The 72,089-nt window shown below is 38.1% G+C and overlaps 1 long non-coding RNA gene across 1 annotated transcript; it reads left to right on the top strand.

Moving 5' to 3' along the window:
- The first annotated feature begins 34,403 nt into the window (after positions 1-34,403).
- On the top strand, positions 34,404-57,023 carry LOC125689702 (uncharacterized). Its single transcript, XR_007375398.1, has 4 exons — positions 34,404-34,499; positions 53,125-53,356; positions 55,049-55,157; positions 56,859-57,023. It is a non-coding gene; the product is annotated as an uncharacterized LOC125689702 (long non-coding RNA).
- Positions 57,024-72,089: the final 15,066 nt, after the last annotated feature.

Here is a 72,089-nt window from a genome sequence, read left to right as displayed (position 1 = left end):
AGTTGTCTTAATTTTTCCTCCCTTATTGGGATATTACAAAGGGATTTTACCATAGAAAAGGATTTCCCTGATGTAGGAATTCTCCTCAGCAGCTCCTTCTCATCAACTGAAATTCCTTTTGCAGAGCTAGAGGCACAACTCTAAGAGCTGTGAAGTATGGGCAAGTGGAATGGTTCATGGAGGAAAAGTTTGAGTAGAAATGCCCTCAGTGAGAATAACAGCATAATTAGTCCTAGAACTGGGAGAGTCAGAAATGACCTTTACAGTCACTTCTCTGAATGAGAAAGCAGATCACCTGACTGTGGTTGTGCTAGGAGGTCTTCGTGAGGACTGTAAACTTACCGTTCAAGTTAATAATATTTGACTTAAATCCTGTATAGACACAACATCCTTGGGCACTTTCCTGTGCTTGCACACGCCCACAAGAATACAAACAAGACCTTAGCAGAGAACTTCTTACAGGCTCTCAGACCTCTTGGTCACCTCCCAGCCCACTGCCTACTCATTTCCTTAATGGCACCTTTCAGCAATTCTTACCACACCACTGAAGGAGCAGGTGCTAATTCTAATTCTAAATAAATATTTCCTGTATCTTTTATGGTCAAACCTAAACCATAGTAAGCCTTCTTCAAATTTCCTAGCTTGCCATTCCAACCTCAGGGCACAGTGAGAGTTCACCTTGTTCTTTACATTTTCCCATCCAGATAAGATCACTGCTGCTGCAACATACATCTATATCCCACATTGCTACTCTGTTTTAGTACTTTTTTGTACACTGATGAGTAGTTTGAATTTAAATCTTTGCAAGTTCTGCATAACTAGAAGGGACACCCAAATGCCAAATTACTGAAGAAATTGTGTTGAACAGCTTAAGTTACTGGTTTAATGTTGATTTTGTATTATAGAAATACAGAATGTGATGTCATGCTGTTTATCCTTTAGCTGATCTGTGGAAAGTGGTGTGGCATTACAGCAGTCCAAGGAAAGAATGGGAAATGGTGTCTCACACATCCAGTTATGCCAATGTGCATGCCCAGCAGATGATTTTTACTAGCCACAGGGTAGTGCAGGTTGCTCATCTGGGGCCTGGCCTTTCCAAGGAAACTGAGCTATTGTCTCACCTTTTTGTATTGCTTTCACTTGCATCATTCCAAAGACACATAGGAACCCACATGCTTATCCAGGAATTTCTTGAAAATATTTAGGTGTAGAAGAAGAGTTTTATGTCATCTTCTCTACTTTTTTCTCCCCTTCCTGGAACCAGTGCCCCATGAGGAAAATACTGAAGGTATTGTAAGTGACCTCAGGAGATCATTAAAAATTGTGTCCTAAGGAAGGACTGTCTAATTTTATGACATTCCTGACAGGTTATAACTAGAGCTGTACTTACAGATGTGAGCTCTACACTTTTTGTAGACCATTTATTCTGGGAATTCATTTTTATGCTGGATGTTAGGGCATTCTCCCCTCATGGCTATTTTTTTTCTCTTTTATTTCTATCCTTATCCACTGCAGAATGAAGAATAAATTTTCCTCACTGCAGCTTGGGTTTCTGAACACAATTTGCATTTCTGAAGACAGCTATGAGCACAACTAAACATTATTTTTTTTTAGAGCTGAGAAAACAGTATTACCCATCTGTTAGCTTATAGAAGTGACCGTTTGATAAAGGCTTTTATCCACTAAGTTCCACAGTTCAGGCACACAAAAAGGGCATCAAATGGCCATCCACTGTGCCCAGTGAGATGTTGGTTGACCTGTCCCTGAAGACATCCAAGGTCATTCAGGATGGAGTTCTGAGCAACTTGGACTAGCTTTCGGCATCCCTGTTCATTGCAGGGGAGTTGGACTAGATGGCATTTAATGATCCTTTTGAACCCAGTTGTTCTATGGCTCTATGATTATTTTTCCCTGTAATCCAAATTTCATAGAGGGCTGGTAGACCTCCAGTAAGCACATCAGATCTTATTTGTTGTCTTCTTTACATCTTCCTTGTTCGACTTTTTCTTTGCTGAAAAAACTGCCCATATAACTTCAGTATGAAGACTTCTAATTAAATTAGCTGCTTTATTATGGTCTTAATCTTTCTTTAAAATTCCCTTCTATTGTTGTAATAATTTATTTCCCTTATTAGACTGAAGGTTGGTTAAAAGCAGAGCAGATTAAAACCTGTAACGCTAGTTATGGGTTCTTATGTTATATAAAAAGACAATAATAGTCAAATATATAACTATTCCCCATGAGTTCTTTCTTTGAGATAGACACTAAAACTGTTGTTGAGACAAGTATGAATATCATATGCTCTTAATCTCAGAACATTATTACTTTAACTATGCTAGTCTATTTGCAGCCATTCTAATGCATTTACATAGGAATGTAGATAATCATAAAATACGTTTTTATCTTGGATATATCAGTCTTAACACAGAGATCCAAAATACCATATTCTTATCACTCTGCTATTGTCTCAATCCTGCAACTGGGGTGTGATTCTTTAATATTATTTTTGCTTCCCTTCCATTTTTAGATGGGATGAGTGTGAAGAACATCATGCAATGCACATTGATGTATCACCCTGACCCTAAAACTCAGAGTGCATCAGACAATATTCCTCAGCCGAATTATACTCAGCTCAACACAAACATTTTAAATAGATGAACCTCAAAGAAGAAATGCTGCTCTAAGACATTTCAAAGGCATTTGCAAAAAAATATATGAGTTGGGATTTTAGAGTTCTTGTTTTCATTACTCTGTGCTCAAACACTGGCCAAGTATCAAAGCTACCAAAAGCAGCAAGACAACTGGGATATTAAAAAAAAAAAAAAAAAAAAAAAAAGGGAAAAGAACCTTCAAACTATCCCATGAAAGAAAAATGTTTTTCTCTGAAGTTCTAGTCCCTATTGAAAGGTTTCATTTTTATTATATTTTTAAATCAATCTACAGTGATTCTTTAATTATACCGTTGTCAGTATAGCAACAGTATATCCTTAAAGCATTATAAAGTCATACTGAAATTAATCTACCTAGATCCCAGGGTTCCAACTACCGTCTGTAATCTCAGCATACAATGCTCCTTTGTAATGCCCTTTTAATTTAGCCTTTGGAAAGTCCTCTGTGACAGCCAAACCAAGTGGTTTCAGAGAGTGGCAATTCTTGAAGCTACTTTTCATCAATCATTTCCACTTTGTTCCCTTTTTACAAAATTCATTCAATTTTCACTTTAATTGAGAGGCTGAAAACATAAGATGAGGCATAAATAACACAGACTGTGTAAAATAGTCTGATAGTGTCATACTACAGTTTCTACTGTCTTCAGGAATGAAATTGACTTTTCCAGGTAATTGAAAGAGTGTTTTTAATAGCACCAGTTGTTAACTACTGTATATTACATTGATCCAAATAGAATTGCATGGGACTTTGTCCTTATCTCCAATAAAATAAATAAATACAATACTAGGGCTTCTCTGAAAGTAATATCTCCTATTTTATGATGTTGGCCTGCAACAACAGAGGCAGATGCTGGTGGTATGGCAGTAGAGGTTGAACCGTCCCACCAATATCCAGTTACATTTTGTTGCCACATGACTGATGACAGCAGTGGGGCAGTCTGACAAAATGACATCTGACATAGAATTGTGTATGAAGCAAAGGTATCGAATTCTTCCATGTGGAAAACAATACTCTCATTGACATTCATTAACACTTGTTGAACATTTTCAGAGAGTGAGGAGTGGACGTGAGCACAGTAAGGTTGTAAGTGATGCATTTCAGCATTGGCGACAGCGATGTGAAAGACAAGACACGTGCTCATCTGTCACACTACAAAATGAAGAGTATCTCTATCATTTCATCCCTGTGAATCATCAGATTATGACCAGACAGCTTTGTGTGAAGCTTCAGTGTGTTGAAAATGAGGGTGGAAACTATTGGAATATCCCAAAGTTTTTGTCAGGTGAGTTCTATGATTACTCACACAGAAACAGACAGAACATCATATGCAAGTTTGTCAGGACCTATTGAACCAATTGATCTCTGGTGGGTCAGAGCCAGGAGTTCCTTCTGAGTGCAGCTTCCACTAATTTTCTTATTTCTATTCTGCTGTGTGTATGCCTGATACAGAGAGTTCTACTGAATAGCATCTCTCCAGTATATTTATTTATAGATTGATACACATTGTGGTTCCAGCCGGGCCCTGGAGCTTATGATTCAAGAGATCCACTTCTGTCTCTTAGGTTTTTGCAGGTTGATAGCGCTAGCCAAAAAGAGGTATTTCTCCCAGCTTTCAGGTATCTCAGCAATGATTAGGGAAAAGTAGTGTGAAAAACAGCAGTAACTTTCTGCTCTCCACAGATAACAAGTTAGCTCTTACAGCAGACGCTACTCTGTTTCTACTCAAGGCAACTATCTCACACAAGGATGTCCTTCTCCTTTACAATTTCTAGCTTGACCTGAGCTTATTACAATTTTTAGACACCACAGAACAAGCTCTCTACCTTAGAGGTTTCAGAGATTATGGCAGAGAAAGGGATTGAACAAGCAAAGAAGGGGAGGAAAATAGTTTTTGCCTCTGTTCATGGAGAAAGGAGAGGGCATCTAAATGCTGTGCCAGGGAAGGACCAGCACACACTGATGGTCATCTCCAGAGAATCTAAAAATGCAATTACCTGAAGTCACTGGACAATAGGGAATTAGAAGGGGAATAAAACAACAGATGATTTGGCTCTGAACAGCGTCTCCTTTATTAGCACTGCTGTGCTAATTCCCTCCCCTATAACTCTGAGACAATAATAGGAATGCTTATCTCACCAGGATTTGTAGGCTTTTACTGAGCATTATACAAATGCTGTTCTACAGCACTGATTTCAACAGTACTACTTAATATATACAAGCACATAAGAAGGACACCCACACCAAGTGACATCTGAACCTTAACAGCTCAGACAGTAACTGCAAAGAGAAATGCAATGATCCCTTTGGTGTAGCTTTTTCCTTCCTCACGCACAGGCACTGGACAGAGGTTCAGGCACAGAGGTGAGATCGGAGCAACCTCTGTCTCACCCCAGTCTTCCTCCCTGATGGAGCTCCTTATCTTCCTCCTTACTACTAAGGCTCAGTGGGATGTGAAAGCCTCAAATGGCAGAAACTTTTTGTTTTTAGTAGCCAGACTTGGGCAGATAGGAATACACATATGTATGTGTATTTGTGTATAAATATTTGCTTTGCACAGTGAAAGAAGTTATGTAGGTGTTCTGAGTGGAAGAGCTCTGGTGTATATTGGCAAATGTGTGTGACTGTCTGTAAAGATGTGACTCTGCTGTAGAAAAAAATAAAAAAAAATTACATTTGAGATAATCAAGTTTTCTTTTAACTAGTACAGTATGTCATAGAAATAAAGTAATAGCAGAATCCTTCTGATACTCATTAGCAGCCCCGTCACACCTGCTAATCTTAAATTAATGATAAAGACCCTATTGTTGAAAAAAGAGTAGAAAGTCTCCATACACCATAGCAGATAAAAGCACTATACTTCTGTTTGCAGGATAGAAAGGCACAGGTAATGCAGTTTTCCAGAACTCTTTTTCCAGCTCTTGTGATGATTTTAATGATGGATTGAAAGAGAAGTCAAATTGGATCTGCCATGGAATAAAATACACGTTTATTCAGGACTTTGTGCAGAAGTATATGGTAAAATCTTGTCCGTCACATCACCGTCGTGTTTTACTGTGCTTAAGAGCTCAATTAAACCTGAGAAAACTTTTCAAAGTGAAGTTGTTTTTATAACTGTCTTGAACAGTCTGCCTAGGGAGGTGGTTGAGTCATTGTCCCTGGAGGTGTTCAAGAACTGTGGAGATGTGGCACTGAGGAACATGGAGAAAGGGAACAGTGTGGATGAGTTGAAGGTTGGCCTTGGTGATTTTAGACATCTTTTCCTGTCTTAATAATTCTATGATTACATCCTGCTCCTAAGCCTGAACAGCGTCTTCATGTCACCTTGGTACATGTTGTAAACAACTGCCTTCTGAGGGGAGAAAAAAGGAAATGGGAGAATGTTTTATCAGGCAATTAGTACTGTTAAAGCATAGATATGTGCATACATTTAAATATTACACAAGCTTAGCAGGATACAATAGAGGTCTGTATACAATACATAAACATGAAAGTATGACCTCGTTCTTTATGGCAAAGTATTTATACTGTTAAAATTAGTTAAACATGTTCTGCCTCTGCATAAACCGACAAACTGAAGATGTTTCACAGCAACACTCACAAAGCCAAGTGATTCTACAATATCCCAGAGCTGTTCTTGCAAAAGCTTAGTTTTTAATGCTATAATTATTCAGTAAGTTGGCCTGAAATACAGAAATATTTTACGAAGTCAAATTTTATTTATACAGATGTACAAAACAAACTGGGAAACCTACTATTAAGTTGTGCTACCATGAAACAGTTCAGAAATAAGGAAGATGATTTCTGAGAATCAAGGGATTGCAAAGACTCCTATTTCATTACAGAGTGTAAAGCTGTGGACATTCAGCACTTTAATTTTAATTTCCACTCTGGTAAGTATTTCTCATCTTGAAAAGCTTAATTTTCACTGCAGTTTTGGAGGGTGAATACATATGTGCTTTCTGGATACAGTTTGCTTGCTTTTTCTGAACAACTATTACTGCATTTCCCAACACTCTTTTTTTTTTTTTCCTGTTTACAGTCACAGAGATCAGCTTTTTATAAGACCTTTACTCATGGGGAGGGAATGAGCCAAGCAACACTTGAGTCCTCCTGCAGAACTAAACCCCTCCTGAAGGTTTTGCCAATTGTCAGAAAAACTAAAGCGAATATAATAAAAAGGAGACACTTAAACCTCTTCTCTTTAGTTTGTATTCAAAAAGCAATTTGAGTTATCTTATTTTCAAAAAGCAACTCTAATTGCATTTACCAGCCTAGTGGGTTCTCTTCAGAAGGGTATTTTAACTGCCTGGTAAATTCAGACCAAGAAGCAGAGTGACTAAAAACCACTGTGTTCTTGAGGCAGATTAATAAGTTGGGAGGATTTCATGAAGATCACACTTAGTGGCAGTCTTAGATCTTCACTTTAGCTGGGTCTCTGAATGAACTTAGAAATAGTTTTGAAGTAATAGTTTGAGTTTATAGGTAAAAAAATTGCATTTAAGAACATGGTTTAAAAAACCCATGGTGTGGCTATAAAGTCTCCTGAACTACTCCAGGTGTCAGCATACGGTCACGATCCTTTGTGCATTTCTCTATAAATGCATGTTAACACACACTGTATATTTGTACACATCTGGCTTGCCATTCCCTGCTGTGTTTAGACTCATATAAGTGAACGTAGTTTTGACCACATTCAGTCCTTTTCCACTCTCTAGATTAAACAATTTAAGACGATGCTCTCCTGACACACACAAACCACCAAGAAGACTTTAAGCAGAAGGACCTGTGTACATTAGGGACCCCCAAGGAGCTGTCTGGGTTCAGAACCCGATTCTAACTTGGTACTTGCTGCAACTCATTCGACTGAACATCCTGATCATCCTTAAATAGCTGGCCAGATTTTCTTTACCAGAAAAGGCTGCAGGATGAGTGTAGATCCAGCCTTGAAGATGTCCCCTGAGCCAATGGCAGAAGAAAGAATAAGACTACATCCACTGATCAGACTCAATGATCCATGTGTGCCCCTTCCAACTCAGGATACTCTATGATTCTATGATTTACATGCTCTTGCTGTACCAGTCTTCCCTGTGCTTACTTAATCTAAGTATGACTGGATATTTGATAGCTTGCAGTGCAGAATATCTTACTTTTTTTTTGTTGTTGTTGTTTTCCATTAAGAACCTAAAGAGTTCTTTCACTAGAGTCTGGAAACATCCTCTTTTTTTCCCAAAGATTTCTTAAATGCCAGAATCCAGAGAAGCCTCCTTCATCTAGCAGATCACCACAGGTTAATTGGCACTCACACAAATGACCACAGATGTTTGCAAGATGTTGTTGAGTCCCCTCTGAGAATATCATTACCTGCCTAGCGTCAGTGCAGTACTGATATGTAATTTATTCCTTTGGAAGTTCTCCATCACAATATAACAAAATAACATAAATCTCTTCACAAATGTCATTGCCTTGGGATAAACCCAGCACTGAAAAGCTGTAGGGATTGTTTTACATCAACTGAGTTTTCTGCTTGCTCTTGTAGTGAGACAGTGACTCCTGAAATGTTCTTTTTCTGACACCCTTCTTAGGTCACTGCCTCCGACATGGCAGTTGGGGCACACCGTTTGTGTATTTACTATTTAGCGTCTAAATATGGGACAAAAGTGACCGTTTCCCCCTGTAGCTTATTCATACCTACTAGTAGGCAACTCAGCGATGTTCGTGACCTCAGTTACAGATCAGTCTTCTCCTGGGCACCGTCGTGTTAGCATCTAGCCAAGAGGTGGCAGTACTCATCCACTATTTCCGATTGGTGATGCTACGTCCTAATGCTATGTCCATCTTCGTAGCATCGGTGTCAGCAGCTCCTCCTTTCATTTGTTTGTATTTACAAAACGTTATTCGTTCATGTGCTGTGAGCGCTTCTTTTCAGCTGCCTGGGAGTTACTTTGGCTTTTGGCATCGTGTAGAAACACTGTGCACCTCAGTTGCCTCCACACGGAAGAGCCCACGTGTCTGTAGTAGGTCCCCAAATCTGAAGAAGGTTTTAATTTTGCTGAGGAGCACGGTTCTCAAAATGTCATAAAGTGTGAACACCCAGCTGGAGCAGTTTATGGACTACAGTGAAAGTCTGAGTATTTTAGCCCAAGTATTAATTCAAAGAGCATGCTTTGTTATTTCCTGTCCCATTGTTGTTTGTAAAATAGTTTAATGGGTAGTGAGCAGTAAACTGTTTAAAATCTGCTGTGCATATTGATGTGGTTTTATATTGCTGGAGAGGGAAGAATTTCACTGCTTTGGGTGTGAGGGAGAGAGGAAGATTATCCTGATAATGAAAACCACAACCAATGCATTTACTTTGGAACTATTGTTTCAATTACATTACCATGTAGATATTTTAATCAGAAATAAAAGTGATAATCTCCAAGTGCAGGCCTGACAACAATTGAAACAGCTGCACACTCAAAAAAAAAAAAAAAAAGAAAAAAGACCCAAATTATAAAAAAGAAGGCAACACTTATTAAGATATTAAGAACTGGTAATGACCTAATTATAGAGTGGGTATGGATTGCTACCTCCCAGCATCCAGGCTGTTTTACCTTCAGAATTTTCTTGTGGATATTTAAAACCTCTACCGCATAGCACAGGCAGGGTGAATGAGTGCAAAGGGACTGGCTTAAATCCATATGGCTAAACTCTCATTACCTCTCCTCAACATAATGGACTCATCTATCCTGACTTTTGGGAACAGAACCTGCCTTGTGTTCTCCCTTGAACAGTGACCAGGAATGCAAGCTGGCGCAGGACCTAACAATATGGATAACCTAACAATATGGACACAGAAGGGAGTTCATTTACTGAATGGTTTCCTGTAGAATGTAGTGCATTAGCAGTGAATCAGCAGAGATGTCTGTGTATTGGCTCTGTTTGGTTTGCTAGTATGGGTGTAGATAAAGAGACTATATGAGAGCTGGAATTCCCTAGAGCTGCCCTCTAGGCAGAGAACACCAGTGTAGCAGCCCCTGTGTGTGTGGCAACATTGTCCTGGGACAGGCTATCGCAACACACCTTCTTGTGTACCTCATTCTGTATACCCTCCCGTAAGCATCCTCTGGAAAGATTAAGGGATTTTACAAACAAAGCAAAGCAAAGCAAAACAAAACAAAACAAAATAAAACCTTTTCCTTTCAGGATCTTTTTTTTTTGGGCCTCATAGCAAAATCTGCGATTTCTCAATATACTGTGGGTGACGTAAGTCACGTTTTGAATACGGTTATGAGGCTTCACAATGAGAACACTGCTTTTCTCTTTTGTCCCTCCCCTGGTTCAGCTTGGTGCTAAAGAGATGAGAATTGGGACTTAATCATAGGATTGTTTGAGTTGGAAGGGAGTTTTAAAGGTCATCTAATCCAACTCTCCTGCAATGAACAAGGACAAAGTCTGATTTCAGAACAAAGTCAAGGCAATTAGACCTCCATTTCCTACAGAAGGCCAAGTACTGAAAAGGAAAATCAAAAGAGCTCATCGCACAATCAAAGGAGTCCTATGGACTCAGTAGAAGAAAGCTGAACATTCTGAAGAAGAGTGACATGGAGTTCCTGTTAAAGGGCCTCTGAACAAGGTGTCTTGGCAAAATGATCCTTTCAAGAAAAATGAGAAAGGAAAAATTATGATTCTGAAATTTTGGAGGGATGGGACAGAAAGTTTTTCTTCAGATTCTGAAATATTCAGCATTTAGATGTGGTGGCAAGCCTTATTTTAATGGCTTTTTAGAATGAAAATGGTGGAAAATGCCTACGAAGGCAAGTGAATGGAGTTACATGATGAAGTACAGTTACTTGCTCAGTTTCCATATATTTACATTTACAAATCCTGAGGCAGTGCTGCAAGGGAAAAATAATTTTCTCTCAGCAGAAAGCATGTGGTGGACTGTATTCTGATTGAGCATTGGCACTAACTTTGCAGATATCATGAATGAACCATCTTCCTGCTGTTTGGTGATCTTGGAAGCTTGCAATGCAAACAGTCAGAAGACAACTTTTTTTCTTCTGCCACATATTATGGTGGACTCCTGGCCTTAGCTGAGACACACAAGTGCTAAGGTAATGCAAATCATGTCACAGAAGCTTCATCATCTCTTCCAAACCTTTTCCAGTATATCAAACAAGTTCACATAGGATCACAATGGCTTACATGGTTGGATGTTTGAGACTTTCAGCCTTGAGGCTGAGGGGGTGCTGTGTCTGAGTTCTAAACAAGGCTATGCAAAGTCTTTCTAGAATTATTTAGGGCCTTAAAACCTATACTGAAAAGCAATATTCTGCAATCATAAGTAACTTCATATGTACAACAACTCTGGGAATCATACCTTTAATACACTGTTGCCTCTGATCTTCATTTCTTACGTAGTTTGAGTCACACTTACATATAAAACTGTTCTCACTGAGCTACTACAGTGAGGAGAACATCCATTTACTCAGAACTATAAGATTTTAAAGTCTTTTCATCTCTACTTCACACAATATTTTTAAAGAGAACCTAATGAGGCTACAACTTTTACCTAGGAAAAATATGTTGGGTTGGATTTTTAAGTTGATAAGTGATACTCTAACTTTGCTCACTTCAAAAGCATTAGCAAGTTTACCTTTAGCTTCACTGGGAGCAGCATTAAATCATTCCAAAAATGCTTTTTAAAATATTACCTTGCTTTTCCTTTCTGAAACTGACTTCATACCTTTCATTAACATGGTTCTGTATTTGAGCAGTGATATGATGATGACTATTTACTCTGATATCTGACTTGAATTTATGATTGGCTCTACATAAGTGAATCAGAATTGTGATGTGACAGTAACTGATGGACAATGTTCATTCTGATAAGTTTCTCATGATTTTTAACCATTTTAAACATTGTACCTTTTTTGTCCACAAACTTCTAACAAGGGTGGTAGTAAACTTCTTCGCAGGGTTTACTTACAAGCTTTCTAGTACTTACTACTTCTCTCAAAATGTTCTCTGAGAATCAACTGTCTTTCCTGTGGCTAAAGCTCATAGGATTCAAAGTGCCCGCTTTAATATTCTTGGCTTACATGCCACAATACTAAAGATGGTAGCAAGCACAGTAATTCAAAGCAGAGATAAATGTCCAAGCTTCCTAAAAAGTGAATAGAGAGACCTCAGCATCACTGAGGCTTGATTCAGAGGATCCACATATGGAAAGGACAATCTCCTAAAACTAGCAAATAGTAAATATTTCTGAGAAGAGTACAGCAAAGGGTTCCTTCCTTCTCTGGAGCTCACATTACTGTCTGTGGGCTGAACTTGTCCAGATGTGGAGATCTTGGCAAGGTCTAAATACCTACTGAAGGAGAGCTCCTTCCTTCAAAAGCACAGCTGCTGGAAGAAATAGTGGTGGTGATGAGACTCCTGAGTAGCAAAGTATCTTCAACAGGAAGTGGTTCTTGGGTCTGTCAGCCAAAGTCTCATAACTCTCCAAGAAATGACTACTTTACCCAAAAGAGTCCTCAGAAGGTCAATGCTTGCTTTGTGGTTCTTTAGTGGAGCCCGAAGAGCCCTTGAGATTCAAGCCAAACATTTTTAAACCACATATGTACATATTCACACATCAAGGGACAATTCCTCTGTTTCACTGCCAAATATTCATCGAGGTTCTAAAGAAACATACCTGTGAAGAGCTCTTGTCCCCTAGCATAGGTTACTTTTGTTCAGCATTAGTATTATTTATATAGTGCAATGGAATAATGAAATGGGCTTTCCTAACCTAGTCAGGTTACTAGATAGTACCTCAGTATGGTGACAGTTGGATCCAGTCTTTTTGGCTGTGGTTTGCAAAAAAGACAACATAAATTATGTTAATTCTTTTTACCTCAAATCCTTGCAGACATGAGGTATCACAGACTGTAACAGAAAGGCTTCAAGACGTTGTCCTGCCATCTTGAAAACCAGACCAAATAAGCCAGTGCACTGGGGATGCCTGTAAGCATCTTTGCCCTGGGCCTCATTCTGTCATTTTCTCTGTGAGGAAGTGAAATTCTCTGTTCAGACTTGGGATGATATGGACCCACTCCTTTCTGCTACACCATCTCACAAAGACAGATTTTTCCTCAACTTGTTTAGAATGAGACTGGGGCCACCTGCGCATGAGCTGTCGGGAAAAATGGTGCTCTCTTTTAAACAGCAGGCAGCTATCAAAACAGCAGTGAGAGAGGCTATCAGGCTTAATAATGGCATACATTAAAAGTAAAATACCTCTCTGAGGTCCAGTAATGTTGCTTTTACCATTTGTCAGGTGTATAATCACTCTGGAGAATAAGAATAGTGAGGCCTTTGTAAAATCATGAATCAACATTCCCAACAATCCAACTGCTGTGAGTAGGTCAGGTCAATACCCTTGTGTCTCAAAAACTACTTAAGCTCTCCTGTCTCTCGAGACCATTACATCAATGGATACCTCCAGTACTACTGAAAATGACAGCTTGCAATGTAATACCAGGAGATCCCCTTTAACAGCCCCTCTATGTTAACAGGTGTTGGGCTCTACCCGGAGTGTTTGTCCTTAATTCTGAAACGATGTCATATAACCGCCTTGTCTTATGTGAGAAAACCTTTTATCATTTTCACAAGGATCTTTCTTTTTAAAATTTGAACAATGGAATAATGCAATTAATTCTTAAGAAAGTCCAATCATAGTAGAAATCCTAAAATGGCTAACTACATTGTTTACAAGAATCAAAAATTTTGTTAATATACAAATCTATGCATTTTTCACTCACTTTGACTTTTTTCCACTTCTTTTTCTATTAGCTTGTATAGTGCCAGGATTTTTATTGTGGATGGAAGCTACAACACTCATGAGAGAGTAAGAATGTATTTATTTGTAAGGTGTAGTGATTTAACAAAGATTAATCATACAAATAAAGCAGAGATATAAAAAAAATTCAAGATAGCAAGATACACTTATTTACTCACTGCACAGAGAAAAGAGTTAAACGCATTTACCCAGGAGACCCTCCAGTTGAGCCATGCGGAATGGACCCACTCGCCCTCTAAACTCCTTGAACCGTGGTCAAAAGCGATCTAAGTGCAGCTGAATCCACTCCTAACCCCAGATTTTATCAGTGATTTACATCTGAAGGATTACATGTACATAATCTAAGATAAAATCTTAGCAAAGCAAACAAAGCTTAAAACTATTAGTTACTTACTGAAGATCTGTATCAGAAAGGCACCTTGATGTCAAGGTGTAGGGGACTGCTGTGCAAGTGTAACCTCAAGGAACATCCCTGAGTGAAGCCTTAGGCATCTCATTAGCTGCAACAGCCAGAACAAAGGAGGAATGTTGTGTGTAGGGGAGCAGAGTCAGTTTTAGATTTAGGATGTTATATAACTTTGATACATCATGGTGGATTGAGGGCTGGCCTGTGGAAAAGGACTTCCCAACCCTGAAGTATTCAAAGCCAGGCTGGATGGGGCTTTGAGCAACCTGGTCTAGAGAGGAGAGATTTCTCTCTAGGGAGAAATCTCTGGCCATTGCAGGGGCATTGAAACTGGAGGGTATTTAAGGTTCCTTCCAACCCAAAGCATTCTATGATTCTATAAATAAACTGTAAAAAGTAAACCAACTTCATACCTGGATAAATGCAGCAGTAAAAACTCTTGGTGTTTTGTGGCAAGTAGAGGAGAAATAAAGGCTTGGCTCCCTTCTCTACTAATTGTTAGTGTTCATGAAACTGCTAGGGAATGGGCCTATGAATACCTCTAGGTATTCCATGAAACTTCTAGATATTTCTTTGTCTTTTAGCCTTCCACTGCTTTTTAAATTTCTGTTGGAATGAACTGAAGTGTGGGACAGGTCCAAAGTGATGAAAGTGCCAAATTAAAATCATCCTCATCTTGTGCAAAAATGGGTATTTTTTACCTTACTGGGACCCAACTGTGTGCTCTTGAAGGAGCCATAGTGAACTATGATAGCATGTGGCATTGAAAGGACTGCTAAGATCTGGTGCATTTTACATCTGTTTTGTTACACATCTCAGGTCCTTGCAAAAGGAAGGAGAACAAGCTACATTTCAGCTGTCCTTGTGATACTTATTGTTGATGGCTATCCTGTCTCATGACTTAAGCCATAAGAAGAAATAATAAGTTGGATTAAGGTATTTCAAGTGCTTTATATCTTAGCTATTAAGTTTACTGAATCTAGACTGTATATTGGTATTGAATAAGTAGCAGTGGAGAGGAAACATCTCCACTGCTCAAGCCATGAAGGAGAGGGTTTCTTCCATTTCTGATTTCTTTGAATTTTCAAATATTGAAGCTTGCAGTATATGAATATATTTTAATTCTATCAAGCATGGAAACCCAATTTTACTAGAAGTTCACTACAAAAAATCACTCTAGCTCATTCAGAAAGGCAAATTTAGAAAGGAAATGTATGAGAATGCATTTTGACTGATATCTCTTTAATGTATTTATGCTCATAACAACTTTGTTCTCTTCCTGACCTCTTGTTTCAGTTATTTATTTCTATGTTAAAAGTTCAGACTGCAAATGCTCCATATGAGCTGTAATCAGTTTTCTCAACGGCTAAAAAGAACAATAAGATTTTGTAGCACATGAGATGCATCTTATCCTTTGCTGGTGAAAAATGTGAACTATAGAAAGTCCTTTTCATCTTTTAGCAAGGGTCCATTATTTCTATATATTTCTTTCTGTGCCTTATGAAAAGGTTTGTACAGTAAAGAATGACTACGAAGTAGTTCTTTCTTCTTTTGCCAAGCTCTTTTTAGCTTTGGCAGCAATTCTATTTTCCCTGTCATCATCTAATGTCTATTTATTTTACACTGCTACAAAGCCAGTGCAATTCCCTCATAAATCCCAGGTTGTGAAGATGAAGAAACAATTCAATTCCTTTTATTAAAATTCTCCAGTGTCCTCTTTTTGATTCCTACTATCTAATTTGATTCAGAAAGGTCATCAGTTTGAAAAGCTCTTGGAAAATATCAATTGAATTAAGAGATCAGAGACTGTCAAATGCCTCATGTTTCTGCGTACCTGATCAGTCTTGGTTGCTGCAGGTGCCATAAGAGTGCTTGTTACTAGTTTTTGACCTAAATAACCTCATAATCTCACTCCCTTTCTCTCACCTTCGCTCTCCTGTTCTTTGCTCCCACCTTCCTTAACATCCCAAGGAAAGAGAAGATAACATTTTTTTGCTTCGTATGCTATTTAAACAATCCAACACCCCCCTCCATGCCCAAAAATGAAGGTAGGAATAATGGCAATGGGAAGTTCCATTGAGTTATTGCAGTAGACTACTGAACTTACTGCAGTTGACATTAAATGGCATCATGTGGGAATGATTATTGTAATCTCAAAAAAATGACTTTTTTTTTTTGGCATTTTGTAGCCAAATGCAGATACTAGAATTTTTAAATGGTTGCCCTCACACTGAATTGAAAGAGTCATCTCTTGGATCATATTCCCTCTCACAATACAACATATCCTTCATATATCTAAAGTGTAAGTCCTAGCTTCAATCTTAAGTAAAATTTTTACAAGCTGACAACCTCAAATGATACCACGTTTTCCAACCTTGTATGGCATAGGCACAGCTTCATAGGTACTCATTCACCAATTAACTCACTGTTTATGTGCTGTTACATTAAATTTGCAGCACCGTTCATCATATCACTTTTCATAATATGTACAGAAAGAAGGATAATGAGTTGCATCTCCTTTCTAGTATATTTTAGGCTCTACTGGTGATAAAAGCTGTGAATTTAAGTGTTTTATTTTTGTAGATGTTATTTTAGTACATAGAAGACATGGAAGTTCTCCAGTTGATAGCTGTTGTCCTGTTTCTTGACCTCTGAATTTTAATTCTTTTGAACTACGTAACTCAAATGCTTTACATTGCATTTCAGGGTTAAATACAATGCAGCCAGGGCTGAAAATCTGAAGTATCTGAGCTTTCAATTTTTCTTGCATCTTCTTCCTAACCATAAAGAAATGCTGAACTCTTCTTGCCCTCCACGTACTAATGCATCATTTAGTAAAAAAAATTAAAAACACATGAGGTCACTCAAGAGGAGGTTAGGAAGATGTCTTTAAATAGTACTGAAATGCATGAATAATTAATTAAAACAAGACAGAACAATTCAAAATTGTGTATTTTGAATCTATGTATTTTAAAGAAATATGTCACATACTGAGTGAAATAAATGCTTAACCAATTATGTGAAGTGGAATATTTTGTCTTTCCATGTACTGACAGCCTAACTTGAGAAATCAACAGAGATCAAACCAAGGGCATGTGCAGGGGAACACCTCAGCTTCCCATTATCATTTATGGGAAGTTGATGGGGAGGTGCATGTGAGAACTTGAGTGTTGGCTTTCACCTCTTGGCCAGTTAGGATCTCTTTGTTTTATGTCTGGCACAAGTTTAATGTATGCCTTTTCTCTGAGGGGAAAAAAAAAAACACATAAAAAAACCAGCAACTGATTTTATCCTTATCATTGTGCTAGTATTTAGCAGCTAGCATCGAACAGATTGGACATTGTGCCCTTCATAGAATGGGAGGAAAATTTGTCATATGCTCAGCTTACCTTTTGACAGACAAATGTTAAATAGGTTTTTTCCAATATAAATGCTATGGCCACAAATATATGCTCAGAACTTAGGAATACTGGCCTGTGATCTTGCAGCTACAAGGAGCAATGATTAAAAACTCCTGGGAATACAAATGAAACTGTGTTTCTAAACTTTCTGCCCTTCTAACAATTAAAGAACTAAGGAAAAAGCCATCAAATTTACGAGTCCTGAAAAAAAAATACTAAAGATTATCTACCTCATAAAATGAACTTTTAAACCTGGTCACATTTCTTCAAGTGCAATACTTTATCTTTGATCATTATAAATTATTCTCTGTTAAGAGCAGTGATTAAGAAAGTAGTTGGCAGCATGTACCATTGGAGTTCATTCTGCTTTATTTATTTATTGAAAAATACTAAAAAGTAAAACACTAAAGTACTTCACATTAAAATGGTACGAACCCACCAAGATAACTGCTCGTAATTGTCTGTGTAAAATTATGGTCAGAGTAACCACCTCTGGCTCCAGAATAAACTTTCCATGTATGTTAGAGCCAAAAGCATTTGCTTACTCAGATTTTCACTTGAATGTTAGTTTATGCTTTTTCTTTCTTTCTCTCTTCCTTTCTTTCTTTTCTTTCCTTTCTTTTTTTTCTTTCCTTTTTTTCCTTTTTTTCTTTTCTTTCTTTTCTTTCCTTTCTCCCTCCCTTTCTCCTTTTCATTTTCTCTTTTTCTATTTCGATTTCCTTTTTTTTAATTATTTTTTTAAGGGAGATTCATGCTCATAGAAATCTTTAAAGGAGAGGGATGAAGAAGAGCATGTAACACCCATCACCTTAGGAGATGAACCATCATAACAACGAGGAATTTGTACTATTCTCACTGAACAATTCATTCTTCTTCCAAGCTCAAAACAATAACACATGGATGAATAAATAATTAAACAGTGCAGACAACTCCCAAAACAGAAGTCTTTCCTCCAAGAAAATGGTTTTCCAGTGCCAACAAGTCACACCTCCAATGCTGGGATCATAATAATTAAATATTGATATACATTCCCTCAGCACTGAGTTTTGTACCACAAGGCTTTGCAGTGTAGATGGTGTTCTGATCTGCTCACAGGACAGAACTGTTCAGTGGAGCCCAAATTCTCATTTTGTAGTATTTGACTGCCTTTCGGTATATCATCATAGAATGGATTGCCTTGGAGGGGCCCTTAAAGATCATCTAGTGTCGACTAGACCAGGTTTCTCAACGCTTGATTCAACCAGCCTTGAACAATTCCATTGATGGGGCATCCACAGGCTCTCTGGGTAACAGGTTTTCATGCTTCACTACTTTAGGAGTAAATAATTTCTTCTTAACATCTAATCTAAATTTACTCTCTTCTAATTTAAAACCATTATCCCTTGTCCTATCACTGCAATCTCTGATAAAGTGTCCCTACTCATCTTTCATGTAGTCCCCTTTTAGGTACTGGAAAGCTGCTATAAGGTATTCTCAGAGCCTTCTCATCTCTAGCTGTACAGCCCTAGCATTCTCAGTCTGTTTTACCAGGAGAAATACCCCAACCATCTGATAATCCTTTTGGCCGTCCTCTGGAACCCCCTCCAATTGGTCTTTTTATGCTGGAGGCCCCAAAGCTGAATTCATGAAAGCAAAGGGGAAGAATCGTTTCTCTCCTATATTTCTTTTGATTTGGCCCAGGATACTATTGGCTCTCTGGTCTACAAGAGCATGTTGCTAACTCATACTGAGCTTTTCATCTATCAGTATCTCTAAGTCCTTCTCCACAGGCCCACTCTCAATACACTCGTGTCTCAGCCTGTGTTTGTGCTTGGGATTGTTCTAACCCAGATTCAGGACCTTGCACTTGGTCCTGTCGTACTTCATGAGGTTCACGTGGGCCCAAATGTCTAGGTCCCTCTGTATGGCATTCCTTCCCTCCTGTATGTTGACTACATCACTCATCTTGGTTTTGTCCATGAACTCACTGAAGGTGCACTCAATTCCACTGTCTGTGTCACTAACAAAGATAATAAATAGTGCTGGTCTCAGTACTGATCCCTGGGAACACCACGGGGGAACACGACTCATAAGCATGACACTGAATCATTGATTACAACTGTTTAGGTGTTGGCATCCAACTAATTACATTATTGTTAATAATATTAAGGTAAGTATCTCTGTATTGTGTAGCCAAACAAAGCTCTTGCATGTTGATTATCATGCTGGTTTACATTCCTTGCTAAAAAAACATTCTCAGAACAATCACAAGTTTTTGAATTTCTGACCACTTTTCTGCAGGCTACTTTTGTATAAGAACATGGGCAAGCCTTTGTTATTTGGTGAAATTTCCAGGGAGTGACTCTGGGTCACTAAAGATTTACCAATGGCTAACTCATTCATATATGATCTGTATGGGAACTGCTGAGTCACAGCCTGAACCTCTGATTGATCACCTGAGGCGAGCCATGAGTCAGCCAGAGGAGCACAGGTGAAGGCAATTCACCTGTGCTGCCAGAAGGGGTGGAGCCTGGCTCCAGCCCTCCTAGACCTATTTAAGAGCTGGCTACCAGCAGGGAAGGATTTCTTCTGGAGATTGCCTCTGCTGGTGTTTTGTGGGTGAGCCCAGGATAGGGGTGAGCCTTTTATTTATTCTCTTTTGTTATCATAGTCTGCTTTGCCTAACTCTCTTGTTTATTTTGTGATTATAGCATCCTGATATTCTCTGATTATACAGTGATCACATGGGTAACCTTATGGCTCCAAATGGCAATGTGCAGTATTCTAACTGTTGTGTTTGAAATTTTATGGATCTAAAAGCTCTGGGGAGTTAGGAACTATGCCCTGCCAGGCACAAGGGCCATGGATCTGTTAGTAGGAACTTCTACCACCTTGGAAGTGAGGAGCCAGTAAGGGCTGATCTTGCTTATCTGCTTGTTGCCTTGCTTTCTTCCTTCTGCAAGGCAACAGCTCCTGTCAGCTTCTAAATCAGCTGCTATTTCCATTTTACTTCCTGCTATGCTCAGAGCTTCCAAGTCATACAGCTGGGACAGCAGTGGCTATCATTGGAGAGTGCCTGGAATCCCTGTTTGAGACAGGATATATTTCTGGGAAGACACACCTACTCCTGTGTCCTACATTTACTTTGGTAACTACTGAGGGAACAAATCCGGGTGGCCTCACATTAGTACTTAGTCTCATTTTATTGGTTTACTTGTCCATTCCTAAAGCTTTGCAGCTGGTCTGTAAATTTTTGGAAATGATATTATAAATACTAGAAATAACTGAGTCCACAGGCTGTTCCTACATTTGCACTGTAATATGATTTATTTTTAAATCCCTTGTCTTCTCCCTTATTTTTTGGCCACTCCTTAATGAAGGGAGCTCCCAGCATTTGAGATAAACTCTTCTTTGACATCTGAAGGATCCTCCTAGAATTACTAGAGTTCTTTCACCAACTTCAGCTACTTTTGAATGCTTCATGTCCTATTAGCCAACCTTCATTTTGAGCTGGATTGGGTGTTTTTGGAAAAGATGTGTCCAAATGTGTGAGGAAAACAAGCAATTCTGGTGGCCATTCTGTTGGACTATTGGGTAGTTCTTTTCTTGAAAACCTCCAAGCTGACACAGAAGAGTTCAAGCTTTAGAGACTTCCAGGGTTTAAGCATAGACTTCTCTATTTTCAGAAAGGCATGGCAGACATGTTTGTATTTCATTAGAAACTCATCAGACATTCTGGATCTGAAATCACTGCTGCCCTTGGCCAGCTGGAAAATACCCGCTTGTTGCAAGGAAACTCTAACCCACTAATTATCCTAAAAAATTCATGTAGGAAATCTCTTGACCCATTTTTTTCTGTTCCTTTTTTTTTTTCCCCTTGAAGACATTGATCAATTACTTTCTTAGAGAAGTGCAGCTGATTTCAAGTCTTTTTGAAGGTTTAATCATCACAAAATGGATGTTGCTAAGTATTGTGCACCACTGTCACAAAAACACAAGGTAACAGTTCTGAGAGAAGCACATGAATTTGAAAAAAAAACCTGAAGATGAACACAATTATTTCTCATTTTAAAATATTTTAGAATGAAATATGAAATATCCAGCTTAGCTATGATTTTCAGTATTTCTCATTTTCACACTGATCTGCATTTTTGGTTTCCAGTTAGGACAGAAACCAAGAGAAGCCAAAATACCTAGACAGGAACAGATAAAAGCCAAAATTATGAGACAGGAACACAGAAAGGCCAAAATATTAACCAGAAACAGGAAGCACTGGACATCTCACAAGACAGCCTCCATATTCTTTTGAGATTTCCAGACAGGGATGCTGGCTGAAGAGGCTCAAACTGTTTGGATAAGCTTTGAATAATCATCTAAAACTTTAGGTATTTAGTTAAAATAAAGTTAACATCTGAGTCTCTCTCTAAAGTTGCTTGTCACTTGAATAGATGGTAATTTCTCAGTTATTAAGGGAAACCAAGTGGAAAAAAATCAGCCAAAATGTTAAGGAATGTCTTAATAGTAGCTGCTTTCTGTCTGCTTTCTAGGATATTAGATTCTAGGATACTAGGACTAGTTCGTCCAAATATAAATTAATTCAGTAATCATAATTTTTTGTGCATTTATTGTTCGCCTGTTATAAGAATTGTTTTTCTTTACTTTGGAACTGACTTTTGAGTAACAAGCAGAAGCAAGAAGAGTGCAGAGAGGACTGACTTGTCAAACAAGAATGGCCAAAGGGCCAACAGACTACTTTCTCCTGCTCTCACTACTGCTCACCTCCCTATATCTGATCACGGGGTAAGTCAGCACAGCACATGGTGGTGTAGCATGTGCATACTGAATGGTGTTTATTTTCTGCCTTCATAGAACTTAATACTGCTTAAAACAAACAAGTTGTATCCCTTCCCAGTATCTGATTATTCAGGTGCCAGTCATGAGAATGGTGATAATGATATTTGTCATTACCTGCCTTCCAAAGAAAGGTCCCAGTCCACTGCCTGCCTCTGGCAGGCAGTCTCTCCCTAGATATGGGATGGTCTTACTGTTAATATTACTACTGCAGTGAAAAAGATCTTAAGCAGAGAAAGACACCGGCAAAATTATAGTAAGGTTGTGATTAATTATACTGCATGTATAATAAAAAGTTTTTGATGCATACAGAGAAATACATTTTGAAATTCACTTTTCCAGTGGATTGTTCACAAGGAAAGGATCAACAGAAGGTATCGGTTCATGTTTGGTTTATTCTGGTGAATACAGGAATGTTACAACCCTTACTTCACTTAGCATTCATCAACCCTTTTTTTCACCACTCTTTGAAAATTTTACTGTAATGAAATGTAGTAAATGTCACCATAATGGGCCAATGATGATAAGACGATCATTTACTGGAAAAGAGTTTTAAGGGAACTCAGCTTCTCCAGTAAATTAAAATCTTTAGATAACATACCTCTTACAAAGACAAAAATAAACACACCAAGAATCTCTGTAGTAACAATGTGATCAACTTGAAACATATCTGGAACTGAGATATGGGGTAAGAGGGTGAAGGAAACAGCTGGTGGAGTGGTTTTCCTTAAAAAACATTTATGCTTTTTCTACTAGGAAATTTAATTATCTCCTTGATGGGGACTTAATTCACAAGCCAGGAAAGGTGAAGATATTCTTTGTATTGATTTCAGTAAGGTATTAAAGTATGGCAAGTGAAATGCACACTAAATGTTAACAAAAAAAAACCAAACCCGTCAGTAGGAGGATAGAGATGATAAGCAGAAGAGTGCTTGCTGAGACTGGTAATTATTGGGGATTTTTAAGAATATGGTAGACTGACATTTATCAGGAATGATGAGAATGGCTGACACTGTCTATTTTGCACTGTCTCTTTCAATCATGCTATTTTAGGTTTTGGACAATGAGTAATGGTATGCATGTCCATCTTTCTAGAATGTTCTGCTTTCACTATAACAAGTGGTATAGATCAAGATCCATGGAACTGTCCTGAATGTTTCTTTATGAGCTCTTAATTCTCCATATGCAATTACAAAAAGTGAACCAAATCAGTTCTTGCAGTCTGACATGACTGTTTGACAGTGGTTGTATTACCCTTTAATAATCCTAGGAATGTCTGGCTTCCATGATGATTTGCAGTGTTGAGTTTCTTAGCAGGGAAAAGTCACTTGATTTTTTTAAAAAATATATATATATCTTTATCTTGTTTTAAATTTGCTCCTTACATCAATGGATCAAATGAAAGCAGGTCACTCTTATTGTAAAAAAAAGTTCATAGATCAGTCTCTCTGTTTTTCACTCTGTACCTCTTTGGCATTTCAGATAGCTTGTTTTATTACAGTTTGGAACAAGACCCAGGCATTTCCATATTTCTGCAGAATGAATGGAGATCCAGTTTTAAGGCAATTTACCTGATGAACTGGTTTAAACTCAGGGAACTGTGCTGCATTCTGGGGCTATAGCTGCTTCATATACCTTATTTCTGAACTTGGAAGCCTGCAAGGGTGTCCATCAGGGGATCAAGACTGCAAGCTGCAGCTGTTTTTCCTCAGGTGGTATGGCCAAAAGCAATGGATACAGTTGATACAGAACCCCAAGAAACATTCATATGAAACTTATGTTGTGAAGTTATGTTCTTTCATACCGGTTTTAGAGCTGATACAGAAAACTCAGTAGAAATCCACACTGTAGAATGAAAATAACCTATGCTTTAGTATTAGAAAGGCTTTCAGTCTACAGTATGGTATAGCTAAGGATAAAATAATTGATCTGAACTTTAGGATTAAAGCCTTCAGCAGGTTTCCATCCAGAGCAGAGCCTTACAGTGTGAGTTTGTGTTTTTTTTCCAGTGTAAGAGTCTAAATACACATAAATGTAAATTGAATTTTAAAGATACACTGTTAATGTCAGATCTTCAGGAAAGAATATGGAGGTAATTAAGGGCTGATTTTTCAAACTACCTGGGCTATCATCTTCTGACAAATACAAGTCTTTCTCATGTTGTCAATATAAAGAACAAATATATTTTTTGAGATGTGACAAATTCACACCAAGTTATGAGAAATGTTCTTCACCTTACTGCACACATACTGTCCTACACATTCATGAGATATGAACACTGAGCTAAATACAGAATCATAATGAAATATGTGTACTAGAGGAAATGTTCTCCAAATCAATATGCAGAATTCAGCCAGACCCTTTTCACCTCTGATTTTATTGAACAAATACAAACCAGACGAAAACATTCCTTATTTCTTTGTATGAAAAAAAAATGCATAATTTAAAGTAATCGCAGTTTAGCTGCAGTAAAATTTTGATAGTAAATTGTGTTTTCTGTTTCCACTCAGAAAATATGGTTCCATTTTATTTGTTTTTCACAGTGGCCTGTCATACTACGTTTCCACATGATCACGGCATTTTCTCCCCATCAAGAAAGAGACCAGAAATCTGAGTGATCATACAGAGAATTTGTGTGTCTTGCAGCTGTGTTCTGTACATTAATACATGTTGTGCTCAGGCCAAAGTCCAATTTGCTAAGATGTATGTAGAATGTACTGCAGACCTAAGCCACAGTGGGACCCCCTGAAGAACTCCTAAGAGAATCCCTAATTGTGGTGTGTCTGTTAGGAAAGAGGGACCTAGAAAATTCAGTTTCCAGTGCCAGATAGCAAACTTCCCACAGCTCTTTCAGCTCTCCAAAAATCAGCAGTGTCTTTGAAAAGCTGACAAAATTTTAAATGGTACATCTGGAGGAGCAAAAACACTAGAAAACATCTGTTTTTGTTGTTGAACAAAAATAAATAAAGCAGAGCTGAAAGCTGAGCAGAGTAAAGCTTTTCTGATACAATTAGCATTTTGTTTATTGCACAGTTCTTGTTCATGATAGCTGAACTAGTGCTAGAAGGTGGGTCAGAGCATTGCTTCTATGTGCTCTAAACACATGGCTATTACTGAGGGGATGTGTGACATCTCAGTGCTGGATTTGTGAAGAAGTAGAAGCTAGATTTGCAAGGGTGTGGCGATACTGAGCATCTCAGCACTGGAGCAATGGTTGCATACCATTTGCAATGGCCAGGGAAGGCACCAATTCATTCAGCTGAACTGCAAACGAGAGCCCTCAAAAAATCAAATTGTGTTGGCCAGAGGAAGCATGTTAGGAACCTTGTGGGGTCCTGTCCTTGCTAGCTTATCAAGAATGATGGAGAACAGAATGACTCCAGGTCTTGGTGTTCATGTCGTATTTTGGACTTATGGATAAGTTCTTTCAACCAGTCAGCAATCCACCTCATCTTGACTTCCTCTCTATGAATTGATTATACTTGAGCTAAAATATTAATTATCTAGAAATGCTAAAAATAAGAGTCCCACAGACTAGTACCTATACTAATTTAAGATACTGAAGCCTTGAGTTCAATTTTTCTTCTCTCTAAAGAGACTTGAACTCACGCTATAGAACCTCTAGAATGTTCAGAATAAAAATGCACACTGCTAAGCATCTCTGAGTTTTAACAAATCACACAACAGAACATCTGTTTTTCAGTGGGGGAATTCTAAAAAAGAAGCGAAGAAATTTGCAAGAGGAAACTTTTCAAAGCAGAATATCATCTGTCTTAGATCACTGAAAGTAAAAATGTAGTTTAATTCAGTCATCTAATTATCAAACCGTACGAGAAACTAGCCTAGGTAGGTGATGCTTCTGTTTTGCTCTCACAAGAGTGTTTTAAGTTTTTATCTGTCACTCATTAAACATTTTTCTAAATATTTGAAATGTTTAAAAGTCTTCCAAAAAAGTTTGAAAATTCTTTTTTTTCCCCTTAATTTTTTTCCTAGTGTTTGATCTTGGTTTGGTTTAATCAAACAAAGTGCTTTGATTAATATCAATTTAAAATGAATTGAAAATGAAGGCATTTGTGTAAAATTTTCACCTCAACTTTTCAGCCTCAGAAATGTATTAAATCTGACTCCTCTTATTCAAACTCAAGTTTTGTCATTTTGGCAGTTTTTAGTGAAAAAATTCCTTTAAGTCATGCCATAAACAAGTTTTTTCAAAGACACTTCTGTTGAGAACACAGACTTGAAGAACTGTTTGTTTCTTGTAATGTCCAGGCAAGCAGATTGAGAAAATGATGAGCTCTATTTCTCAGGAAAAATGAAATCAACCAAAAAGAAGCTACAAAACAACAGTCATTAGTCCAGTAGACCAACAGACATACTTCAAGGTCTTCAGCAACTGCAATGTGGAACAGAGGTTTGACGCAGAAGGAATGTATCAGCTATGAAATACATTATTTAGTCTCTAAACACAACGTTGCAGTTTTGATGATTGTGTTGGTCTTGCTTGTTTTTCAGATAATTCAAATAACTTAGTTCAAATCACGGCATCTACGAGTTTCTAATTCAGAAGAAAAGATGGATGGTCTTCTGCAGCAAAGTAAATAAATAGAGCTGCAGAAAGTTGGAATAAGCTCCTTTCTGCTTTGCAGAACTTCTGTAGGGCTCCTGGTGTTACAAGGATGTCAATTCAAGCGCCTGAGAAATTATAATCCAGTTCACCAATAGGTTTTAAAAACAGATTTATTTTTTAATGCAATGGAAACAAAGGCTGACATGAGAGATTCAAAATAGAAGAGAACAGCTTCTTCTTAAATCAGTATAAATTGTCTGTGTGTCATGGCAGTGAATATGTTTCTTTTTTTTTTTTTTTTCTTTCAGGAACTACGTAACCACAGAGTTCCTGTTTACTGTATTTCTTAAGGATAAAGTTTTCTGTGGTAAGAGACACCTAAGACCATTAGGCACGCACACTACAGATCTAAAGAAAGTCTATTTACCAGAGCTTCCAGGAAAAATATTGACAGGGCAGTAAAAATACTTTCCTTGATTACTCAGGCTCATATTTTAAACCTAAAATTACAGGAACTTTTCTCTTTTACCGATTTATTTTTAGCATCTTCATTTTTTTCTTTTTTTTTTTTTCTTCTTTCTTCTTAAAGTATGGCAATTTTCCATTGATTTTGCAAACTCAGATCAAATTTGGTAAACACTTCTAATATTTTCTCTGTTTTTGCTAAGTCAGTAGGAAATGATGAATAGAAGGTAAGGTACCTTTCTCCAGGAGCTGGCAGATGAAGCTAATGTATTTCAAAGAATATGTCCTCAATCTATTTTTTATAACACATGTGTAGTGTATCTATGTATGTAATGAGACCAAGCTGTCTCCATACACATAGCGCATATTACTACAAAATCTAAACACCAAGCAAACACTGATGAATTACCCTAAAAAAGCTTTGGGAAGAAAAAGGTTTCTTCTTTTAACATATCAACGTTTATAGATAAGTTTAAATGACTGCCAAGCTCTTTGCATATAATGTGCACAAGATTCTTCAGTCTTAGATGGGGGGAAATACATACTTCTAGAAATCTTTTTTGCTGTAGTTGTAGGGAAATACATTGGGTAGTTATCTGTCACACACAGTGATGAGGACCAGTATCTCAAATCTGATTCAGATCAGCCCAAACTGTGTACCCTCTTGAAGACCCTCCTCCATGAGAAGGAAATGGGGTTGAATTCTTCAGGCAGCTGAGCTTTCAAATTTGCCTCTCAGGCAAGTCATTTTCCTGATCTTTTATTGACACAGGGGAAAGCCTAAGATATATAGCCATCTAAAAAAGTTGCCTTTACATTTCCTTGCTCATGGCAAGTATCAGAAACGATACATCACAGGACAAACTGCAGCAATTTTTGAAGCCCACTAGGTTCAAACTGAGCATGGCTCATATCAGCTTTGGTTCTATCTCCAAGTCCTGCAGGTGCAGATATCTGAAGTTGGACCTCCAAGTTTTATTGGTCAGTTTCCATAAAAATGGCCTATGTACTTCTTTGATCAGATAAAGATGAGAAATTTCAAGTTTTTCAAGTATAGAAAGTCCTTCATTCATCCTCCATTTAAAAGACAAGACAGGAAAGAAACTGTCATTAATCTATTTCAGATTCTTATCCTATTTCTAGAGAGAGATTTGTCAGGAACCAGTGCACTGCTCTTGCTTGAAATCTCTGCGCACCTTCCCAGAAGATATTTACCTTCAAATCTCCTTTCAATATTTCAAAAATATCACAGATTACATAATTGCCACATGATCTTACAAGAGAAATAATGTGTCTGCACATCAGTTGATAAAAAAGTGAAATAAAGAAGAAAAAACAGTTTTATAGGAAGATATCAACTATTTTTTCAAGAACGCAGAAAGAAAAAAAATGTGTTTAAGTTCAAGAATGCACCTATTTGCTGCAGTTATGCAGGAGCTGCTATCAAGGAGGTAACTCATAATGGCTTTGAACCCTCCTACTCGCTTTCTATAAGATACAGCAGCGCCTTTTTGTCTTTTAGCAGATTTCTTATTCTAGCATATCTATGCTATACCATGATTCACAGAGTATGTTTTGCACACTGCTGGAAGCGTTGCAGTTGTCTGTGATTGTGAGAAGTTGGTCAGACAAACCAAGCTATTTTGGGAATATGCAAGAAATTAATTTGTTGTATGCCTGTAAGTGTAAACAGATTTGAGAAAAACAAGAGGCGTATCAGAACCGCACGGAAGCTACCACATCTGGGTAAAGTATTAGCTGAAACCTTTTGAACAAGTACACTGAAGATATTTGGTATACGAAGCAGAAGAGAGTTACTGCACCAGTAATACATACTTTATACTTACTAATGACTGGTGGGGAAAAATGGATTGAGAATCTAGAAACAAAAGGTGACTTGAAAGAAAGTGATTTGTAAGTGCTTCAGTTTTATAATCTAGGAACAGTGAGAGAGCAAGAAAATAAGCATAAGAAAAGGTTAGAGAAGGTGTGGGAGAGATGGCGGTTACTTCAAGAAACTCTTCTAAAGACAGACTTGAAAACTACACTAAAATTAAGGAAGAGGGGAAAGTCTAGTAAAATGGGAAAGTCTAGTAAAACGCTATTAAGGATTTTTGATGATTTTAAAGTCTCGAAAGCAGAAATTAGGTACATAATTAAACCTTAGATTAAAGAATTGTCTATAATATAGGAATAAATGGAGAAGGTGAAACAGAAATGTGAAAGCCAGCTGAAAATATGCAAGAAGTCAAGAGACAGAAATGCAGTTCCTTGGCAAAACTTGAAAAAAGAGCCAATGCTGAATAAAGTAGACCATCCTTTCCTGTCTACGGTCTTCCCTTGGAAAGGGTAAATTTAGACATACAAAATGATTCATTTTATGAAGGAGAGTTGCCCATGACATTTCACTTCACATGTCCTTATGATCAGTGGGATCATGATACATTAGTACTGGTTTTTACAAAGGAATTCAATTATCTCTTCCGAGACAGACCTACAGACTTTTTTTTTCTTTTTTTTTTTAATTTAATTTTATTTTTTTCATGGTGGAGGAAGAAATGATCATAGATAGTCACACAGTTCCTGGAGTAACTTGGATTTAGGACAAACACAGACATGTGGTGCCAGGAAAGTCAGTCATAGGCTGAGCTGTGGATAAATACCATTAGATACAAGGTCTCATCTCAGAAAAATGTTAACAGAAGGTGGCTATAATGGAAAACAAATGGTATCCCTGAAAGAAAAATAACTCTTCCTGATGCCTGCTGGGAATTCTGAGTTCATACACAGGCATACTTCAGTGATCCAGAGTTCATATGATACCTTTATATCCAGAAATTTTGGGTCTTCTCTGCACATCTGGTGAAGAAGGAAGAAAAAAATATTTTACTTTTCCACATTTGGTTGACAAAATATCATGAAAAGTGAAGATCACAGCACCTGAGTACTTGAAATAGGAAGATTTTCATGGTATCAATCCTATTCAGATCCTGAGAGTCAGTATGCCTAATTATGTCTAGTAGAAACTGGAAAAAGAATGTATGAGAAAATATTTCTACGGTAAGCACAGTGTGTTTCCCAGCTAAAAATTCAATGTCCAACAGGGTAGAAATAGGAATATGTTTTTTTCACTAAAGGAAATGAATGACATTATAAAAACATAGTTGTGTTCATGTATTTTCAACTAAAAAGCTGGATGAGATCTGACTAAGACAATGCTGTACCTTCAAATCCTCTGGTCTTGCAAAATCTTTCCAGACCAGTCTTGCCACCGGGCTCAAACACGCCCAGAAGATACTCAGGCAAATACGTTTTACTGTCCACTGCAGACTCTGTAATTTAGTTGCTATTTAAAACCAAACATACTCAAGTTATTCCCAGAAGATTTTATGATGGGTATCAAAGACTGTTCAAACAAGAGGGTCAGAGTCTAGCAAGTTAAAGTGCGCTTTACAAACTTAATTTCTTTTTTCCTTCCCTTTCCTTCCTTTTCCTTCCTTTCTGTTCCCTCTCTTTCTCTTTTTTCTCTTCTTTGAATATCTTCTATGTTCTAAACCAGGTGGCCATAGAGCTGTGTTTTCCACTTACTTGGTACTCCTTCCCCCAATAGCCATATTAAAGGTTCATAGGAAACAGTACTGTCTCTTGCTTTAATTGAAATATATGTTCTTACACTTGCTATAGTTATCAGAGTATAATGGATGTAGAACTGATATCTAGATCTACATAAACGCAAAGAATAGAGGCAATATGTACTGAAGAAATCTGAAAATGCCCTCCAAATTTCTTACTGGATGAAAATTATGATGCCTTGATAAGGTAATTGTTTTGCATATGTGAAATATAATCTGTAATTTCAGAAAAAAAATTCAAAAAAAAAATATCTGGTCATTAGAAGTAGCTCAACAAGCAGGATTATAAGGAAGACGGGCAACTATAATTGGTTGGTGGATGAAAATTCTTTTCTTTCACCCCAAATAGCAAGTACAGCAAGATACAACCCTAGCAGAACCTAGAACGTTATTATTAAAGAAAAGTGGTTACCTGTGCTTTTGAACTATTTTCTTCAAGTATTTATTTTAGAGATGGAATAAAATGGTTAAAGGGGAATTGCTGTCCCAACTGGAGAATTTTCACTGATCTAGGCAAGAAGAAGATTTACTTCTAAGAGATTTCCTTCTGCAAAGAAACAAGAAAATATCTGAAACAAAGGAAAAAAATAAAAAAAAATTGAATTCCAGTCCAGTGCTATAACAGGGAAAGGCTTCCACTTGATCTTTGAGAATTAGTTATGAGAAAAATCATGTTCACTTTAACAGAAGCATACAAATTACTGTTTACTAAAATTATACAAAATATCCTCTATTTTTACCCTTTCCCCAGCAGATGCCGTTAAGGAATCTAAAGCATCTTATATATCATTGCTTCCCATCTTTTTCTGATCTGGAATTTCTCATCGCAGTATTACGGCCAAAATGGATGATTGTTCATTTTAGATAAATGATGTGTTTCAGCTACTTATCTTACAGCTTGTCAAACTAAAAAATGGAAGACTTGGAAAACACTCTTTCCCAGGTTTCCAGCTTGACCTACTCCTAGTTCAGAAGAGTCCAGGGAGAGAAAGCCTTAAAATCATGACATTTTTATGCATAGGAAAGAGATTTGAGATCACTTTATGAAGTTATAATGGTCTCAATGCTGAGTCTCAATCAGGTGAAGCAAGTAGTTAAAGAACCTTGTCTCCTTAAACAAAGGAAAGAGCCTGAAATTCATGAAATCTGAAGAGACTTCGTTTAGTGTTGTTCTAAAGTTGTTTGCTTTCTTCATTTCCCTTTTAATGACCACATGCATCATACACAGTCTAAGCACAAGATGTGATTTGAAATGCAGGTTTTAGTATCATCATTTTGGAATGACTGTGTCAGTGGTGAAGACCTAATAGAATGATGTACGTTATCACAAATGAGTGCCAATAAATCTTTTCTACCACTCAGTGCCCTTCCCTCATCATACATTTTTTGTACCTAGGTTGAACATTCTCTATTACATTTTTGAAATCAGCACAGATCCTGTTTGGGACCAGTTTGGGGCAGAATTTAATTTTGATCTATGTTCGTGAATTCTAGCTTGTATAAGATAGTTGATCTAATTGATAGTTACTTGCAACTGGCTATTGTTACTCCCTTGAATTACATGAACAGAGAAAAAATTTTACTTAACTTGTGGCCTCATAGTTGAAAATGTATAGGGAGTTTTAGGGGGGAGAGAGAGAGAACAAAAGCTGAGCAAACTGAGCTGCTGTATCTCTTACCTTTGGAACATCAGATTTTGATATTTAGGAATCTTTGGATTTCTTTCTTCTGCATGAAAAAATGCCATATTTCCATTCATATGTTTTATGGCATATGCGCATATAAAAAAGATAAATCTTTTTGTTTTAACAGAAGTGCATGATATATGCATGCGTAAGTAACATTAGAAGGAGTTTCCCCAGAGTCCCTTTTTATCCACTAAGTTCACTGCCTCTGGTTTCTCCCAGGTTTTGCCTCCCTGTTCTTGCTATCTGAAGATTTATTTTCATAAGTGAACTCATACAGTGAATGCAAATGGAGCATTATATCTGCTTTGAAAGGTATATACTGCTCTTGATAACACTGTACATCATGATATAATGTTCTTAGCTAATATATTGCTTCACTTCAGCCTACAAAAGAGCTGAAATATAAACAAACTAAGGAATGTAGTGAAGAATAGTACAGATGAAAACACTCTTTTTTTGTGGGCTGCTAAAGCAATAACACTTAATATCATTACACAATTTTCTGCAGTAGTATACCAAGTACCTTTCATCTTCAAAATATTTGTCTTAATAAAAAGTAGCTAATCGTATGCTGATAGTTCATGTAAGGTTCAGTTTATATTCGTGAGGACTGTCCTACCACATTGATATAAATGTATGTATGTATATTAGCAACAGGTGTGCCAAGAAATGTGAGCTACAGTGTGAAGCCCTTAAGTTCATGCAAACATGCTAGAGGTGGAATTAAATCAAACTGCAGCTCTGAACACCTCCTTCAACAGAGGTTCAAGTTTATGGTACAAAACATCTATACCAGTAAAACTGCTTCTTTCCCATTCCTTAGATCCTCTAAATAAAATATGCTGTATTTTTGCTTCTTGTCTTTGTACTCATCTGTATGGTATCTAGTAACCTGCTAACTTTCATTGCATATACCTGTTCTATGCCATCTTGATTCATCTGGTCTGAACAGCCTTTACAAGATAAAGGATACACTCTACAGAGTACTGAAGTTGTAGATTTTATAGTAGCTTCTATATACGTGGCAATATAGTCTTTTGGAGACCATACTCGCAGATGATATGCAATATGGTATTGCTGAAGAGAAGGGTGCTTAGGAGATTAATTTGTTATTTCTGTGTTGCTTATTCAGCAATTCATGTCTATGTTAAGTAGACACAGTATATCAGAATACATTGACATTCAAACCTCTCTGAGCAGACACAAGAAAAGAACTGCCAGGCAACTAAAATGAGAGCTTCTTATCATGTCTGTATAAAATCAGAATCTACCATAATAAATAATTATTTTGCAGAAATATCATAATTTGTAGTGAAAAATTCCTGTCAGACTGCATTGCAGTTGAGAGGAATGTTAAGGCTTTGTTGCGTTGAGCTGAAATTTTCCATGCAACTTGTTAACCAATTTGCTAACTTGCTTTTTCAGAAACATTGCAGTGAAAAGGCAAGGATTCCATAGCTAGGCTCCTGCTTGGATGGAGGAGCACTTCAGTCTCCCTTTCTTTGCAAGCTGCATAATACACCCTGGGAGTGGCATACCAACAACAAATTTTAATAGTTGCCCCAGCAGCAAGCATACCTAAGAGGGACCAGTCAGGATAGAATAAGCCTTATTAATACTACCATATGTTACAAAATACTGTGTGGAAACATAGATAAATAGATAGGTTTGAAGTTCAGAATTTTCTGTAATGTATTAGAAAAAATTCAAGGGAACTTTGAACGTTCAACAAATTTCCAGAGATGCCCTTGAATTCATGTGAAATATATTTTGTTTGTTTGGAGAAACCTATGAACTTATGTGGTGTGGAGCAGAAATTCTGTCACTGCCTGAGCCAGTGATTGAGCATCTGGTGGGATGGCAGCACCAGTCAAAGGGAGCTCAGGTGCATGCAATGTACCTGAATGACCAGAAGGGAGCCAGGATCCGCCCCTCTCCAGTACCTCATTTAAGGGTTGGCAGTGAAGGTGAGGGTATCTTGTTGGAGATCTCTGAATACTTGAGGCCTTCAAAATGTAAGTAGTATGGGTTTTTTGTTTGTTTGTTTGTTTTTTCGTTTTTTTCTGCTGCATGTGTGCTTGTTTTCATTCACTGCAGCTTAGGATTGTGCCACCCTGCTACTTTTGCTGTACTTTCCATCATCATATTATATCATTACATGGTGTTGTTAAAACTATTCTTAGAGCTTTTCTGAGTTGATCTGTGTAGGGATGTATTCCAGGTACAGCCTAATAGCTATTTTCAAATAAACTATGTGCTTTTACTTCCAACTCACTGAAAATCTAGCACTTCTGCTGATATAACTCCAACCTTTACTTTGGCATTACTTATATTTACGTGATATCTTCTTGGCTGACAGTTCAATGGAAAAGGAAGGATTAGAATAATATTTTTGATACAGTTTGATGACAAAATCTTGAACAGTGCTTTTAAGACTTAAGCTCTTCTATTTGAACAACTAAAAATGGTGAATAAACAAGTGTGCTTGGAAAGTGAATTGAAGAGAATAGTCAAACCATGAAAAGAAGTCTAAAGGTGATAAGGACTTCTATTTAGTGTTGTAATTTAACCTTAATATAACTTAAGCTGCTTGAATTTAGTACACAAAATCCTTGTCAAGTCCTATGAACCACCAGTCGGAACTGAATAAAGTACTGTATACAAATTCGAAACTTACTTTCTCCAGACTAAAGCTTGACTTTAACTTATTATATGAGAATCCAACATTAGAACTTTTGGAAAAAACTCCAAGTAAGTACTAAGGCGCTTTTTTTTTTTTTTTTTTTTTTTTTTTTTTTTTTTGTTCCTTTAATTGACACCAATGATATACTAATGTGAATCACTTGCTCTCAGAAATGCATGGTAAAACAAGATACAGAACTGGGATGTGCACCTACAGAAATGCAGAAATGAAGAACTTCAAACCAAATCTATAGCCATTAGTGCATTATTTTTTATTTTTGCATTATCAGTGCATTAACTCTTAACGAGGCACAATGTCAAATAAATAGAATTACTTGTATTTTTTATATAAAAAACCAAAAATGTCCCCACCCAATGTAACGGCATATGGTATACGGGTACAATTACGAATCACTTCTGGGTGTTAGGCTGCCCCTTCATTTCAGATTAATAAAAGTAATTTGGACGGCTGTAACGCTGCCAATTTTCTCTGAAGGTTAAGAGGAATACTTGGGAACTGCAGTTACTGTGACAGAAGACCTTGCCCCAACAGCTTCTTTGTTTCCTACTTTTGTGCTACCTTCCTGTGGGAGGCAAAATGTAGAATGTGAGAAGTTTCAGAAGTCTGTTTTTGGTTTACTTGGGCTCTAAAAAATGGATTTCAGGATATTTTAGTTCATGGTCCTGATCCAAATCCTGCTGAGCACCATGGAAGAATTCCCGGTGACCTCAATGGGTTGCTAATAAAATTTCATAAAGACAAAATTTCTAAAAACCAAATAAAGAAGTTTAGCTTTTCCAAACTATGCAACTCTGCCATGTATTCTGCTCAGCTTTCATGTACAACTTCAAGGCCAAATATGTAGGAGACATCTGTATGGCAGACTAAGAAAAAGATTGTCAGCTGATATCCTTTCTCTCAGCTTAGGGGTAGGGTAAGGTCTCTGTACTTGTAGACATTCCTGGTGGCTTTTCTTAATGGAGTGCTGCTGACCAAGGCTTATAACCCTCTCTGGAAGAAGGGTGTACAGCGGTACATGGAAATTTGAATGTAGGATTCCTGGTGTTTTTCATCCAACCAAATGGTGTTTTTCCCAACAGCAATTTAAAGAACAGTTAGTAAGAAGATGATGAAAAGCACTGATTGATACCCTCTTGCATTTGCCCTATCAAGACTTGGGATATAAGGAACTTCAAAGAAGATCCCTAACATTGATAGTTATCAATCTCAGTAAAGGTTGTTGGACATATGCAGGACTCATGGTGCTCTAGCACAGTACGCCAGGCGAAGTAGAAGGAAGAAGCAGGACTCCCACATGCTCTGCCTGATTGTCAAACTAACTTTTCTCCCCAGGGAGCTTGTTTCAGCGGGCAACAGACTTCCTAGGTTTAGGAAAAGAAGGGAAGAGGCAGACTGAAGGGCACCAGATAAAGATTTTTGACTTGGCTCTTATAAAAACTTGCTGGTTTTTCAGCTTTCTGAATAGACTGAGACTCTAAAGTGTGGTGTAGGAAAAATCTGATTATCAGATGTAACATTAACACAAGATTTCTGCAGTGCAGCCTGGTTTTTGGGTATATACAGAGTTTCAGTGTTTCTTAATAAATTACCTCTTCTCGTAGCAATTAACCCCCTTCTGTGAGGGTTCAGTGTTTACTTGGGGCCGTGCCAGTGCTAACAGCTACAGTTTAACATTCTTTTTAATGGCTTGCAATTACTACTGAGAGTGAAGGCTACATAAAATACTAACACTTAAGCATCTTTTACTCTCCTTTGAACATGATTGTGTGTACAGTATGTGACTTTTCATTCTTACAAACTTGTTATTTGCTTAGAATTCCACCGGACCCATGAAAATGCTCGTTTAAGTGGTTTCTGTTGATTTATTAACTTCCCTCGAAGTCTGATGGAAGTCGCTCTGTGTGAAATATTGAATATGTTTTGTTCTTGAAATTGTTCCATAGTAATGCCAGAAGAACAAGGATTTCCACATTTTAAAGTGGTAAAGGAACTTTGATAATAACTTTTACAGCATATTTCTTCCCCCCCCCCCCCCCCCCCCCCCCTCCACTGTGCTACCTCTTTGAGGAAATCATCCAGAGGAAAGCTACTGTATTTTTGTGATCAATGTCATTATTGCCATAGAATATTGCCATTATTACATACATAGAATAAGAGAACAAGAAGGTTATTTAAAAACAAAAAATAGAAATCTCTGGCAAGGAATATACAGGTACAATTGCTGTTTTTCCTCAACTCCCCAGCAGGTTTCCACCTCAAGAATAAAATGGGTGGAAGCTGGACATGCACGCATCCCAGCCTTGCCCAGGTTTGTATTTATGTTGTGCATGGGTTGCCTCTACAGACAAGCAGAGATCTGCCTAGGTCTCTGGTCGAAGAACAGATCTGAGCGCTTATTCTGTCCCTCTTGGCTCTTCCGTTGGCTTCATCAACCATTCCATATTTTAAAGGAAACCAGGCTTACTCCATTATGTCAGGTTCAGTGGGCCATTGAGACAAGTGACAGACAAATTTTGAAAGTCTCGGAATTGATTCTGGATAAGCCCTCAAATATCTTAGTTTGCATAAATCATTAAAACATCTGGGATCTACAAAATTGTTGATAAATCTCAAGCAATATGGTTTTCTTGAGATTTTCTTTCCGTATCAAGCTTCTGTTAGCTCCAGCCACATTTGAAATGAATCTTACAGTATTTTGGCTCATCTGCATTCAGACCTGGCTGGACTTTGGGATGTACAATACTGGAATTTGAAAATGTAAGAACCTGGCTACATGCTTCTGAACCTCAAGAGGATTTTAATAGAGACTTTCTTCTAGTCTTTGTTTTTTGTCTGAGCATTGTTCTGTAGAAAGCAATAAATAATTGCAACAGATAAATACAGTGTTTCTTGAAAGAGCTTGAATTTTAGATGCATTTTACAATCAGTCAGCATTGCACACACAGTCCCAGTAATCTCCTGGCCTTGCTAGACACTGGATCTTGATTGCTTGTCTCATCTCAGGATCTGAGGTAGTTGTATATGTTCTTCCCATAATCATTGCACAGACTGTGAATGCCAAAGGCAGTGTAGATTCCAACTTTTGCCTCAAGCACGATGTCAGACAAAGCCTTGCACAGCTGAGTTTCTATTGTGTCATGTGTGTGAGACTCGCGTTCTAGCTGGTGAGGTTTCAGTGCCTCCTGTAGCAGTGGTAGCAGCATGTCCTTTCCAGTGGTGGATTTCCATGCACTCTTGCACCACAGCTTATCTCATGCAGGGCTGTGGGGAAGGGATGCTTTCTCCTCCTCTTGAACCTGGTGGGGACCCGTGACATGGCAATGGAGACAGTGGTGCTGGATCCCGCCTCTCACCCACTGAGCCTCTTAGGTACCCAAGGTGGGAGCTTGCTGACGTTACTGCAGATGTCCACTATGGTGGAGTGGGTAGAGGGCTCCTGATTCCTTCTTGTGTCATCTGACTTGGCCGTGGTCATAGTGTACCTGTTGGTGCTGCTGGGCTCCAACTTAGTGGATCTGTCTGAGTTCTGTAGTACAGTGCAGCGCATCTCAGCATCTTGTCTCTGCTTTATGTCCTGCTGAGTGAAATGCTGGCGGGATGGCCAGGCCCAAAGTGTTGAGGACAATGGATTTAAATCCGCTTGGTGGCTGGCCACAAGTGCTGTCCCCCAGAGCTTGGTACTGGGGCTGCTTCTTTTTAACATCTTCATTAATGATATTCATGAGGACATTAAGTGCACCCTCAGTAAGTTTGCAGATGACACCAAGTGGGGATGGTGTGTTGATCTGCCTGAGGGGAGAAAGGCACTACAGAGGGACCTGGATAGACTGGATTGATGACCAAAGGTTAACTGTATGAGTATTGATAGGGCCAAGTGTCAGGTCCTGCATTTTGGTCACAACAACCCCAGGCAACTCTATAGGCCTGGGGAGGAGTGTCTGGAAAGCTGCCTGATGGAAAAGGACATTGGTGTACTGATGGACAGTTGGCTGAATATGAGCCCAAGTCCATATGAGCAGTGCGAGGTGGCCAGGAAGACCAACGGCATCTTGGCTTGTATCAGGAATGATGTAGTGAGCAGAACTAGGGAAGTAATCTTGTCCCTGTACTTGGCACTGGTGAGGTCTCACCTCGAGTACTGTGTTCAGTTTTGGGCACCTCAGTACAGAAAGGACATTGAGGAACTGTAGCAGGACAACAAAGCTTGTGGAGGCTTGAAGACTTTGTCCTATGAAGAGCAACTGAAGGAATTGGGGCTGTTTAGTCTGGGGAAAAGGAGGATGAGAGGAGACCTTATTGCTCTCTTCCAGTATCTGAAAGGTGATTACATCAAGAGCGGGGCTGATCCCGTCTCACTGGTGAAAGGACGAGGGGAAATGGCCTTAAGTTGCACCAGGATAAGTTTATGTTGGATATCAGGAAAAACTTCTTTACAAAAAGAAGTTAAGCACTGGAATAGGCTCCCTGAGGAGGTGTTTGATTCACCATCCCTGTATATGTTTAAAAACATTTGGATGTGGTGCTCAAGGGACAAGGTTTACTGGAAGGTTGTTAGGGTAGTTTGGTTAGGCTGTGGTTGGACTTGATGATCTTTAAGGTCTTTTCCATCCTGAGCAATTCCACAAGTATTTAATTCTTCTTTTAAAAGGAGGTTAACAAGGCCGCTAGGGCACTCAGTATCGATTACCTTGTTCTTTTTATTTATTTATTTATTTATTTATTTATTTATTTATTTATTTATTTATTTTGCATGGCACGTAGTCCTATACTCTCTTATACCTCTTCCTTCTGTGTTAAATTCATCTAGGTCTGTCTCTTCTCTCAGGCAGTCTCTTAACTTAAAGATGTGAGTAGTTTAAATACACAAGCCATAAGAAATTGAAGGAAAACATGTTACAGAAGAATTAAATCTATGTTCTGATTTTTTTGAGTGAGTCTGAAACATCTGCAGGTTGTATCTTCTTACTTTATATGGAAGAATTATTACTTTCCAAGATTTGCAGATATTCCTGGTACTAAATTGACAAACTGAAATAAAGCAGTAGTAGATTCTAGTGATTCAAGCAGGTAGGTTCTAGATTCAAGCACTGTAAGGGAAAATAGGAAAAACTGGGTCTTCTCCTCAGAAATTTGAGGTATATTTTCAGCAAAGACTCCTTCTGTTTTTAAGAGCAAACTACTCAGAATTCAAGGAAAAAACACTGTTACGTAAAATCATTCTTCTCTAAAACTGTTTTTGTATAATATAATATGCTTATTGAAAGGATTTTAATTTTTTTTCTTAAGAAAAAAGCATGAAGCACAAAAACTCCTATGTTAAGCAGTTAATTTTTTCCTCCAGGAGCATAGAAAATATTTTCTAATATCCTCTATGTATCCTCCGTGACAATTTAAAGCCAGAATTCTTAAAAGCAATGGAATCTAATCTTTTGTTTTAAGTGCATATCCATTCATCTTTGTACCACCTGCAGCTTAAGTACCATCTTTAGTTGTATTCGCAATATAAACAAGTAATTAAATATGAGTTTACATCCTTTGCAGGGCTGCCTAAATAAGACCCTATGTTTCGTGATATCAGTAAGTTCAGACCCAGTGGCAGAAGCTTGCTTGTGAGCAGTCAGTGCATTATTTCCCAGCCACCTTCTTGACCGAAACCAAGAGTTCGTCTTTATCTCTCCCATTAGCTGAGCAATTGGCATTATTATCTTTCAGCTGAAGGTTAAGATAAAACATTGGAATGCTATGTCCTCTCAGGAAGGGATATCTACCCTCCTGCTCCCTGGGTAGTACCAACAGCTCAGATAAAAAATGATTAAGAGGGAATAGTTATTTATGAGTAAGAAGGTATAGCAGAAGTCAGAGTCATAGAATAGCTGCGGTTGGAAAAAATCTCCAAGATAATCAGGTTCAACTGTCCACATATTACCAATATTTCCCCACTAAACCATGTATTGCTGTTGGTGCAGGGGAAAGACTGACCCTTTAGCAAAGGCTAGCGAGCTTGGCTGCATTATCACACTCTAATTGGAGTTGTCTAATGCCTCCATTTGCAGGCACAACCCTGAGCTGTCTCATCAGTGCAATGTACATGTCTGATAACTGAAAAGCAAAGCCAGAAAATTTAGGTGATGAGTTTACAGTGACATAAATCTGACCAACAGGAAATCCTATGAATACTGGCATTGTGAAATATATCTTTTTGGAAATATCCTCTCCTAAGTTTCAGCATATCAAGGGATTTTTCTTTGTTTACTTGAGACTCGAGGTCAGAAAGTTCTAATTGTTCTTTCAAATCACTCAGCAGGCTCAGTTTTCTTTCTTTAGTGGTGACCCACTATCTGACCTGTGTGTCCTTACTGCAGGAGCATGTCCCATGCCCTGTGCCTGCCTTTCTCAAAGGGCCCATCAGGATTTTCTGTGTGAGTACAGCTCCCTGCAGTTGTCTGTGGAAACAAATGCAGGCTTAAGGAAGCGGAAACAGAGAGTCAAGGCTGAAAACAAAAGTAAGCATCAGGGAAAAGTAGGCTTAGATTTGGTGCACCTCCCATCCAGACCAAAAATATTAGTATTGACAAAAACCTCACTCCTGTGCACATGCTTAATTTTATACACTAAGCCTATTCGTCTGGAGAAGAGGAGGCTCAGGGGAGACCTCATCGCACTCTACAACTTCCTGAAGGGAGGTTGTGGTGCAAAAGGGTCTGGCCTCTTCTCCCAGGCAAATAGTAGGACCCAAGGAAATGGCAAGAAGTTGTACCAGAGGAGGTTTAGGTTGGATATTAGGAGAAACTTTTTCTCTCAGAGGGTGGTCAGGCACTGGAATGGCTGCCCAGGGAGGTGGTGGAGTCGCCATCCCTGGCAGTGTTCAAGAGGCGCCTGGATGAGGAGCTACGAGAGATGGTTTAGTAGCTTGTGGCACTGATAGGAATGGGAGGGTGGTTGGACTGGATGATCTTGCAGGTCGTTTCCAACCTTGTGATTCTGTGTGATTCTGTGTGTGTGATTCCCTCTTGTCCTGTAGCTGCTACTCAGGAGAAGATTGACTTCCACCTTGCCACAGCCTCCTTTCAGGTATTTTAGGGAGCAGTAAGATCTCCCCTGAGCATTCTTTTCTCCGGAATGAATGATCCCAGTTTCCTAAGCCTCTCCTTTAAAGACCTGTGCTCCAAAGTCCTCGCAGCTTTGTTTCACAGTCAGCAATGAAGATCTAACGTATTCCAAGAAACATGTTGATTCTTATTTTTGTATACCTAGACAGAGCTGTTTGACTAAAATGCTACTGAATGGCTTTTATTCTTTCATGATATAATGCAAAATCAAACAGGATTAAAAAGTTTGGGAAGGAAGATAAGTTTGTCTTTCATTTTTCAGGCCCTTATAAATCTAAATCAAAGTTGACTGAAGAAAACACTTGCGAAGATTTTCTTTACTGCCTTTTCCCTATCCTGTGGTTGAGAAAAAGGCAGCAATTTGATAGATATTCTATGTTTCAGTCACACCAATTCTGAACTTTAAAGAAAGTTTGCTCTTTGATTCAGGAGTTCATTTTTAATTAAAAGCAAGTGCATGTATTTAAATCCCTTTAAAATTAGCCTTTTTTTTCCTTGAGTGTTTTTATCCCACCAGATCTAACTAACCATTTCAGGTGCTATCAGTTTTAAAGATGCATCAGTATCTCTGAACAGCCTGTGCTGTGAGCTTTAGTAATAGTCCATATGCTCTAGTGTCACTCTGAAACAGCCTGCAAGTCAAGTAAGGGACTTCTCAGTATATTCATCCCAGTAGAAAGCTCAGAGGACTGGTCTTTGCCTTAATTCAGTTTTTTTTTCTAAAGCTTTGGTGCCAAAGAGCAACTCAGCATGTCCTCACCTGCAAGGAATGTTGTCAGTCATTTCAGAGCTGAAGCAGTCATGCTTTGCTCTTAAATAACATCTAGGGGCTACAGTATTCCCAGGGATACAGGAGACTTGTGCTAAGCTCCCACTTATTTCCAAAGTCAGCATGATCTGCGTCTATGCGACTTTGATGGATCATGCAGAGGAGCTTCTCCTGCAGCTGCTTTGTTTGGCTTCAGAGGGCACAGGTGGCCTGGGGCCCAGTTCATGCCCCCTCAGCTCTGCTACGTTTAACCAGTGGAGAGTGCACCCCCAAGAAGCCCTTAGGAAATATGGCTTCTCTCTTTTCCCAGGGAATGTGCTGTTCTGTTTCTTCAGACCAATGTTTGAGAAATATAAAAAATAAATGCATCAATGATGCTTAAATATTTCTACAGAGAAGCAGGGGTTTTTAGTGTCAGAGTTTTGAATATTCGTCTAATGCCCAATTTAGGTATGTCTGTCAGTCCTTCTCTGTTGGATCTTTCAGCTCCTGTTAATAAAATGGTGAACTGAAAATGATCATTCTCACCTAGGACTGTAAATGATTTGACCCAAGAATGTCATGAGGAGATAATACATGGAATTCTTCATGTAAATTAGGAAATCAAAGCTGACAAAGGAAAAAAAAAAAAAAAAGTAAATAAAAACACAGCAAAAAACAACAACAACAAAACCAACAACATTAGGGCTTCTACTTCATCCTCATTTTGGCTGTTGGGAGTTACTATGTGATGTAAGACAGATTTTCCTTTCCGAAATAAATTTGCTTAAACGTCTGTCATAATCCTCAAAACAGTTCTAAAACGTACAGGAGGCACTTTCTTTTTTTTTCCCCCTGTTTTTGGAGCTCTCTAGAAAGAGGTGAGGTTGAGATTTTAATGAGCACTTTCCTCTTAATTCTGAGAGTAGCTGCTGTGTATCATTAATTTTCTGAGAGCGCAGAATGATTTTTGTCATCTGATCACTACTTTTCTCACAGCCAGAATGAAAGAGAGAAATAATGCAAACACGCACATACATATGCGAATGGAGTCTCTCCCTCCAACTGTTCTCTGGGGAGCTCCATCATACCTGGGTTTATGAGCCTTGGATCATCTATGGCCAGTGGATTTAGTAATAAACAGAGTGGAAATGTTCTTCATCAGAGTTCAAAGTGAATTTCTACCAGCCCCTGCCAGACGTTGTTTCCCCCTGGCCCCTCAGCATTTTACTGTGATGACTTCCTTTCAGTGGAAAGAATAGAGGAAGAAAGGCAGCTTGCACATCTTTAAAATGTCTTGGAGTTCTGCAAGCTCTGCACAGCAAAGGGCATTCAGGTGGTTTTTGTAGCACAGTTTTTCAGTATCTTTTGTGCTGTTGGAAATACAGTCCCTGTGAATCAAAAGAAATGTAGTGAGGTATAAGCCTGAGGGTTGCATAATGTAGCAGGTAACCATATCTAAAACAGAAACTGTAGCTTTATATTGTTTGCTGTGGTCTCCAACCATTGGAAAATTTCCTCTGCTGGGCAGGGTCTGAACACCCAACTTATCATTTACTGAACAAAATGTCATGCAGTCTCACCATAAATCCCACTGCCCATATTGCACCAATGCATGCAGAAAGAAGGATGGCCAACACTGTTAGCTGTGTTAGCTTCATCTTCTAATGAACTCAGAGCTACTAAGAGTTCCCTGTGCTTCTGGATGTGAATGTCTTAAATGTCTCAATTTTCAGATCTTGGAAATTAATTGTGGACTTTATCTTTGTGGACTTCACCACTTGAAGATAGCACTTGAAGGAACAAATGCTTTTAAACACTGGCTGGATGCAGAAGACCAGCTTGATTATTTTTATCCAGGGTATAAAAATACCAGACATGTATTTTTATCTCCCTTTGAAGGGATCTGCGGACTGAAGGGTAGGTTATAGTACATACAAAGAATCTCAAGAAGTGAAAATTATAGGCACTTCAGAGAATTACCCATATCCCTCTCATAAATTCTCGAGGGGGCTGTCTGAAGATGGAGGTGGTTCAGAGGAGGCCATAAAAATGCCTGGGGGACATCATAGGAACACTTTTCCCCCTCCATCAGCCAGGGGGATAGTGGGGAGCATGGCAGAAACAGCAGATATTATGTAATGCCCCTCATCAGACTGCAGATGTGTGAACTAGTTTAAAACTTTTATTAGGGCTTTTATTAGACTGTGATACAGTCCCGGCCTCTTTGCATTTGCCAACTTAGCCAATTGCTCACAAGTTATAACAAATTAAAAATACCTAATGCTCAAGCTATTCTACACTTGGGGGTTAGGGATGGAGTCCCAAATAGATAATATTTTAAGTGGTTAGGCAGCCATGTTCCTCCTCTGCCTTGTGGTCATCTTTATGAGAGCCATGGCATCACCAGTGACTGCTTCACTGCTTGAGAACAACGTAAAGAGCAAGTGAAACGTGAGGAGTGATCTACTCAAATCCTTGTTGATTCTGTAAATGCTTTTCAATGCACTGACAACGTAATGAATAGGTATTGTGGTGTTTTGTTTTTTTTTTTCTTTAATGTTTCATATTTATAGTAACATACTTGACAGATTTGATATCTAGTTTAATTTCCATCTAAAATGCAATAACTATTTCCAAAACACGTCTGATTTCTTTATCCTGTCTAAATGAAGCAGTCCTTATGCGAGTTGTCAAGTCTCTCTGTCTGGCTTTATTCTCAGTGACTTCAGTGTAAACCAGAGATCTGAGCTGCAGCAATGGGGAAGGAGTATAGGGGGCATATCTCCAAAGCAGCAGGGAATGGTAATTCACTCTCTCTCCAAAAAGGTCAGGTAGCAAGTTCTAAAATGAGTAATAAGCCCCTATGTAACTGTATGTTCAGACTGCATGTGACTAAACAGTGAAATGCTTTGCTACACAATGCAGTACTTACCAAAATTTAAAAAAAAAATCATTAGACAAATTCCTAAGAAGGAGTGTCATGGAGGACACCAACGTACAGCCTCAAGCTCAAAAAATCATAATTTCCAGGCTGATAGAAAACAAGTAGATGTACTGCGAAAGCACCGTACTATCTTCTCTATATAGCCATACACTTCTAGCAGAAATAGGAAAGCAGAGTAGATGGATCACTGGGTCAATCCATTATTGTCTTCTATGCTCTAATAACTGAGTTGAGAACAATGAAATCTGTAAGTCCTTGGATGTTTATGACTTCATGCATGATTATTTAAGTGTTGTTGAAAAGAAAAGGAATTCTGAGAAAATCTCCCAGTGTCTCCAGATGTTCTTAAAAAGGGATAATTTCATATAGTTCAGATTGAACAGATGAAGATGTCTGATTTCAACTTGGAAACACTGAAATACCCGCAGTAGGACACCTAGGGAGGATCACAGCATTCAGAAAATAGTGGTGATGAGAAGAGAGGGGGTAGTACAACTTGCAGGAACCATCAGCGGGAGATGCACTCTTTCATCTCTGGGCTCTTTCACATGCCTGAGGAGAATTAATTGCTCCAAGTATCCATCCCTTTCCTGCCCTGTCATTGGCCGTAGCAACAGGAAAAGAATGTATCCCCTGAGTCCAGTTTCACATTTATGTTAAGCTTTTTATTGTAAAAGCAACGCAAACTGGCTTTAGTATAAGTGAGAATTAAATGTAGCACATATCCTTACAAAATCACAGGGGACTACAGTGCAATTTTTTTTATATATATTATATATATATAACACATTTGTTAGAGCAAATCACTTTAGAACCCGATTATCTTTTTAAACAAATTTTGTAAATGGGCTGCAATATTTTATATCCACTCAATGCTTTACAGCTCAAAGCACTTAACAGGCTTAAAAACCTGGAGTGGGAACCAACTTCTATTCAGTGCATGGACAGCACCTGGCACAATAGGAACTGGTCCTGGAGTCAGGTTTCCAAGTGTTGCTACAATAGCAATGCCTCTAATAGTAACAGTAGAATGGAAATACTGACAATTCTGAGTCAGAAATGTTAGACAAATATGGAAAACTGTTTTAATGAATGACACAAGCCTTAATTTTGAAGTGAGCAGTTACAGGAAGCACCAAGAGCCATACTAAGGACAAAGTGTAGACTCTGAGGTGTGACGTTAAATATCCACCCCATTCAAACATGGGCCAGAGCCTATGTGTGATTAAGCCCATTCTGTGAACAATTGAACAGATTTCTAAATGAAGAGAATGTGTCAATTGTGAGGAATTGATAAACAGGTCAAAATACAGGTACAAATACATATTTACATCATATAACTGTGCATTTATGAACACTAAGACTTGAAGGATTTCTGACCCTATCCTTTTTTACAGACAAATATATAAACTATGTATTATATACACATATACTTCAGAATTCATGCTATATAAATATACATAATTTACTTACACTATTTGGACATTAAGGATAGTTCCTCAGCAATATTCTGACCAAATGTTCCAATAAATATTCTGACTATTCTTCCAAATAATTACTTTGAGCTTCTTAATAGAAAAAAAAAACCCAGAATTTATGGCCTTTTGTAAGCCAGGCTAGTGGGCAAGGTATACAGATGAGGTGGCTTATATACAAACTTGACCATTTGCAATAGGACCACATCTGTAATTTAAACTACGCTGAAAGGTTGTATATGGTCTGCTCAATGAGTATTTTCTGCTTCAGTGCCTGGACAGGTAAATCAAAGAATATAGCACACAAGTGCACAGCTTACTGCGGTAAGAGGCCACTGGATGTCATCATTTCTTTTTCTAGGAAGCAGGTCTTCTCCAGAGGTGGAAAATATGGCACTTATGGAAGGTAGTGGATTTGATTTTGAATGTTCTTGGTGGTTTGACATGATTCTTTTTAAGTTAAAATACATTTCCAAAGTCGGACTTATTCATGAGTCAGTGGAAACATACACATCCCTTTTCTTTGAAAATGCAAGAAAAACTTTGAGTGCCCTAGTTTTTGGTACAAATTTGTCAGTCTTCAAATGGTTCAACTAATTAGGTCAGAGTCTTTTAACCCTCCAGGTTGCTCAGACGCTCTCACTGTGCAATCTGGAGCTTCCTTCCTTACAGACTTCAGAGCAGAGAGTTTTAAAGTAATATGGGAGAAGAAAAGAAAGATAAACTTTTCATAAATTTCTCTAAGCATTTAAAATCTTGTTATTAAGACTATGGAGTTTTCCTACTGCCATCATAAATCTTTGCATATAAGCAAGGCGAAAAGTACCAAAATACTATGCATCACAATTACTGCACAGTCATTTCCTCTAGGAAAACACTGGTAAGTAGTGCTACTGATGGCCACATGGGAAGACAGGAATTAGTTTTGTGCCTTTCCTGGTGTGATGTATTAATAAATCATAAAATCACAGAATTGGAAGGGACCTTTGAAGAGGCCTATTATTTTCCTTTTATTTTCAGAACTGAAGCAGTAAGCTAAATTCTGTTATGCTGTATGGCAGCAACATCACTGCTTTTTTACATCCCATTTCCTTTTACCTCCTCTACTGTACTGTTGTATATGCAAGTTCTATCTACGTCATAACCACTGGCATTGACAGTGATGAGCTGGAAACGAGTTGGGTCCTGTCGGAGTTTTTTGGTCTGCAGAATTTTCTGGTTTTGAGAGATAATAAGGAAAGAACTCAGCTTAATATCCAGGCCTGGTTCAGTTGAAATAGTCAGCAATTACAAAAAAAGAAAAACAAAAACAAAAACAAAAACAAAAAAACAAAAAAAAAAACACACCAATATGTTTGCAAATGGAGCATATTGTGTAGAGAAGTAACCTTGTGATGTTCTTTGCACGAGTGCTTTATAAAGGCGAGATGTTTTTTGGACTCTGTCTGTGGCTGATAAATCTTTTCAATATTTAGTTCTAAAAATAAGCACTCTAAAGATCCTCATAGCTTGCCTGCACTGACTACCCATAACAACTTGCTGTATTTCTGTAGTAACGTGGTCTTGTGAATAAAGTTCTAAATATTTTACATCTGTAGAAAGACAGGAGGTTTTGAAGGTAGAGGGGTTCCTTTGTTTATTCTAATTTTTTAACATAGCATCCAATCCACAAATGAGATCTGAAATTTTTTATCATTGTGCATTATAATTTGACATAAAGGACAATATTCCTGGACTGAAAAACAGGGAGAAAGAAGAGAAAATTTGTCTGTACCAAAACCAGAAAGGTAAAAAGAGAAAATAAACAACAACAACAAAAATTTGGAAATAAGAAAAACACCACAACAAACACAAACAACTATGAGCATAGAAATGCAGATAATGATTTTAAGAAGAGATGATAGATTTGATTATTTTCATCTCTGTATGTTGACAAGTTGATCACGAGTCTGTTAGGAATTTCTAAAATGAATTACCTGTCATTATATATTAGTTGGTATACCTAGAAATGGCAGAACTGTTTTCTTTGTTGCCAAAGACACAGCCAAAACATTATGTTTGGGGTTAATAGGTGCTTTCATTGTGAAGGGATAAACAGGTTTTCTAATGTATTGTTCTTTCTTGAAATTTTTCACAGGAACTAGTAGAGCTTCCAACCAGCTCCACATGTGACTTGTCAGAATTAAAAAGCACATAATTAACCTTAGCAAGGGATCAATCTGAAATCTGTAGAAATCTCTGGGACCCTTTATATCAATTTGACTGGTCTTTTGATCAGCCCGTACATGAAAAAAACATATTTATGAGTCCCAGAGATAGGACTCATTAAAATATATTTCCTTTATTTTACGTGTGTGATTTTAAAATGATTTTATATTTTATAATTCCCTAGAATAACATTTTATTGTAAGTTATCGAAAGACAGGGAAGTTCTAGTAATAGAGGAATATGTAGAAAAAAATTTTTGCCGATATAAATTAAAAATTGTTATATTAGTTTTATTAGAGCCTTGTTTTGGTTTTGTTTTATATTTTTTATTAGAGGTTTAAGTTTCTTTAAAAAAGGAAGATTTTCTTAGGACAGAAATGCAGGATTATAGCAAGACTACCATTAAATGACAATTGTGAACAGTCTAGTTCAACCAGGCTACTGCTGAAATATTCATAAGCAGAAGGTAGAAAACAATGACATTCTCACTAGTGATCTATTTAATATCTATGGTAATGTTTTCTTGGCGAAACCAGTACTTCAGACTCTCAGACCACTGTCATTGAGAGTGATTCATACAAGACAGACACAAACACACATGCCTAGTCTTTGAGATGTAATAGTATTCAGTTCATCATTTCATTCAGGTTTGTAATCAGCAAAGCAACAATTGCAGGGATTAATTAATTTATTTTCATAATTAATTGATTTTAAATATCTGCCATTTATCCACCAAATGAGTATATTATTTTAGATCTCAATGATCCACAGTCCCAATCTATTGGACTTTGGCCCAGGATTAAAATCAGAAGTATTTACAGATAAATACAAAATTTTGGGAAATAGAAACAGTGATAAAAAAATCAATCTTGAATACAGAAATAACGAATTTCTTAACCTTAGCTGCTGGTCGTCTTCAAATTCAAAGTGAGAATTAATATTTAAGATATTTAGGATATTTGAAAGTAGTCAACTCTTGCAGAGTTCTAGTGTGCCTAAGATAAACTGAAAAAGAAAAAAATCCTTTGAATCTTTAAAATAATGTTAGTTTTCTATGTCAGTTTTCTTTAACTTCAACTTTTTTGACTGTTTTATTGAAACTTCAACAGACAGTAGCTTATTTTTCCACAAACTTAAGCACCTGAGATTTTTGGCTAATGGATACAAGACCAGTAAAATTTCCTATAAAATGTAACTTTATATGAGAACTTACATTATGTTTATAGAATATATTACAGTGTTTGCTTTTCAAAAAGCAGACTTCTTGGTATTTTCAGGAGGAATATCAGCTGCATTGCAGCGTGAAAATAATAATAATCAGCTGATGGATGCAAATAATCAGATGTTTTCTCTGGAGTCACCACATGCTTTCTGGATATCACTGTTTCCCACTCAAAGATCAATAAATAGCAAGCACCAAACTAGTATAATCCTTTCTGTTGCCTGTAATGAGCTATTAGATCTTAGACTGAAGAGAGAAATGTAAAGAGGTTGTTTAAATGCTCTTAGAAATGTGTCACTATCCAGTCAGAAATGAACGAACTATCACCAGTTGCTAAGGAACAACTACTTCCAGAGCTGACACAAAATATATGAAATCAAATTTTCATATTCGTTCAAGAGCAAGAAAAAAGCCACATCAAAACATATTGCCAGACTCCCAACCCCAAGAGCTGATTATTTCAAAACTCAAACCATGTTTCGCATTTAGGAAGGGCATACTTTAAGGTTACTTATCTCAACAATAGGTGGTGACCCTTACTGTAGTCATATTGCAGTTCCCCAGGCCTAAATCCTTATATACAGCTGGAGATCATCACCAGAAGGGAAAAAACGCAAAGAAATCAGCATATTTCACTCTGTATAATTCAGAAGTCAGGATTGCTCACACTGATATCAAATGTGCATATATCTCTCCCTTCTATTCTCTCAAATTATGGCCATAGTTCTGCGAGTTCCATCAGCTCTGCTTCTACCTATGCTTTAACCTTCAATTACTTTGGTAGAAGTTACAAAAGCTTTCTTTTGCTCAGGGAACAATGCTTGCTAATATCTCAGATGCATACCAATGTATTTGAACAGTTATGGCTCAATATGATAATAGAAGATCAGAAAGAGTACTGAGCTGGAAGATATTTAAACACTCCTCACTGCCTCATGAGGAGGATTTTGTATGGATTCTGTCTGCTCGTTCAAAAATAAGAGAATGAGATAAAAGCACTTTATCTCTCAGCTGAAGTCAGATTCTTTTGAATAGGTCTTGAATCAGCTTTGTGTCAAAATTTCTCAGTCATCCCACTGTTCTGCTCTTTTCGTTTAGAATGATTATAAGCTATCCAGATTCAATGTGTGTGTGTGCTTCCAGGAGCAGTGCACTTAGGGATTCACTAAGTATGTGAAACAAATCCTCCATACCCATTTTTAAGTAGGGATTGAAACTAAGTAATGGAAATAGCAGAACCCGTGGGATTGATTAAAAGAGTGTTGAGTTTGCCTATATTCAAAGTACATAATTAGAGTCTTATATGACATGTGACTGTAAAACCCAGTTGATCTGACACTCACATACATGGGCTTTCCTTGCAGGAGTTAGCTAATACCAGAAATGTTCCTCACACATCATGGAAAAAACATTAGTACTTTAGGAACCCAAGACATATCATACTGAATATGCATTTACTTTACAATAAATTGCTGTTTATCTGGAATACGTCATACTACCCTGAAAGCCTACCCAAGAGTCTGTATATGATGCCTGAAAAGGCCACAGTAAATACATTCCTCCATGCATTATTTGTTTCTCCCTGAAAGGTACACATCTAGTTGTTGTCACAGTGAAATTGTAGATGCTGGGGGAAGACAATTATCCTTTTTCTCCAGTCTGAATGGGAAAGTTGATACAAGAGCAATAACCAAAAGTCAGGTCTTTCCCACATTTACTGTTACTGGCTACAATTAGTGTAACATTTCTTTAAGAATAGCCATTTATACAGGCCTGCCTTCTGTGGAAAGATTTACTAACAGCTTTGAGTGGAAACTCCACTATAAAACTAACATGCTTATGGAAATAGTACAACAAAGGTATAAAAATAATGCATGAAAAGTGGCTTGCTGATGCACTTACTGTAGAACTCAGACTAAAAATAAAAGGACCTCAAAATATAAAATAAGTTCAAGGTTTTTTTTTTTCTTTCCTTTTTAAAATACAGAATTAGTTCTAATGGATCATGGACTAAAGAAGTATATTGTGATTGGAGCTAACAGTATTTTCACATTTTTTCCTTCAAAGACTCCACTCAATTTCTTTTTTACAAGACAGAATCTGGAAGTACAATAAAAGGCAGCTTTCAAAAAAAAAAAAGAGATAAAAAATAAAAGAAAATGATGGAAAGAAAGGTCATCGGGATTTAACAATGCTGACTGATTTTCTGTCCTTTTCACTATTCCAGTTGCTGAGTGTTCAAATACTGAAAGAAAATATACCACTGTCTCTAGAGATGCCGTGTCAACAAAAACTCCTTCCGCTGACATGATACAGCATCTGTCTCACGAGCCAGAGAGAAATTTGTCATACAGGATTTGGTGACACTGTTTGTGGAGCCATTAGCATGATGGAACTCAACTCTCAGATGTCATCTGTGCACTTCGGAAGATGAAGTACTTCAGCTTGTTGGGAAATCAGTGAGTCCTAGAATCTTATTACAAACTAGACAAGTGGATTTGAAAGAAAAATTGTGTTGCTAGAATTTTGATGATGTGTTGGTGGGTTTATTTATTCATTATTTCATTGCTCTTTAAAAAAAAAAAAAAAAACGTGTGGAAGACTTTAAAGAGGTGGTGTGCTGCAATGTTTGCAAATCTTGAAAAGTCCAAGTTATTTTTTTTCCTACACCTTGCTCTAAGTGTATTACACTTAGCATTTGTTTCCAGATAATGGGCTCATAAAAGAGCTTTTCCAGACATCAAAGTAACAGAATGAATTCCCTGTATAATATCCAGATTGCCTAAATTCTTCTGGGTGCTTTGTATCTGTGGTCTAATTGGCTGTGAGTAGCTACCAGCTACTTCAGTTGTACTGAAGATCTCAGAGAATTTCTTCAAAATCCTTTACCATGTCTAGATCTCCCCATTTTCCCCCCACTCGAACAGAAATAAGCCATTTCCATATGTCACAACTTTGTTTTCTTTGCTTGATGCAGATCTGCAATAACATTTTAGTTCAGTTCAGGAGCGTGTATTTTCCTCACTGGCAACGCTCTAGTTCACACCACTAGTCAGTTTTGGAGGGTGTAGACTTGGATTCCTTTAAGATAAAAGGAAACTAAAGGAGTTCTTTAGTCGCTCCAACTGGCCTTTGGTATTTATTAAGGGGTATTTACTCCATGGGAACAAACTGGATCAAACCTGAAGTAAAAATGTTTGAAGTGCCTCCTGAAATTTACATAGTGTTGATGCAGGTTCCTTCCCATCAGTTGGTTCCTCTGCAAGTTTAATACAACTTTGTTCCATGTAGTAATGCAAACATAGCCAGGGACATTGAGCAGTCACCAATAGAAGTCCTCTTCTAGGGTGCATCAGAAAATATTCTTCTGTCTCTGATTCCCATTGAGATAAGAGTAAGAGAATGGTTTGAATTCTAAAAATATGAAGGGTTGTTCAAAGGTGTCTCTCAAAAGTCTTCCTACAGTCTTGTCCTTGATAAACAGAGTTAAGTATAACTGATAAATTGTGAGTCTAATTCTTCATGCATATTACTGTACATGACTACTACAAGAATTAATTCTATGATGTCTGTAAAATGCATGTAAGATACACTTTCAAAAATGCTATGAAAGAAGTATAATAAGCCTAAACAATAATAAGAAGCAGGTTTCTATCACTTTACTAATAACAGATTACTGATAACTGTTGTCAAAACTGTACACAAGTTAAGCAAATACTTCAGAACTACAGGCATGGTCTTGCCAACCATCTTCAGAGTATAATTTTTTTTCTCTGGTGCTAATGATAATCTGTGTGGGAAAAAAGGTACACACTAAAAATAGCATTGGTGTAACATGTTCCTAAAAGATACTTTGATTAAAAAAAAAAAACCCAACAACAATGCCTTGAACAGAAAGGTTTTATATTTGTAAATTGTTGATTTGCCATACTTCATGGCTCAGGCCAAGAAATGAATGAAGATTCACCATGTGACTACGGTGAATATCAATATGATGGCTTCTTGTTTAGAAAGGGCTTGAGCTGCATAATGCAATGGAAAGCACAGCAATGACAGCAGAATAGCAAGGTCCTATGTTGCAGAAAGTGAGGACGTGTTCAAATGCAACAGCAATGGGCACAGAAACAGAAGAATCTGTTTACATTTTGAAGGTCTCAGGTACACAGGAATCTCCAGCAAGATACGCTTACCTCCACTGCCAACTCTTAAATGACGTCTGGAAAGGGGAGGATCCTGGCTACACCCCTTCTGATCGCTCAGGTAACTGTGTGAGAAATGTGGTTTTATAAGAAATGTGATCACAAAAATCCTGTATGTTTAAGCACTCCACAGGACAGAAGGATGTTCATCAATGGCATCTCCCAGAGATCATAAGCATACTGAAAAAGTAGGCAAACACCAAGGTGACAAGGCTTGTTTATACTGCTAAGGAAATAGAAGCAAGGACTGACTGCAATATCTAGCAGAGGAACTCACGATAACCACTGACCAGAAGATGAATTTACAGAAGTATAAAAGACTAAAAAAACCCAGCTCAACATACTGAGATAAGAAGGAAGCAAAACACAACAAATGCCAAATTGAAGGCCAGGGATAATTAGGAAGGAAAAGAAAAGGCAGCATAAGCCGTCATTACGGCACTACATAAAACTATGCTTTATCTCCCTCATAACTATTATGTGTGGTTATTGTCTCCTCATCATGAAAAGGATGTAGTGAAGCTGGAAAAACTCAGGAAGACCCTGAGCCGCAAATTTCTTGGAGAGTATCCTGAGGCAGTATGAATTGTATGCCTGCCTGTTCTCTTGCATTTTCTTGTACATCCCCTTATCCATCACTCTTGGAGACAGTGCACTGAGCTGGCAGGATCTGTGGGCTGGTCTGGCACGTCATTTCTTATGTTCTTGACAGAATTTTGAAAAACAAAGGTAATTCGCTTTAGTCAGTGGGTTTGTCTGGTAATGAAAATGGAAGTGCTTATTGTGTACAGAGCAAAGAGTATTTTCACTGCTACTGTCATTTTGGCGTACGAGAAGTACAATATCTTTAGAAGAAACAGGAGAGGTCTGAGTGCTCTTAGGGAAAATAAAACTGATACTTAGAAAGTATCATAATGTGATTCCTTTTTCTCACCAGCAGCAAATAAACACTGTCAGGATTCAACTACATTTAAGTGCTCTCTGTCCATACCCTGAGATAACAGAACCATCTCTGTGGAGATGTTTGTTGACTGTAGAATGAGAAATGGCAGTGTTGGCTGTATATCCCATGAGTAGGAGGGAAGAGTGGCAGATAAAACAAATGTAAGTTTCCCACTCGAATAATACTTAATATATTGCATGCCAATTAAAAAGGACCTAAGTACTTCAGTGGGACTTCCCATCACAGTGCTGGGTGCTTGCTAATGTGACTAACATAGGACACTGCAAGAAGAACCTGGTTTACGGTAATGGAGTGGAGACCCAGCCTATCCTTGGGAAGGAATCTTATCTCTTGCCCTCCCAGGATCACATGAAATTTGGAATCAGAATGACATTCTGAGCCATTTATCTGATTCTTCCTCTTACTGTTCCTCCTACTGCTCCTTCACAGAAGGGATTATGGTCATTCCACTAAATATATTTTCATGGGATATGAACAGCTCAGGGCACATAATGTCCTGTGCAACAGTTTCTCCAACTGTGTGTCATCCCACAAATTCAAACATCAGAAAAAGTGGACTCTCATTTGCACGTTCATGAGGTCAACACACACTCTTAGGCTAAAATGACCTTAAAAATGCAATAGCAGGTCGCTTTCATGTGGTTATGGCAATGACATAGTTCATTTAATCACTCCCCACTGATATTGGATATGGTGATGTTAGGGTTCCCACGATTTCTTGCAGAATGAGAAAGAAATATGAAGATGCCTGCTTGTTCATTTATTAGCATTATCATTCGTTGATTCTTTCTACTGCAGCTAATGCCGAAGAAACTACAACAACTATCTTTATTTGTAACCCATTCTCCGTGTACAAAATAAAACAGAACTCTGCAGATTCTTCCACTCATCTCTTAATACCAGACAGTACTACTTCCTTTCACACAGAAGCAATGGAGTATAGTGCATGGGAAAGAAAACTCCACTAAGGCAAGTAACTTATTTGCCCTTACATGCTTTTTTTTTTTTTGCCTTTTGCTGGAATGACAGAACATACAGAAAGTCACACAAAGAAATTAAATTTAATAAAATTCAGGATAGTAGTTCACTTCAAAACCTTCTTCCAAATCTTTTGTGTAGGTTTAAGAAACATTTATGGGCAATACCGTGTTGAAATTCTTATAGAAAAATGCCTGTTTTCAACCTCAGAAAATGGATCTGGCTTATAATTTGAAGCACGAGAATTTATCAGAAAATGAGATTTAATTACTGTAAAGAAGAGATACATTTCCCTTGATGGGAGGCGAAATTCTGGCTTCTGGACCACAAAGAATCCTTGGAAAAGGACTTGTCTCCAAGGCATCCTAGGTATAATGCTGCACAGAAGGGAATGATACAGCTATGAACCTCACTAAGGGGAACTCCAGATGGAGGACATTGTGTTAGTGGAAGATTTTTAAACTGAGACATTCCTCCACTAGCTGCAGAAACTGAAATGAAATTTGTTGTGCATCCCTTAATTGAGAGGTCTCACTTCTCCTGTTAGGGGGTAGTACAACTACTTTGCTCTCCTTCTCTTTTTCCATGGCAAATGAACTCAGCAGAAGTAGACTTCTTGCATGATTTCTTTTCATCAATCATCACATCTATCCATCAGGTACAGGAACATCTGGGCAAGCTAGTTAATGTGTAGCTGACTTCAGTTAATGTTTATAATTAAGCCATGAGATTCAACAAGCAGCGCATTTCTGAGGGATTATCACACACTTCAGGTGCAGTATGAGGCACAAGCCAAAAGCCTTGTGACTTCAGCTATTCAAAGAGTGCAATAATCCCTCAGAAATCTATTAACCATGAGTGCCTTATAGCTATTCTGGTATGGAAACTCCAAGGTAAAAAGGTCATACCTGTAACTTTAGTTAGAAATATTGGCACATACATGACATCACTGCCAGCCAATCAAAAATGGCCATTGCTGTCCAGTGTTTACTAGTCATTTTATAAATCCAAAACTTGTAAAGCAACGTGCAGGTCACTTACATATTGAAAACTTGTTCAAAAAAAAATTAGTAATATCATTGCATGCAGAATGTGTCTAGAGTGGCCCTTTCCTTACGTTTTTCTCTAGCTTCAAAACATGAAAAGATTGTTTTAATTTCTTACATAATATTAAGCACATTAATTATTTAAAAATATTTTTTTTCAGTAACATTTGTGGGCTTTAATGAATTCATGTGTACTGTCTTTTACAATTGTACTGCTTCTGTTCCAGCGTATAAACTATACATCCTCAATAATTGGCTTTTGAAAGAACACCAAAATTGGACAAAGTTGGTGTATTCTAAATTACAGTTCAGCCCAGATGGAGAAATAGAAAGGAGAAAATTACCTCCCATCTAGAAATACCGGTTCAGGAGCTGGCTTGCTGTCTTTGGCCAAAAGCATGTCAGGGATGTTTCTCTTGTGTTAAGAAATAGTCTAACAACTCATCAGTACAGCAAACTGGTCTAATAAAATCCAGCAGCCAGAAACTTTTCCTTTTATTGTTGCTTAGATTGCTTGCTAAAGGCATAATCACAAAAGTTAAATCAGAGAAAAGAAACTATCATTAAAAAAAAAAGAACCTAAACTGAATTTTTAATATGATGATTTATTCAGCATGCAACAAAATTATGAGCAGAATTTCTTCCAAATTTGGAAAACTTTCATCCTTACTTTAAAGTGGCAATTTGCAAGACATTTCTTTTACTGCACCAACTGGTGACTTGTGCTGTGATAATGTGCTCTATTTGGTATGATGAAGGACCACTCAAATGTGATTTTTTAATTGCATGAATATGACTGAACAGCATTAACCATTCAGTGCATGATGGTTGGTTTGTGAAAATAAGTGGGCCTTTCTTTATGACTTGCAGAGTTAACAAATAGGCTCTGTCAGGCCAGTGAGAAAAAGTGGGTGGCAGATCTAAGCCTTTCGTAAGAACACACTGATATTTGAATCTGCAGTTTCCATGTTCTAACTGATGTCAGCCATTGGGTGAAAGCCTAGATATCAGGTAGCCAAGACAAGCATCTAGCTGCCACTTGAAAGCTATCTCTTTCAGAGAAGAACTGAACTAGCATTCTTTCTATGGCTGCGTCTGCCAGGCAGCAGACAGATGCCCGCTGTGCTAGCTAAACCTCTCATATTCTAGAGTGCAGTATGCGTTGCATGAAACCGAGCTATAGATTACAAAGGACCACAGCAAAGGATAGACTCATGGATTTCATCCCTAATTCTTAAGCCAAGGGCATTAATGGAAATGCTGCTTAAGTCAAAAGATAGAGTCACAAAAGCCACACTGTTTTTGTAAGCAGTGATGACTTTATGTAAAGCACTAGTCATAGAAAATAACTTCGGATCAAAGCGATCACAAGTTGAGTCAGTTTAAATTAAATGGGAAGTGAGACAAACAAACCCAGAACCAATTTATTTATTTATTTATTTATTTATTTCAGGGATAGAAACTTCAAGACATGAATATACCCATTTCTTGAATTCAAGTGACTTCAGAATTCCCAAATATCAGCACACAGGAGGCTCAGCACACTGCAACTCAAAACCTCTGGAGCTTGCAACCTCAGGAAATGGAAACTTGCAGAGTAGAGGTCTGGAGGTGGGCTAGAGCACTGCCAGATGGCTAACAGAAACAAAGGGAGAGAAAAGAATCGTGCTGAGGTAGAGGAAAAACAACTCACAAAGCATAATGCATTCAGATCAGAAGAAATGACTAATCTCCTCTCCAGAGCACAGCAAGAACTGCCATGTGAAACATCAGCTCCAGTAGCAAGTGATTTTGCTATCCCAGCATACTGCATGACAAGTTGCCTTGTGATAGGATTGGAAAAATTGGGACTGAAGGACATAGAATAATGACTTGTGCACTGAAAAGATCTGAAGTCAACTGCTTTGAGAGTATGCTTTAGAACAACTTCTGGAGGAAAAAAAAATTAAGGATGTGAGGAAAAGTGCTTAATAAGTTAAAAAATAATGAAGGAAGATCAAAATACCAGTATTTGATGAGATAATGCTATCAAATGCAGGAAAAGTGAACGTTCTAGTAGAAATCTCTGAAATGTCTTTTATTGTGCGACAAAAGAAATATTTAAAACATAGAAAGAAAGGATTAGTGCTGGAGCTGCCAGCTGAGTTCAGACAGGTTGGGTCCTAAGGAAATCTTTCATTTCAGTTCAGGACAAGTGGGAATTTATTGGTATTTATCTTTTACTGCAGCACAGCCCACAGGATGCTTTTCAGTACAAAGATCACTGTAAGAATACCAAAATCTACATCAGCATTGGGCATGAAGAAAAGGGATGTTTCCTATTCTATGTCTCTAACAAATGATTACTTAGTTTTATCCATAGAATTTCACCTATTGAGAAGAATAGAAGATTTTACATGGCCACAGTACAACACGAGGAGAGCAAAATAGTTACAGAAGTCTTGATGATTTTTAACTACCATTAAAAATTGAATTATGAGTTTCGTGAAACATTTTGCTGGCTTCCTTGGACAGAATGTAAAATTCTGATTGCTCTCTCACCCATTCCCAAACGTTTTTTGTTTACTTGGATACTCTCATTATACACTGTTTGTGGCATGCCACTCTGTCATACTTCGTTGACTAATTGCTGATAATTGAAGTAGTAATATTTAACATTTCTTCTATTTTACCAAACGTGAATGTAATTTTCTAGACATATGTCCCCAAATTTACTTATACTCCACTTTCAAAACTTTGTTGTTCTGATGCTGTTGTATTCAGTTATCACCCATATTTATAATTTTAAACAAAACATCCATTCCAGTTTCTGACTTTGGTCTAGCATTAAGATCTAATTCTTCTTTCAGTAAAAGTGAATGCCTTTTGTTTAAAAATGTAGCAACAAATCACTGCAAATTCAGGAAATAGCGGCACTGTACACTTAAGATTTAAAGGGATGTTAACTGCTTGCTCCGTCCAAAAGCCTTGAAACAGGAATCTGTTTTGTAATACTTCTCCAGGTTCTAAATATATCATAGCAAACAAAAATTACTACTGTGCCATCAATGTGGCTATTAAAGCCTTGGAATTTCTTTTATTGTACTAACTCCAGAAACATTTTAGAGTGCTGTCCCTAGAATGGTCATTCAGTTAACCTAAGGGATAATTAGCAAGCCTAAGTTATCTCGGATGTTGTGATAATATGCTGATATAAGAGATTTATACTCCTTGGATGAAGACCATAGTTGCTTGCAATCCAGGCCAACCAATGAGATAAAAATCAGTGTTTGCCAGATGGAAAAAAAAAGAAAGAGCAGAATTACCAGAAAGGAAAATGTTTTCTGGTTACCAGTTCTTCTGGGCATATCAAACAGTGGTGATTATGAAAGTCAGTGGACCTTTCAGGTTGACACAGACTATTTGTGGGTCCAGCTGAGGATGAGGTAAATATTAATTTCGTAGGGTGAAATCCTGGTCACACTTATGAAACTCCCACTGATTTCAGCGTGGCCAGGATTTCACTCTGTGGGGATATAAATTGCCCCAGTGGTTATCTGCACCTGTGACTCTGTAGGTTCAATAACCAAAATGAGACCAGTCACTAAAGGGACCCTTAAAAATTAGACTTTTTAAAAGGAGGATCTCTATAAAAAAGCATTTGACAATGTCCATAAAAATTGAATTACCATTCAGTGTAAAACATAAGCCAGAAAAAAATGACATAAAACTTTGCTTCATATGGAAAAACAAGTGTCAGCACCTCCTGCTGTATTGTTAATATACAAAAATAACATAAATCCTGTAAGGTCTATGAGAGCTTACTGTGGATGACTAATATTGAAGGCACCCTCATAAAATGCATAATGCAGTTAGCAATCTTCAGCAGATCTTGGGGGATTTCTTTCTCTCTCTCTTTTAAAAATGTAAACATGTATGTATGGTTGTTTTGGGTTTTTTTTTCACTTTCTCTCCTTTCTCAACATCTGTTTCAGGTCACCCTTGAATCCCACCTTCTCTCCAGGAATGCAACACAATACTGTGTTCAGCAGAGCCCCCCAATACGCTCTTATACATGCATTCTCCAAATGACAAATAATCTCTGTACATCTTCTGGGAACAATAAAAATCCTTGGATGTGCTCCCAGAGCCCTCAGGAAGTTCAAAAATCTTCAGAGGGGGGCCCCAGACTGAGGTTTTATCTCTAGAATTTTACATAACAAACTTGGTGAGCATTGTATAACAGATAATACATATTCAATGGAAAAAAAAAAACACAACAAAAAAACCAACAAATAGGAAAAAAAGAACACGACACACACACACAAAAACAAAAAACCAACAACAAAAAAAAGAAAAACCAAGTCATTAGGAGTAACACTAGGGAAGGTCAGCTGAGTCAGAGGCATAGTGTGCTGCAGTCACTTCCCTGTGAGAGCTGGGATTCTTTTCTTTTATCACCTTTATGCTGTGCTCTCTGGAGCTTTGGAACTGCAGCTGCTTCTGGTTGATAGACTGTTGAGCAGGAGGGAGATGACAAAGTTCAGATAACACTAACAAAGCTGCATGATTTTCCTGCACTCTTCTTCACACTGAAGATTCTTTTCCTTCTTGTGTAGTCTATATCATGTAATGCTCATGGCACAACCTCTGTGGTTTTCTCTGACATTTTTGAACTTGCGTAGATAACTCTTTCCAACTATTCATCCATTATTAACTGTAGCCTGAGACTGGCCAGCTGAGTCCCATGGCATCTGTATGTCACTAAGCTACTAATACTTATATAAAAAAGAGGATCTTTTAAAGATCTGTATAGATGGTCCTAATGCAAATGTTCGAGTGTAGATAAAAATACTTGTGTATGAGGAGACATTTAGAAGAGTGTTTCTGCATGAGAAAACCAATCCACTTTTGCGAACTAGTATGCAAATGATAAAAAAATAATGTATTGTTAAGGAAGTCACAAATCGTAAATTAGCACAGTGGATTCTTCATGCATGGAAAAAGAAATCAGTTTATTTGCCGATGGCTTTTTTTCAGTTTGATGGATCCATGGATTGCAGTGATCATCTCATAAGGGAAGGACAACAGAAAGTGATCATTCACCATCTGGATGTTGGAGAAATAATGAGTAAGTGACATACCTCATTCACAAGAATATTTATGTATATTCAGGTTTTGTTAAATATTTTTCCTATATTTTACAAGTTGAAATGTAAGGGTAGTGAAGGGCTAAGACTTAAATTCAGTGAACTCTGAGAATAATAGCATCTCCCATGAGTCCAGCCATGCCAAAGTCATCTTTGGCAATAATTACTTCTGAAGAGATAGTACTAATTTCTGGTACATTCTTCTTCAGTAGTCGTGGTCATATTGCTATTGTTAGAGTAAGTGAAGAGAATCACAGTGCTGATAACATTTGGGACGACTCTCCCTTAAGAATAGATTATTTTTCTTGTTTGTTTTTCTTTTGTTCCCAATTATGCCAATTTTTAATGACAAATGATTTTTAGTGTTGAAGGATTAAGCAAACTTTGATACCAGCACTGGCTTAAATGCAGCCTTAGCCATATTCAGAAGAGGCTAATTTACCCTGCCAACAAGCAAAAGGAAGGATTGCTGAGGAATTCCATAAGAGTGGAATTCATCCCTGTATAGAAGGCCAGCATGAGGCCCAGGAGCTATTTCAGTGGGACTTTAAGCCATAGCAATTTAAATGGGATTTAAGCTGTACGTAAACCTGTGCTGGCTTCCTGCATAGAAGAGACTTTCAACCAGAGACATTATGAGGAAGACACAGAGGGATTACAAGTACTGTAGATACATTTCCATGCCTGAAGCTCAGGATATGAATGTGCATGAAACCTGCAACAAGGTAAAGGAGGGTGCAGCCCCCCTGTGTGTTAGCTATGCGGTCATAGTAAATGAGGTAGATTTCCTTTAAGGGAGAGAAATTTTGTGAAATGCTAGTATATTTTAAACCACACAATGCACTCTATGTGCACCTCATCCCTTACTGCCAAATGAAAACAGACTCTGTTTCCCACCCAAACCAGCCTTTTGAGATGTAGGGTCAGTTATTCTAGACTTAAGAGCACATTAAATGAATCCATGGCTGCCAAGCCATAGTTACTCTGTGTGAGGCTTAAGCAGGGTGAACATGTGGTTGTCTGTACTCAGTCATGCAAATATGCCTTTACATAGATAAGCACAGGCTCTGCAAACTTCATCATACAAAGTCAGGAAAGCTCTTTATGGTCAAATGGCAAATACTGAGAACTGCAGCGATACTGAAGCTACCTTCCTCTGGACAAGTTGATCCCCTGAAGTTAGCTTTGCTATCAAATACAGACAGACTCCTGAAATCCTGCTTTACTTACATGCCCTCCCTCGTCACCGCTCCCCTCTATTAACAAAAAAAATTAACATACCCCTTAATGACCCACTTTAAAGAATTTTTCCAGCTGAAAATGTACCTTGCTAGGTTAATTTTAATACAGATTTTATACCCAGTGCACTGATGTTATCTGCTTGCAAAAAAAAAAAAAAAAGAAAAAAAAAAAGGAATGTCTACAAGTCAATAACAAGAATGAAATGGCCAGTATTCATTTCGTTTATAACAACATATGCATGCCCATGAAATTATATCATGAAGTTCTATCTTTCTATCTATGGGATTTAGCTGTCTCTGTTCCCTTACTACTTAAAACCAGGTTTCCTAAAACTTGAAGGCTAGGTATATCAGACCATCACAGAACATGGCTAATGGAAGAAGGAATGATGGTGTTTGCTGTGGCTGTTTTCTACTTTTCAGACTGGAAGGAGCAGTCCTTCAGAGCAGCCCTGCGGAGAAGGACCTGGGGGTCTTGATAGATGAAAAACTTAACATGAGACAGCAGTGTGCCCTTGAGGTTTGGAAGGCAAATGGTATCCTGGGCTCCATCAAAAGAGGGGTGGCCAGCAGAGTCAGGGAGGTGATTGTCCCCCTCTACTCTGCTCTTGTGAGGCCCCATCTGCAGTACTGTGTCCAGGTCTGGAGTCCCCAGTACAAAAAAGACAGGGAGCTGTTGGAGAGGGCCCAGAGGAGAGCCACGAAGATGATCAGGGGACTGGAGCACCTCCTCTAAAAAGAAAGGCTGAGGGAGCTGGGCTTGTTCAGCCTGGAGAAAAGGAGGCTGAGGGGGGACTTCATTGCAGCCTTTCAATACCTAAAAGGAGCCTATGAACAGGAGGAGAATCAACTCTTTGAAAGGGTAGATAACTGCAGGACAAGGAAAATGGTTTTAAGTCGAGGGAGGGGAGATTTAGTTTGGATGTCAGGGGGAAGTTCTTTACAGAGACAGTGGTAAGGTGCTGGCACAGGCTGCCCAGAGAGGCTGTGGATGCCCCGTCCCTGGAGGTGTTCAAGGCCAGATTGGATGGGGCCCTGGGCAGCCTGATCTAGTATTGAATGTGGAGGTTGGTGGCCCTGCATGTGGCAGGGGAGGTTGGAGATTCATGATCCTTGAGGTCCCTTCCAACCCTCGCCATTCTGGGATTCTGTGATTCTGGGATTCTGTGATTCTGGGATTCTGTGCTTGGTGATCAGGTTCTTCCATTGCTGATCTAGGGTAGGATTGGACTTAATGAGCTAACCACTGGAAAAAGGGAGAATACCAGTGAGGCTGCCAGCTACTCCTTCTGGTGGTAGTTCACACAAAAATATGTATGCTTGGAGCATATCAGATATTTGGGAAATTTTCTCAGAAAAACACATCCACTGAAACTGGCAGACCTACATTTTGGATGATAGTCCATAATTTTGAGTCTAAATCCACTTTGTGAGTTTAGTGTTCAGGATCTGTGTAAGAAGATGACAGTTATTAGTTATTAGTATGCGTGCTCAGAGTTAAAAATAGAAATTTGCCAAATACTCACAGCAAAATATATTTGCTTGGAAAATACTTTTGCATAAGATTTAGTAGTTCTAAATAGAATCTATATTGGTCTTTGCCCTTTGTAACTCTGGAAATTTTGTCATAAGTAAAGGTTGAGGAGAAGATTCTGGAAGATTTAGAAACCTAAAGGTTTCACTAGATGCCTAGGAGAACATTTATTGACAGACTAGGCAGATTACTCCTTGTTTTTCATTCATTTTAGTTGGAGTTAGGAATGGACATAATTCTGGTTAGACGAAGAGTAGCAAAGATTTTAATAATGATCAGACAGCTAACTAAACCATAGAAAAGTCATTATATTTTAGTACAAAAATTACTTTGCAGTAATTTTATGTGAAAATGCTAATGATTTATTTCTGTGTAAACTATTTTAAAGTAATTTTTTTTTTTTTTTGTAAAACACATTGAGTGACTTCTGCGGTATTTTTGCAAACTAGAAAACAGACCTCACCAGTCTCATTGCTTAAACATATTTAACATAGTTACTGAAGCAGAAACTTATCATGTGTGAATGTGAAGCAGAGTCAGTTGAGTTTGACTGGTGCATACCTTAGGCTACAGAGATAAACTGTACTGAGTCATGTATGGTATGTTTTTCTAAGCATTATAGCCATGCTCAAAAGATCAAATTTCTGTCTCAGTTTCAAAGCTTCATTTTTTTTGAATAGGAGGTAGAGTATATTTTTAATTTTATAACAAATTAAATTCGGTTCAAATGTGCACAAGAGATACAAATTGTGTAACTTAATTCTTTTTTTTTTTGCTCTTTTTTTTTTTTTTTTTTAATGTAGATGTATTTATGAAAAGGACAACTTAGTTCCCAGCGCCAGGCAACCAGGCAAGAATGATGTTCTCTTGCTTTAGGCACTGGTCTAAAACCGAAGAAATCTACATTAAATTATTTGCTTCTCTATGGACATCTTGTGTCACCATTTAACCTCACAGTGCCTCAGTTCCCCTTTTACAAAACAGACGTAATATTTCCATGCTTTAATATACCCCAGGAGGATTCGTTAAATGGCTTCTTCTTTGAAATGCTCAAGATTTTAAGTACTCTAAATGAATCAGCCTTATTTATAGCTGTACCATAAAGCTGCATTATATATCACTGTATCAGAGGAAGGCAGAGTTCAGCCAAGTCAGATGAGGATGGGATTTTTGTGTGGAAGGAAAGTTAGGCATTGGTGGCCACAAAGGTAGTTAGTAAGAAAACAAGGGAAGAGAGGAATTTGAACTTCTACCTTTCTTGTGTTTTACTTTTTGTGCATTGAAAAGCTCCCCAAACTTCTATATGGGTGCATTTTAGCCTGGAATCAATATATCACTGACAACTGTAGGAGATCTTGACTCTTGGTTACAAGAACCTATCACAGAAAGACTGGTTGTGTTAAAGGAAATTTGTAGCTAATGCCCATGAAGAACCTTATTAAGATCAAGAAACAAAACACCTAAACCAAGCTGCTGACATCAGCTGAATTTGTGCAGCATCAGCATGCAGAGATAAAAAGTGAAAACGCATAGCCCAGTAATGAATATGACTTCATTATGGACACACTGTATTCTCCAAAGAGGCTTTGAAAGCAATTTAAGATTCCTGACTGTAATCCTGCTTTCTAAAAATTTGTTTGTGAACAAGAAAGAACTCAGCAGCCCCACTTCTGGGGAGCACCTAGGCATTGCCCTCAGCTCTACGAGGCCAGCAGCGTGAGCCTGCTGGCACAGTGGGGCTGTCTATGGGGTGTGCTGGTGTCATTCTCGAGGACTGCATAAAGCCTTCTCGTCTGTCATTTCCTCTACACTTTGCTAGCACAGCATGAAGCATGCTATTAGAAACAGAGTTTATTGCAGCCTTGCAAACATTTATTGGGCAGCTTCTAACGTGGTGTCAAGTTATGGTAATATCATGTTCCCGAGAACGTCTTGGAGAATGTTAGTGTTTCGAAGAAGGCCCCGCTGAGAATTCTCCTTTTAGAAAAGTGAAAGGCAACACTGTTTAAGGAGATGGAGGCAAAGATATAAAGCCTCTCTTCTGGGCTGACCCAGCATAATATTCCATTAGCTCAAATGGCAGAGCAATTGCCTTCAAAAGCCCAAGGATGAAGCTTTAGATCCCCCTGCAGATTTATTCTGAGCATATCATATCGTAACTGCTATGTAATTTATATTCTTTAATTAGACGGCTCTTTGATGGGCTGTAGCTCAGCATATTTTGGTAACTGGATGTTTTACTGGAAAGAATATTAAAATCTTTTTATATTCAATGGGATCAAATTTTGTGGCAAAAAGAGACACAGAAATATTATTTTGCTAAAGAATAATGCCTATTGGTGAGAAATGATGCGATTAAAGCACATAGCTTCTTTTACAGAGCAAGAGAGGGAAAGGCATTAAAAGGTCTGTTAATCTACTAGAGAAAGCTTGGAATTTAGAGCTAGGTAAATTTAAATTAGGGACCAGATAGACATGTTAACTGCAAAGCTGATTAACCTATAGAACAAAGAACCAAGGAAAGCTCTCCTGTGGCTGAATGCAAACTCCTGGCTCGAAAGAGACCCAGCTAGGTGAAATTATAGGATGTGTGATGTGCAAGTGACCTAAGTGACCTGAGTGACTTAAGCGCTACTTCTGCCCTTAACTTCTCTGAGTACATTTCACAGTATACAGACACTGTATAGCTTATTTCTTTGAAATTATAGAATGACAAATGAATATTTTTTAAGCTCACTGCCATAGCAGCGTTACTGCAGTAAGAGAGGGGCATAGAAGAGGTTTATTGTAGGGGTTATCTTCTTTCCTTCTGTCATATCACCACTGCTGGGGTTGCAAAAGTGACATAGCTGGAGCCAACAAAAAAAGGAACCTCTACTGACATTTTTTGAGGAACCTCTGATGATGGAACTGAATCTTTCTCCAGCTAGAATAGCTCCAAGCTCTTGAACTAGCAGTCTTTTTATATATTCTTTTAGAAATGTTGAACAGCGTGGAAAGATAGATTCTTCTTTGTCTCCTCCAGCTTTATACCTGTCATTGCAAACTCTTTCTGACTCTTTTTAAAATGTGATGTTTTCATCATACACATAACATGTAACACATCTAGTAGCTTCCTGTTAAGGTTAGGAACAGATCTGAAAGCTGGAGAGCTCAGCAGGGCTGAGGGTGACGGAGCACTGGAACAGGCTGCCCAGGGAGGTGGTGGAGTCTCCTTCTCTGGAGATGTTCAAGACCTGCCTGGATGCCTACCTGTGCTACCTGCTGTAGGGAACCTGCTTTGGCAGGGGGGTTGGACTCGATGATCTCTGGAGGTCCCTTCCAACCCCTACAATTCTGTGATTCTGTGATTCTGTGAGTTAGTATGCGACAGAAAGAGGTACATGAAAGTATGTAGAAAACTGTCATTGTAAGCCAATTACCATTTGAGAAGCTTACAGTTTGTTATCCATTCTTGCTGTTTTGCCATGTTTTAAACTCCAGATTTCAATGCCTGCCACAGCCTAAACTAACCAAGCAAACTGAAGACTATTTGGATGACTTTTATAGCAGTGATACCATTATATGAAAGACCACCTCTTCAGATTTTCCAAACAGCATTGGAAATAATGAAAAGAAGTTAAGCTTAAACATACAAAGCAAACCCAATTTTATTTTCATTTCCATTTCAGAGCGATTAACTTATTCTTCATTTTTTCCACATATAATGGAGGTTAAGTTTGAAACGGTTCAGAAAAAACTTGGACAGAAGGCACAATGACCTCTGCATCCTAAACTATGTCACTGAACTCTATTTGATAAGCTTATCAATTCTGAACAGCAAAGTTAAGAACAATAAAGGATTGTTGAAAAGTATTTCAAGCAGTTCTCATATTGCTGTCCTCAGATTAAAAACCTGCATTTTTCAAGGGTGGAGAAGTAACAAACCTTTGCTGTTGTATTTATAGGATCCATGTAAGCAGGGCAGAAGCACACCGCCTGCACTAAGACATGTAACTTTGTATGCAGCCCATGGGCAGCTCCATTCTTGAGATGCATTCTTGCTCTGTGCTGGAGGTAATGGTCTTCCTCTTATTCCACAGGAACTTTTTAGACTAACACAAAGATACAGCATGCCTCTAAATTACAAATTCTAACTCCAGAGGCTATGAGGCTGGCATAAGGAAGAACTTGAAGTAGTAACTGATACATTCATAGACACTGAGGGGCAAGATCTTTGCTAGTCACTAAAGTGTTAAAGAAGTTGTACAGAAAGAAAAATGTTCAGAGATGGCTTAGAAATATACATAGCATAACAAAAACAGCTAAGAAATAGTCTCAATAACATGCCAGAAATAACTAATTGGATAAAACGTAGCAAGCTTTCCCTGACTGAAAATTATAGCCATTAAGAGATGACACGGTGCAATGCTGCAAAGGTAGATGTCTAACAGGAGGCAATTGGGTGAATTATTTGGCTCATGACTCCTGTGCCAGCCAAGACAGCCTAGCACATGAGGAGGGTGAAGGTGCGATTTGGTTCCAGCATTTTGCAAATACACGGTTGCAGCATCTGAGTGGGAATCGCCCTGATACGAGAATGCAGTTACAGTGGGAATGTGGTCTCCCAAGTGCTGTCAAGTATGTTTTTCCAAAACAATGCAGATACAACCTTTATGGCTTAAAGTAAGCACTGTACAGGAAATTAAATCCATGTGACAGAGAGAAGCAGAGCTAAGAGACAACATAAACACAGATGGCTCCATCTGTATCTCCCGTTCAGAAAGCACCTGTTAAAAGAACTTGCACGCCACATGCATCCTGCTGTTGGAAGAGTCCTCAGGAGACCTGATTCCCAATCCACCTCATTCATCAGTAGGTTTCACCTTTTCCTCCTATAGAAGATCATGGCTAGCAGAAGGATACCAGATGCTCATCCAGATGGTCTGCCTCAAGGAGAGCATGGCCCAGAGAGCCCATTTCCAGTAGGAAGTCCCATAGCACTGTTTCTTTTAATGAAACCTTAAGGAAGTGTCAGCTTAATTCCCAGCCTGAACAAACCCTACAACCAGGGATCCCCAGGGACCTTGGTGAATACAGCCCTGGAACCTCTCATGAACAACCTTTCAGACCACAGCTTTACTTTGGATCTGAACAAAGAGACAGTTGCTGAGGCAGCTGAGTCACTGCCAGGACCCTAAAATCAACTCTGAATTTAATAGGCCTACAACCTACAGGTGTTTTCAGACTTATTTTGATCTGCTTTGATATTCAGTGTAAATTTTAGGGACAGAAAAAAATACCAGCAGTGTCACAAAGGCTTGAACTTGTCTACCAGACAACTGTAAGCTTCGATTGCTTTAAAAAAAGATGGAGTAACTGAGTACACTCTCCAAAATGGAAGAGTGCCTTGATTGGAAGTACTTTCCCAGCATTGCCTGCTTACAAGCCTTAGAGAGAAACTTCCAGATAATTAAATTTAATGAAGAAAGGAGTCTGAGGCATTTCCTGAATTATTAGATGCCAGGAGATGCCAGGAAAAAGGCTTTTTGTATTTAGAAAGCAAGAACCAAGTCATGAGGTTTTTCCAGACAAAAAGGTAAGAAGGATGCAAAGATCAGGAAAAAGAAAATAAATTGTGTTAATAAGATCCCAGATCTATAGATGGTCTGCCTTGTGCAGTCCCAAGGCACTTTACCAACTTAATAAGTTAGCTGACACAGAATTCATATCACCTGCCAGATCCATCTGTAGAAAAGTGTGGCAGCTGTTTGCACAATGAATACAACACGAAAAGTGGTAGCTGGTGCAAAAAATCTTCACTGCAGGATAGTGCAAATAGAAATGGAAGTGCTTGCTAGTGACTGGCATTTTTGTTTTCCTAGAAGGAATTCATAAGCAAAAGAGCCTAGTGAGTCTGACCATTTTCTGATTGTTTCCTCCACAATGTAGAGTAAGAACTTGGGAAAACTTGGGATCTATTGTTACTTCCTCAGAAATCAACCTGGTCACTGACTTTGGCATTGCAAGATTGGGACAGATATCTTCTCCCATGCTGCCACTGCATGACCTCTGCTGTCAGGAGATGGAGCAGTATGTTCTGAGAAGTTTTCATTACTGTT

The sequence above is a fragment of the Lagopus muta genome, chromosome 2 (assembly GCF_023343835.1).
Source record: "Lagopus muta isolate bLagMut1 chromosome 2, bLagMut1 primary, whole genome shotgun sequence".
In the NCBI taxonomy this organism is placed as follows: Eukaryota; Metazoa; Chordata; class Aves; order Galliformes; family Phasianidae; genus Lagopus; species Lagopus muta.
This window is presented reverse-complemented; position numbering and strand designations above follow the sequence as displayed.